General features: G+C 45.3%; 1 pseudogene; it reads right to left on the bottom strand.

Moving 5' to 3' along the window:
• Nucleotides 1-46,975: 46,975 nt before the first annotated feature.
• On the bottom strand, nucleotides 46,976-48,642 carry LOC125546828 (annotated as a pseudogene).
• Nucleotides 48,643-72,089: the final 23,447 nt, after the last annotated feature.

Below are 72,089 nucleotides of genomic sequence, written 5' to 3'. Positions count from 1 at the left end.
TCTGAAATAAATTGGTGTACGTGAGGAATTTGTCTATTAATCATCTTCAAAAAGAATCAACCTAATCTCACTCTCCAGTAAAAAAATTGCAGGAAATCTCGTGAGTGGTAAAGTTTCTGTTTTTTTACAGCAAGATCACAAAAACTTCCCCCAAGTCTTCCCAAAGGTTCTACTTAGCACACAGTAATTAAAAGCATAAAACCACACACTACTAGGAAAAGGCTTATACATAGAAGTTTACCAGTAGCGCGTGTTAAGGACCCCATGCTACTGATAAGTACCACTAGCGTCTGTTATAAAGCGCGCTACTGGTACAGCTTAGCAGTAGCGTGGGTTTCCAGCGGGCACGCTACTGGTACGTTAGCCACACCACACCCCTGGCCAAAAAATAGTAGCAGCGTTGGTACTCTAACCAGCGCTACTATTAAGAAAATAGCAGTAGTGCCTGTCCACCAAGAAGCGCTACTGCTACTTCTTCTATGTGCAATCTTTTACGAGTAGCGTTGGTTTTGGACAAGCGTTATAGCTAGCTTTACTTACCAGTAGATATTTTGGCTGGCACACATAGCAGTAGCGCGCTTTGGTGCCCCGCGCTACTGCTATATGGTTGCCAGCCAAAATATCTGCCACCTTTTCCCCCTGTTCTTCCTCCCCCCTTTCTTTCTCCCCCTCCCTCTTGCACTTGCTTGTTCTTCAATGCTTCCCCTCTTCTTTGCCCCTCCTACCCCCCTCCATTAATGCCCTCCCTCCTTTCTCTTCCTTTCTTTTTCCCCTCCTCCCCTTCTCTTCTTTGCCCCTCCCCCACCCTCTCCATTAATGCCCTCCCTCCTCCCTCTTCCTTTCTTTTTCCCCTTCTCCCCTTCTCTTCTTTGCCCCCCACCACCCCCTCCATTAATGCCCTCCTCCTCTCTCTCATAGTTCTCTCTCTCTCCCTAGCTAGTTGGAGCTATATTTATGTAGGTACCTCACTATCTAAGCTACTAGCTAATTATAAGAAGGTGCTCGATATCCCTCTCGACAAATAGGCGAGCAAAAAAAGAGTTGTGCAAGAATGGAAATATGTGTGTTTGCGATTAGGACCGAAACTATGTGCGATATGAATATACCGAATTGTGTGTGGCATGTGGGTGACATGAGTTGCCTATGTTTTGCCGAAATGTCGATTCAATTCCGTTTCGGCGAATTTCGGGCAAACTCAATATGTCCTATGTTTAGGGAAGGTCATGCCGAATTTTTGTATGAATTTGATCCATGCATGCATATATACGTGGTTATAGTATTTGCTCCGCGCGCAGGTGACCATGAAGGTCAATGGAAGGATGGTGGAAAGATACTGGCAATCCGCTGTGGATGACATGTATGAAAAAAGACTGAAGGATGTTTTATGTCCGTGTCGAAAATGCAAAGGAATAGTCAGGCTCGACCCCTTTGAGGGTGGCACATTCAAGGCGCACCTGCTCATGCATGGTTTCATGCATGGCCATACTCGGTGGATAAGTGAAGATGATGATGATTACAATGTCGACGGGGCAGGAAATAACGACATGGGGCCACCAGACGAAGAGATGACCAATTATGTGCCCGAAGAGGAAGACGACCTCGGAAATGTCGATGGCGAAGAGGCAGTTCAAGGCGGAGAAGACGCGGACACGCCGCCGTCTTCGTCGCTACTAAGTTTAGCCATGCGGGACCCACATGTTCGAGACCTGCTTCCCAAGAAGACGACTAGTGACAGAGCTGCTTCTAGAGAGGAGGCCAAACTGGCACAACTAGAGGTAGACTCGATGACTCCTTTCTATGATAGTTGCAATCCCGAGGTGACCTGCTTGAGTTTCACACTAGAACTTCTAAAGACGAAGGCAAAAAACAAATGGACAGATACAAGCTTGGATGAGATTTTGAAGTATCTAAAGAAGGTTCTTCCCGCGGGAAGCCTGTGTCCTACTAGTGTCGAGGAGGCAAAGAAAATCGTGTGCCCTCTTGATCTGCCACACATTAGATATCACACATGCATCAATGATTGCATCATATATCGAAACGAGCACGCGGAAAAAACCATATGTCCAAAGTGCAATGCGTCATGATATAAAAAGGCCGGAAAGAAAGCTCCACAGAAAGTTGTATGGTACTTTTCGATCACTCTGCGTCTATAGCGGTATTTCGTAGATCCTAAGGAAGCAAAGCTTATGCACTGGCATGCGGAGAGGGTGAAGCCAGATGACGGAGATGAGCCGAAGTTGAGAAACCTCGCAGATGCTAGCCAGTGGAGAGCATTAAATGCTAAATTTGAGTTTTTTTCGCAAATGATCCAAGGAACATCGTGCTTGGTGCTAGTAGTGATGGCATGAATCCATTTGGCAACCACAACCCCAATCATAGCACATGGCCCGTGTTTGTATGGATGTACAACCTCCCCCTGGTTGTGCATGAAGGAAAAATACATACACATGGCTATTCTTATTCAAGGGCCGAGACATCCAAGAAATGATATAAATTTTTATCTCGGGTTATTGAAAGAGGAGCTACATACCTTATGGACAACACCGACCAAGATATTGGATGCAATCAAAGGAGAGTATTTCTACATGAGAGCCGCGATGATCACGACGGTGCAGCACTATCTTGGTTACGGCTATCTCTCCAGCCAGGTGTGCCACGGATATTGTGGATGCACGAGGTGCATGGATGATACAACTTCTCTGCAGCTATCGAAAGATGGTGGGTCTTCGAAAATCATTTACATGGGGCATCGAAGATGGCTCGAGAAGGATGACCGATGGAGAAAGCGTGGAGTCTATTCAATGGTAAGGCTGAGCATCTAGGTCCTCCACGTAAGCGTAGCGGTGTAGAAATTATAAGTTATTGTTGAACTGGGAAGAGTGCCCCTTGCCGGGAAAGACGAAGAAAAAGGCACCGGAGCCCCTGCTAAAGGTATGGAAGACGAGATCTATTTTCTAGGACTTGGAATACTGGCCCATACTCGACACGCCTCATAGCCTTGATCAAATGCATATCACAAAAAATATCCTTGAGACTTTGCTTGGAACATTGATGAACATGCCGGAGAGGACCAAGGATGGGCCGAAGGCAAGAAAAGACTTGGAATTTTTGAATATCAGGAAAGATCTCCAAATGCCCGGTAAAAGGTCGTCAAAGGAGACCAAGATGGAGACGGAGACAGAAGATAGGGGCAAAAAAATAAACAAGAAGGAAGAACAATATTGCCCCCTCTTGCTTCACCTTAGATCCGAAGGAGGTCGATCAATTGTTCAAGTGCCTTGCCGAAATCAAAGTTAGTTCAGGATACTGTGGGAAGATAAGAAGATATCTAGACACTAAGAAAAAAAGGTTCAGTGGGATGAAGTCTCACGACTGTCATGTGATGATGATGCAGTTACTCCCGGTTGAACTTAGAGGGATTATGGACACACATGTGCGTGAGATGCTTACTGACCTATGCCACTTTTTTGATGCTAGCTCTCGAAAGTCGATTAGTGTGAAGCAACTCCATAGGCTACAGGACGAGATTGTTGTCATACTGAATGAGCTAGAGATGTACTTCCCACCCGCGTTCTTTGATGTCATGGTGCATCTATGTGTCCACATCGTGGACGACATCATCGACCTAGGGCCGACATTCCTGCACAACATGATGCCATTCGAGAGGATGAATGGCGTCATCAAAGGATTCGTTCGTAACATGTCCCGTCCAGATGGAAGCATAGCCTAGGGATATCTGACCAAAGCGTGCATCTCTTTCTGTGGGAGTTATCTAGTAGGCACTGGAGACCTTGTTGTTGGTTTGCCTGTCAACAAGCACTGTGGAAGACCCGAAGGCGAAGGTCACACCAACGGTCATAGGGATGTGAATGTGTTACGCTCGGGCTGACAAAACGACATTGACAGGGAAAACTTAGTAGTGCTAAAACACCTAGATGTGCTAGAAGATTTCGTGACACTACACAAAGATACCATCGCAAAGAAGTACCGTGACCGTGGGGTGCACAGGACGGACGCTAAAGTTATTAGAGAGCACAACTCCACTTTCGTGCGTTGGTTCAGAGAGCGAGTTCTGGCTAATCCCCCAGAAGAGGGTGGTCCGAAAGGAACACTCATATACGCCTTAGCACATGGCCCCTCGACCAACCTCGCGACTTATCAAGCATACGATATCAACGGATACACGTTCTACACGGAGGAGAAATATATAAATAGTGATGACCAAAACTCAGTGGTGACGATGGAATCCATGACCGGGAATGTAATTGTAAGATATTACGGAAGGGTCGAAGATATATGGGAGCTTAACTACTCTAGATTGCATAGCGTGACGATGTTCCATGTCATATGGGCAAAGAATGTACACAGAGAAAACCGGCATTTCACTACCATGTGTGTACCCGACTCCGATAGCGGTACCGTCAACGCCATCGCCAAAAATGAGCCATGGGTACATGCTAAACACGTGACACAATGTTTCTTCATAACTGATCCAATCAATCCTAGCCGTGTTGTCGTGTGGAGATGCAAAAGGAGCATCGCCAGAATGGATGGAGTCGCCAACGAGGAAGACTATGACCAGTACGGTGATCCGATGAGGGATGATGATGATGATGACGACGAAACATACGTCAAAAGAAGAATGAAGACTACATTACCTACGAAAGATCGTAATCCCTAGAGATGGAAAAGTCACGACCATGGGCTCAATTATTCGACAACGAACAAAAGAGGGAAGAAGATCAGTCTGAAGCGTCGTCGTCGCCCAAGCTGACAAACTAATCCCCAAAGTTTGTGTGTGTCTAGCTATTTTGTATACCGCCGATAGTGGTCAAATGATGTAAGATATATTATACTAATTATTATCTGGAGGGTAACAGTGGTATTGCTCAAACGACAGACCAAATTAAAGGAAGGAAAGTGCAAAAGAAAGATAAGAAAAAGAGAAGTGCAAATGAAAGAAAAAGAAAGGAAGTTTTGCAAAATGAAATGAAAAGAAAAAGGAAAAGGAACTAATAAGTTGTGGAAAATGAAATGCAAGAAAAATAAAAAAGAAAGGAACGAAGTTAGTGGAATATGAAAAATAAAAAGAAAAAGAAAAGTGCAAATGAAAAAGAAAAGGAAAAAGAAAAAGGAAGGAAGTTTTGCAAAATGAAAGAAAGCTTGTGGAATATGAAAAAGAAAAAGAAAAAGAATAATATAAATAAAAAGAGAAATAAAGATAAAATAAAAAGGAAGGAAGGAAGTTGTGGAATATGGAAAATAAAAAGAAAAATAATAATATAAATATAAATAGAAATAGAAATAAAAAAGGTTAGTAGTAGCGCGTTTCTCAGCCCCGTGCTATAGCTAAGTTAGCTATGGCGCGGTTTCCTACGGCGCACTATAGATAAGAAAAACAAAAATTAAAATTAAAAAGTTAGCACTAGCGCGTTTCTTAGCCCCGCGCTATAGCTAACTTAGCTATAGCGCGTTTTTCTACCCCGCGCTATAGCTAAGTCGCCTATACACAGCCACATCTCTTTCCTCTCTCACTCTCGCTCGATCCGATGGACGGTCCGTGCCGCCCCTCCCCCGCCACTGACGCCGCACCCGCCCACGCCGCCGTCGACGCGCGCCGCCCCGAGCAGTCCCTCCATCGGCCGGCGCCCCTCCCCCCAGCAGTCTCTCTCTCTCTCTCTGACCGGCCGTATGTGTTCTCTGCAGCAGGTTTGGCCGGAAGCAAGGTGCTCGGCGAGGAGGAGAAGGTGGCCGGAAGCAACGTGCTCAGCAAGGTGCAGCAGGTTCTCCCCCTGCAGTATGTTTTTTTGCTGTTATTGATGCATGTGTGCTGCTGATGATGTGTGCTGCTGCTATTTTCAGTTAGAGCAAACTAGAATTTTTCAGTAACAGAATTCAAAGCAAACTAGAAGACAAATATGATCTCATTTGATGAATTCAGTTAGAGCACACTGTTTAGTTACATAAATTTTTGAAATTTTCAGTTAACTGAACATTTCAGTTTTGATAACTGTGCAAACTTCAGCAAATTTCAGTTTTGATAACTGAACATTTAGTGTTGGACCAACTATCTTGATAAGCATAAGGAATTAACCTACAAAATGTAACCAAATATGGACTAAAAACTGGTTATCAAAAAAAGCTAGTTGGCAGAAAGTATTGTTAGTGAAAATTTGCGGTGATCAATTTTGCATTTCTGTAACTAATCCATTATAGTAGTCTGCAATTTTGTTTGAATGCAATGTTGATGGACATAGCAGCAAGTTTGAAATGAAATGAAATGATGTCCATTGGAGTCCATTTGGAGTTGCTCCATTGCTTGCAAGATGCTCTATATGTGACCTATGTTTTGCCGGAAATGTTGATTCATTTCCATTCCGTCAAATTCCAGGCGCTCTATATGTGCACTTTCTAGCAAAGGACATGCCGAAGTTTTCCGTGAATTTCAGCATGACTAGTGCTAGAAAGTTGGACATATCGAGTGCTTGAGATTTGTCGCGACGGGAATGAAACGACATTTCCGGCAAATTAAAGGTCACTTTTTTTGTCATTATTCACTTTATTATATAAATCTCGATAATTAAACGACTACGACATTGAACCCTAGGAAACATGACTGACGCTGATGAGGCCAGAGGTTCTCAGTCCCAATTAGGTCGAGCACACGCCTACCTTGACTTTTTGGCGGATCAGGAGAGATAGCAAGCTGGGTGTCCGGACCCCCTTGTCATGACGGAGGACGACGGTGGTGGCGCCGGCGCCGACACTGATGCCACCAACGACACCGGCACTGAGACTGGCGCTGATGATGTTGCTAACTACATCACAGAAGGTGGGACCTCCCAAGCCAGTGCGGAAAAGAAGGAAAAGAGGACACGACGCCCAAATGAGCTCGGCACCGGAAGACTGGTGGTCACGGTGGTGCACCCTAGCGAGTTCGAGGCAATAGAGTCGCAAGAAGTGGCAGTGTGTTATGGCAACCAACTAGCATGCATCCTACGGGATACCACTAACATCAACACCACAAAAATATGGAAGAATAACATTTGAAGAAGCTGCTCCTAACTAGATTGCACGCAAGATTCTTGTTCCCCAGTCGAAATGACGATGTCGACCCATGGGATGATGATGCCATGAAAAAAATCAACAACAAAGCCCTAGGGAAGTTCAGCAACACATTGAGCGCTTGGAAAACTAGGGTGAAAAAGGCGATTCAAGTAGACCATGAAACCTACGCCGAGACTGTTGCAGACAATCCAAAAATTACGATAGAGGACTTTGAAAAGTTCAAGGAGACTTGCAATGAAGAAGCTGCCAAGGCCAGGTCGGAGAGAGGCAAGCAGCTGCAGGCAAAGAACATGGGGAACCACCGCCTTGGAAGTCGTGGTTACACGGGAAAGAGGCCCGTGTGGGCTAAGGAGGACGCAGAACGTGAACGTCAGGGGATCCCAGACCCATTGGCTGAGTTCACCGACCAGCAGGAGCATGACTTCATCAGGGCCCGATTCTCTTGGGACCCCTAGAAAAAGATTTTTTTTCACCGATGGGCCGACTAGGAAATTCATGAGAATACTGGTAATTATCCTTTTACACATATTAGCTTCTAATCGATGAAGTCTACTACATTATAGTCACATTTGTAAATGATCCACGGTCCATTTTGCAGAGAGAGCAACACAAGCTTGCGGCTGAAAGCGACTCGTCGACTCAGTCGTCAGCGAAGTAGAAGTGGGACACTCCTTCCAATCGGGCCATGAACATAATGACGGGACACCCGCCCAGCCAGCGGCCACAATATGGACGTGTGCACGGCGCCGGGGATGGCGCCACGTGGAAGTACTATTATAACGAGGACCCCGAGGCCAAAAGACAGAGAAAGAAGTTCAGTCAAGTGACTATCGATGAGAAGGTGGCGCGGGCGATGGAGAAAGCAAAAGATGAGACCAAAGCTGAGATAATCGCTGCCTGTAGAGATGACATGGTGGCTGCCTTTACAAGCTTGATTCCAATAGTGGTCACATGGGTGCAAAAAAATCCAAACGCGCCACCAAGTGATTTTCCCATGCCCAGCTTCACTGGGAGAAACTCAATGAACACCGCACCCATACCCGTACCTAGTATGGCAACCGCACCCGCACCTCCTCTAGCACCTGCTCCTGCACCCAGCTCTCACGGCAGCCCTAGCTCCGTCTCCGGCATGAATATCGGGTCGTCGACATTGGCTGAGCTCGATGCCCTCACGATAAATACGGGTCGCACCTTCATCAACTCAACTAATTAATTAATTTTCAGTTGCCATTCTTTTTGGATCTCTGACGCCGCAGGTATATGTCTTTGTAGGCCTACTCCACTCTGTGCACCCTCCTTTACCACATGAAGGGCGGGTTGGCGGATGTGGGGAAGGGTACTATAGTCAAGCCAAAGGATCGATTGTTTCATCGCCGGCAGATGCCTGATAACGCCTTAAGGGTCTCCGTGGTGAGTGTGAAAGCATGCTACGAGGTTTTCTCTCGTCCGATACAAACCGATGGAGAGGATGACAAGACCCCCATGCAGCTTGGCCAATGCAAAAATTGGCCGATCTTGTGGCCGAAAAATCTTCTTCGTGTCGAGGTGGCCGGGAGCACACCAAAGGGACCTCAGGAAGGTATGACCACAACACCACCTACACAAGTACAACCATTGTAACAACCATGATGCGGCTATATCTCCCACGTGTCAGGGCACGACTTAGAGGCATAGCCGGATGGTCGGTTTGTCGCAAGAGGGGTAATCTTCACACAATCCCATGTACTGAATAAGAAAGGGATAAAGAGTTGGCTTACAATCGCCACTTCACACAAATACAAGTTAAACATACATCATCCAGAATACAATCAAGGTCCGACTATGGAACCAAAATAAAAGAAGACAACCCCAAATGCTAGATCCCCGATAGTCCCAACTAGGCACCACTACTGATCATCTGGAAAAGACACATAACAACGATCAAGATCTTCATCGAGCTCCCACTTGAGCTCGGTTGCATCACCTGCACTGGTTTCATCGGCACCTGCAACTGTTTGGAAGTATCTGTGAGCCACGAGGACTCAACAATATCACACCTGAGAGATCAAGACTATTTAAGCTTATGGGTAGGATAGGGTAATGAGGTGGAGCTGCAGCAAGCACTAGCATATATGGTGGCTAACTTACGCAAATAAGAGCGAGAAGAGAAGCAACGCAATGGTCGTGAACTATAAGTGATCAAGAAGTGATCCTGAAACTACTTACGTTCAAGCATAACACAAGAACCGTGTTCACTTCCTAGACTCCGCCCAGAAGAGACCATCACGGCTACACACGCGGTTGATTAATTTTAATTAATTTAAGTGTCAAGTTCTCTACAACCGGATATTAACAAATTCCCATCTACCACATAACCGCGGCCACGGCTCTCGAAAGTTTATACCCTGCAGGGGTGTCCCAACTTAGCCCATCACAAGCTCTCACGGTCAACGAAGGATATTCCTTCTCCCAGGAATACCCGATCAGACTCGGAATCCCGGTTATAAGACATTTCGACAATGGTAAAACAAGACCAGCAAGACCACCCGGATGTGCCAATAAATCCCGATAGGAGCTGCACATATCTCGTTCTCAGGGCACACCGGATAAGCTAAGCATACAGGTACCAACATAACCCAAGTTGCCAAGGGACGGTCCCGCACGGTGCTCTGGTTCGGTTGTCAGGACCCCGATTCCAAGTCACATCGATCTAGCCGGTACACCTCATATCACTTTCGGGCCTCACGCACAGTATTCCCACGGGTGTCGCCTTACATGGCCCGGGACCGTTTGCGCCTTTTTAGCTCCATGTATATGATAGTGTTGCTAGCATCCATATGACAAAGAACCCGGGCCGACATGACTAGTCGTGAACCCAAAGTGGCACTAACTTACGGGGACAAGCATACATGAATCAACATCGAGCATGTCGGTCAGCAGCGTGTGAATCCGGGCTGTAGCACTCGGCTAATAGGACTCCGGTGAACCGGGCTGTAGCAGGATAGGTAGGACTCCGGATGTCACCGCGTGACATTTCCCTGAAGGGACAGACACAGGAACGAACTAAATCACATGCCGGCCAGTCAAGTGTTCCGGAGCAGTAGTGCTGGGCTAGCAGGACTCCGGTGAACCGGGCTGTAGCGGACTACTATGGCTCATGGAAGCACAAGACTACATTTCCCCATAAGAGAGGCTACCAAGGATAAACAACTAGGTTGTCGGATCCCACACATACCAAGCATTTCAATCATACACACAATATGCTCAATATGTGCAATACAACATGGCATCACAACAAGACTCTACGACTCAGAGTATTTATTCATTAGGCTCCGAAGGAGCGAGATATTACAAACATGGGTCTCATGACCCAACAATCATAGCATACAATCAAAGCACATGCAGAAGCTTAACATGTCTGAGTACAGACATCTAATAATGAAAAAGGGCTGAGAGCCTGACTATCTACCAGATCCTTCCGAGGGCACAGATCGTAGCTGGGTATCAAGCTAAACGTCGAAGTCCACACGGAACTACTAGCGAGACTGACGTCTCTCTGCAAAACATAAAATAGGCAAACGTGAGTACAAATGTACCCAGCAAGACTTACATCAGAACTATCTACATATGCATCGGTATCAACAAAGGGGTGGTGGAGTTTAACTGCAGCAAGCCAGCTTTGACTCGGTGGCTATCCTGAACTACGACTGCAAGTAACTCTTTTGAGGTGGCGCACACGAGTCCACATATTCACCATACCAATACACCACTATGGATCCGCTCCCGTCTCCCTACGAGAACGCCATCCATAGCACTCACGCTTATCTTGCGATTTTAGAGTATCCACTTTCACTTGTCTATGAACTATGCAAGGGTCCAAGTTTCCATATCCGAGGAATCCGGCTATTCGAATAGATAATGATAACCCTGCAGGGGTGTACTTCTTCACACACGCTCTCGCCACTTACCACCATGTACACATCGTGTATCTCGGCAACCTTCAAGCGGAAGCCTGGCGAGGGAGTCGGCCACGACCTGACTAACAACAAGTCTCTAGTCCAGGTTTATCGCCTATTCGGGTTCCATCCGCAAGGAGATCCGGCCGGGGTGTCGCTCACGGCCCCAAACGATGTGTACAGGGTTCCAAGCCCACCATCCGGGTGCCACTTGGTACACCGTGGCCACTGTGCCTAGTCTGTCCCAAGCCCACCTGTACCGGTGCCACTTGGTAGACTACTAACACTACCTACAAACACCAGAAACTAGTTGCAACTCCTGGACAGAGATCAGTTGATTAATAAGTCGAGAGAGCTTGGAGCGCCCAGAGCCCAATGTGTGGTAGTAACTGTTCATGGATCACAAACACAGAACTCAGTTCCTAAGGACGGCTGCAATGAGACAACCCACCATGTACTCCTACATGGCCTCTCACCGCTACCTTTACCAAATAATGTTCACACACTTAGCTCTCAACAGTAGGACATGTTCACAACTTTCCAATTCATTCCTGATGAATCAGGCCTAACACAACTCTAAGCAATAGCAGGCATGACAAACAAGCATGAATGAGTAGGCACATCAGGGCTCAAACAACTCCTACTCATGCTAGTGGGTTTCATCTATTTACTGTGGCAATGACAGGTCATGCAGAGGAAAAGGGGTTCAGCTATCGCAATATGTAATAGTTGAATCGATGTTGTCCTAATGCAGTAAAAGATGGCAGGAGCGAGAGAGTGGGATTGTATCGGAATGAACAAGGGGGTTTTGCTTGCCTGGCACGTCTGAAGATAGCATTGAGTCTTCATCAGTGTCAACGATCACAACGTCGGAACAACGTCTACCGAGGGGGAACAACACCGGCAATAGAGAAGAAACACGATCAAAGCAATGCACAATATGATGCATGATCATTACATGGCAATATGATGTGATTTGGGCTAATGCAACAGAAAGTCATTTTAATTGAAGTGGAATTCAAAACTACATCAAATTCCAACTCCAAACCTATTATGAAATTTGCCCTAATCATGTTTCATCCTGAACAGTGAGGTTAACTTGCTCAAACATGCATGAAAATGGTACAGATGGATAGATTGGATTTTTCTGATCATTTTTCGTATATAAATTATTTCATTTGGAGTTACGGTTGAATTTCTATGATTTTTTGAAGTTTTGGGCATTCTCTAGAATTTCCAAAACATTTAGAAGTATAAATAATCTAGGAAAATGATTACTGCATCATCAATGCATCATGCTGACATCAGCTAGTCAACAGCGTCAGCCCAGGTCAAACCTGACGTGTGGGGTCCACACGTCAGTGACATGGGGACTAATCCCGGTCAAAACCAGCGCTGACTGGGTTTGACCCCGTGGTGGAGCCCACTGTCAGCGCCTGTGAGGTGGCTAATTAAGGGATTAGCCTCTAATGACGGAGCCATGTCATCGTCGCCGGATTAAGCGCCGGCGACCATCTCTCGCGGCAGAGGCTCGCCGGAGTTGCTCGGGCTCGCGCTACAGGCGGCCGTTTGCGACGCGGTTGGTCTCTACGCGAGCTGAAGCTCGCACGCATCTGATGAAGCAGGCAGCGGAGCTGCGGTGGTCTGCGGTGACGACAGCAGCGAGCTAGGCGGCGGCCGGAGTTTGGAGTTGCACGGGCGCTGCGTTGCGGGCGGCTAGCGAGCGAAGACAGGATTGTGCTGGGTTCCTGGGCACTCAATGGCACTGGTAGAAAAAGGGCCTGCAGGGCGTCTAAGGAGCTTGGCAGCGGCGCGCCCATCAGGGACCGTTTGCGCCTTTTGGCTCACGTATATGATAGTGTTGCTAGCATCCATATGACAGAGAACCCGGGCCGACATGACTAGTCGTGAACCCAAGGTGGCACTAACTTACGGGGACAGGCATACATGAATCAACATCGAGCATGTCGGTCAGCAGCGTGTGAATCCGGGCTGTAGCACTGGGCTAACAGGACTCCAGTGAACCGGGCTGTAGCAGGCTAGGCAGGACTTCGGATGTCACCGCGTGACATTTCCCCGAAGGGACAGACACAGGAACGAAGTGAATCACATGCCGGCCAGTCAAGTGTTCTGGAGCAGTAGTGCTGGGCTAGCAGGACTCCGGTGAACCGGGCTGTAGCGGACTACTTTGGCTCATGGAAGCACTAGACTACATTTCCCCATAAGAGAGGCTACCAAGGATAAACAACTAGGTTGTCGGATCCCACACATACCAAGCATTTCAATCATACACACAATATGCTCAATATGTGCAATACAACATGGCATCACAACAAGACTCTACGACTCAGAGTATTTATTCATTAGGCTCCGAAGAGCGAGATATTACAAACATGGGTCTCATGACCCAACAATCATAGCATACAATCAAAGCACATGCGGAAGCTTAACATGTCTGAGTACAGACATCTATAAATGAAAAAGGCTGAGAAGCCTGACTATCTACCAGATCCTGCCGAGGGCACAAGATCGTAGCTGAGGTATCAAACTAAACGTCGAAGTCCACACGGAACTACTAGCGAGACTGACGTCTCTGCAAAACATAAAATAGGCAAACGTGAGTACAAATGTACCCAGCAAGACTTACATCAGAACTATCTACATATGCATCGGTATCAACAAAGGGGTGGTGGAGTTTAACTACAGCAAGCTAGCTTTGACTCGGTGGCTATCCTGAACTACGACTGCAAGTAACTCTGTTGAGGTGGCGCACACGAGTCCACATATTCACCATACCAATACACCACTATGGATCCGCTCCCGTCTCCCTACGAGAACACCATCCATAGCACTCACGCTTATCTTGCGCATTTTAGAGTATCCACTTTCACTTGTCTATGAACTATGCAAGGGGTCCAAGTTTCCATATCCGAGGAATCCGGCTATTGAATAGATAATGATAACCCTGCAGGGGTGTACTTCTTCACACACGCTCTCGCCACTTACCACCATGTACACGTCGTGTATCTCGGCAACCTTCAAGCGGAAGCCTGGCGAGGGAGTCGGCCACGACCTGACTAACCAACAAGTCTCTACTCCAGGTTTATCACCTATTCGGGTTCCATCCGCAAGGAGATCCGGCCGAGGTGTCGCTCACGGCCCCAAACGATGTGTACAGGGTTCCCAAGCCCACCATCCGGGTGCCACTTGGTACACCGGGCCACTGTGCCTAGTCTGTCCCAAGCCCACCTGTACCGGGTGCCACTTGGTAGACTACTAACACTACCTACAAACACCAGAAACTAGTTGCAACTACTGGACAAAGATTGAGTTGATTAATAAGTCGAGAGAGCTTGGAGCGCCCGGAGCCCAATGTGTGGTAGTAACTGTTCATGGATCACAAACACAGAACTTAGTTCCTGAGGATGGCTGAAATGAGACAACCCACCATGTACTCCTACATCGCCTCTCACCGCTACCTTTACCAAATCGTGTTCACACACTTAGCTCTCAACAGTAGGACATGTTCACAACTTTCCAATTCATCCCCGATGAATCAGACCTGACACAACTCTAAGCAATAGCAGACATGACAAACAAGCATGAATGAGTAGGCACATCGGGGCTCAAACAACTCCTACTCATGCTAGTGGGTTTCATCTATTTACTGTGGCAATGACAAGTCATGCAGAGTAAAAGGGGTTCAGCTATCGCAGCATGTAACAGTTGAATCAATGTTGTCCTAATGCAGTAAAAGAGGGCAGGAGCGAGAGAGTGGGATTGTATCGGAATGAACAAGGGGGTTTTGTTTGCCTGGCACGTCTGAAGATAGCATTGAGTCTTCATCAGTGTCAACGATCACAACGTCGGAACAACGTCTACCGAGGGGGAACAACAACGGCAATAGAGAAGAAACACGATCAATGTAATGCAAAATATGATGCATGATCATTACATGGCAATATGATGTGATTTGGGCTAATGCAACAGAAAGTCATTTTAATTGAAGTGGAATTCAAAACTACATCAAATTCCAACTCCAAACCTATTATGAAATTTGCCCTAATCATGTTTCATCCTGAACAGTGAGGTTAACTTGCTCAAACATGCATGAAAATGGTACAAATGGATAGATTGGATTTTTTTGATCATTTTTCATATATAAATTATTTATTTGGAGTTACGGTTGAATTTCTATGATTTTTTGAAGTTTTGGGCATTTTCTGGAATTTCCAAAACATTTAGAATTAGAAATAATCCAGGAAAATGATTACTGCGTCATCAATGCGTCATGCTGACATCAGCTAGTCAACAGCGTCAGCCCAGGTCAAACCTGACGTGTGGGGTCCACACGTCAGTGACATGGGGACTAATCCCGGTCAAAACTAGCGCTGACTGGGTTTGACCCCGTGGTGGAGCCCACTGTTAGTGCCTGTGAGGTGGCTAATTAAGGGATTAGCCTCTAATGACGGAGCCACGTCATCGTCGCCGGATTAAGCGCCGGCGACAATCTCTCGCGGCAGAGGCTCACCGGAGTTGCTCGGGCTCGCGCTACAGGCGGCCGTTTGCGACGTGGTTGGTCTCTACGGCGAGCTGAAGCTCGCACGCATCTGATGAAGCAGGCAGGCGGAGCTGCGATGGTCTGTGGTGACGGGAGCAGCGAGCTAGGCGGCGGCCGGAGTTCGGAGTTGCGCGGGCGCTGCGTTGCGGGCGGCTAGTGAGCAAAGAGAGGGATTTGCTGGGTTCCTGGGCACTCCAGGGGCACGCTAGGCAGCGAAGGGCGTCTAGAGGAGCTCGGCAGCAGCGTGCCCATCGGCCATGGCGGACGGTGGTGCGGGAGCTCGGTGAGCAGTGGCTACGGGACGACCTAGAGGAAGGGGACGTGGGGGTAAAAGGAGAGAATCTCACGACGAGGTGAAAGGTGTAGACGGCGGGGCCGGGGACGACCCGGGTGGCGCGAGTCGGCGCCGGCGATCTCGATGGCCCGAGGTAGAAGACGACGATGTCGAGGGTGTTGCGGTGCTTCCCAGCTCACGTGGCTCGGTGGGGTATACGGGGACGGCGTGGCGGAGCTCCCGAGCACGTTGGATGGGCGAGGGAGGGCAAGTGGACGTGGCAACAGCGAGCGGCGGCAACGGGCATGCTCGGCCATGGGGGAAATCAGAGGAGAGAGGGGGAGGGAGGTCCAGAGAGCGAGGGAGAAGTGAGAGGGGGGTCGGGGAGGTGGCGTGGCACTCGTGGAGGCGTCCAGGCCCTCGACGGCAAGCAGGAGCTGGTGAGGCGCGTGCCAGCGCGCCACGGCCACACGCTCCTGTCCTCCTGGCGGGAGGTAGCAGGTGACTGGCAGGGGCCAGTGGGCTGGGCCTGCCTACTGGGTTGCTGCTACAGGTAGGTGGCCCAGGTTAGTTCCCTCTCCATCTTCTCTTTTTTTGTTCTCTATTTTCTTTTATTCTGTGTTGAATTAGTAAAAATACTAATCCATTTTGTAAAATCCTGAAAATAATGGTGGGCAGTGTTTGGATTATTTCCAACAACCCAAAACTAGTTTCAGAATTATTACAACATTTAAAAAATATTTATAGGATTTAAATGCTCCAATTCAAATACGATACGAGTTAATTCAAAGATCCAGAATGGCCTAGAAATATGTGCATCATTCTTTTGGAAGAGGTTCTAGACCAATTCAAAAATGATGGGCATTTATGAAGGGCATTTTGGGTTCATTGAAAATATATTTTTTATTTTGATCCTAGTTGCATTTCATTTGGTGCTAGGGTTTGGACATCCCCATTTCAGGTTTAAGAAAATTTAAACATGATGCAACAACCAAGACTAAACCACAACAAGGCTGAAGCTAGGGCTGTGACATTCGGACCAACACTTAGAGAAGCACTGGCCCGGGGGGTTAAAATAAAGATGACCCTCGGGAGCGCGACTCCCAAGGAAAAAGTATAGGTGGTGGTGAGGCAAATGGTAAAACCAAGGTTGGGCCTTGCTGGAGGAGTTTTATTCAAAGCGAACTGTCAAGGTGTTCCCATAACACCCAACCGCGTAAGGAACGCAAAATCAAGGAACGTAACACTGGTATGACAGAAACTAGGGCGGCAAGAGTGGAACAAAACACCAGGCATAGCAATAGAGCGAGCAACTAGCAAAGCAAAGATAGAAGTGATTTCAAGGGTATGGTCTTCTTGCCTGAGATCCCGCAAGGAAGAAGAACGAGTCCATGAACAAGACAAATGGACGAAGTCGAACAAATCCTCACAAACGCGACGTTATCGGAACTAACCCGAAGAAGCAACACCGGAAAGAAGCAAACAACATATTAAACAACCATCACATAAGCATGGCATGATGCACAACCAAGTATGATGCATGTCCGGTTTAATGAGGCATGGCATGGCAAAGTGCATAAAGAATACTACAAATTAAGTGGAGCTCAATATGCCATGAGTTGCATATTGACGGAACACCACATGACTTATTTAGTTCTCTCCCATTTATGTACCCAATAATATTATATGTTGTTAAACGTGGCAAGAAGTGAAGCATAATTAAACTAACTGTCTAGTCAAGTTTAAATGAGGTCGGAAATAATAAACAACAATTCCGGAAAATCCTCATGTGCATATTTTAGATTTGGTGCTGTTCTTCCCTAAACCATACTTTAGAGTTGTTAAACAAGCAATGTAATGCAGCCATGTTAAACTAGGCATTTTTCTACCCCATTTACATATAAAGATTGTTAAGTTTGGAGCTACAGTTATTTAGATATGAAATAAAACATTTTAACATGGCATTTAAGAAAATTAATGCACACAGAACTTTACACATTTAAACATAGATGAAAGTTGGATATTATGAAACTAGACAAAATTCTAAGCATTTTACATATAAAGTTTGTTTTAATCCGATGCACGGTTTGTGAGTTATTATATGCATGAACTCTAGGGACTTTTCTGCAAAATAGCGTTCCCTGAAAAAAATAGACAAATTGCTGCGCAGGGAAAAAATAAGCCACGGGCCGAAACTGCTGGGCCAAAGTGCACAGGAGAGGGGCGTCTCACCCATGGGCCATGGCCCAGGTCGGTGGAGCAGAGGCAGGCCGGCAGATCTGGGCCGGCTCACTGGAGTGGTGCGGTTGGGCCTCGCGAGCGGGCGCGATCCTCTGGTCAACGCGTGCGCTGGAAGCAGACGCTCGGGGTCCTGGACAAAGCAAAGGAACACAGCGGCAGGGCGAACTCCAGTGGTCGAGGAGAAGGTGACCGGCGGCGCTCGGGACCAGCGGGAGACGACGAAGCCAAGGGGGGGGATCCGGCCGGATCCAAGGCGGAGCGACCGGATCAGTGGAACGGTGGACTTGGAGCTCCAGGCGTCGGTGTTCATGGCGGCTTGCTCCTTCGATCTGGAGCATGGAAGCAGAGGCGGGGCGACGGACTTGGGGACGTCCGGCGGCGGCCTGGTGTAGTTCGGGCGTAGAGGAGCTGAGGCCTCGGGAGGGTTCGAGCGAAGGGAGGAGTGGGCAGCGGCGCAGTTTGGCGCAGATGCGCTGCGTCGGCGGCGGTCGGGCCCGGGGCGGGCCTGATCTGGGTTCTGCGGGCCGCGGGAGGTGGAGGGAGACAAGCGCTAAGGTGGCGCGCGGCGGTAGGCTGCACCCAGCGCAGATGGCGGCGGGGGCAAATGGCGGCGCGCCAAGTGGCGGCAATGGGTTAGGCCAGCGCGGAATGTGAGGTGGAGGTGGGAGGAGGCTGGCGGCACGCTGATTTTGAGGAGGGAGTTGTCTGCTGCCAAAAATGGAAGGGGAGGCTTCCTTTTATAGGCAGGGTTAGGGTTTGGGGGGTTAGGAGGGGTTTTTGGACCGTGCGATCGCCATCGGACGGCTCCGGACGTGAGAAGGGGTAGGTTGAGCCTAGTGGGCTGTGTAGAGGGCCATGGACTGATAGGAGAGAAGAGAAGTGCAGCCCGACAACAGTTTCCGAAGACCGAAAACGCCTGACGTTAGACCGACTATAATGCCGCTATAGTTATCCGTTGGGGCATCAAACGGACTCCGAATGCGATGAAACTTGGCAGGCGACCTATGAACAACATAACAAGACCGCAGGCCAACTCTCATCCCATTCCGAGAGCATTTTCCGGCCACTTATAAAATAATATTTCGGACGTGCCGCGGGCGCGTGCAAGTGTGTTTGGGCTCAGAACGGACAACGGAAAGAACTGGGGAACCCGGACTGATGCAAGTTTGAAAACATGATTATGCAATGCGGATGATGACATGGTAAGAATGCAACACGCAAACAAATGACAAGGCAACAACAGCGAATAACTGGAAGACACCTGGCGCAACGGTATCGGGGCATCACAACACTCCACCACTACAAGAGGATCTCGTCCCGAGATCTAGGATGGCACCGGAGGGAAACAGAAGAGGAAGATAAGAGGTAAACTAAGTTGCTTCTTCGACAAACGAGTGATACCAAAGAACCCTGAGAGGTTAAACCATTGAAAGAAGTATACAATGGAGATGAACGAGATTGCGAACACTCCGTTAGATAAGAGAAACATGGGACACGACAAGATCCAAGAAGCTGTGTGACAGATAGATATTGAAACCACTTCGGTTAAAACACGCGATACAGAAGATATGATTTATACAATTTGGGCAGCACTCCGACTGAAAATGGAAGGAATTAGAATCATGAACTTGACAAGATGAGAGGATACTAGATGAAATCAACAACACACTGCCTCCATAACAATTGAAAGAATGGCACAAGGGGTAAGAAAGATCTCATACAACACTCCAGTTGAGAAGGGAGGCAAAACTTGACAAAACGGGAGAACTCGAAAAGAGGGCACGATGATCCGGTTGAATGGATAAGCAAAGGAAAGAACATGATCTTTGCCAAAAAAATGAGATAATGGTCGAAGAGAGCAACATCACAATGACTCCGGAAGAAAGAATAGAAGGTCGATCGTTGGAGCAAAAGAACGGAGAAGAAAATGACAACTTCTACCACAAATGAGTTTGGAAAGCACCATTCCAAGAAGGTTATAACGGAGTTGTTGGGAACGAACAACGAAAAGAGTAAGCTTGTTGTGGGCTTATGGAAAACATCTCGAAATCTTGAGGTGAAATTCTACCACTAACGAAAAACAATAGATTGGATTGATATGAACTAGGAGACGAGAAACTTATTTCACCGGCAGGATAAATGAAGAACTTGGGTCATTTATGAGCACCATAAATAGCAACAAGGGAAAGCTTTAGGTGAAATATAACCCAAGATAACTCCACTGAAGAGACGGATGGGTTGCAAAGGAACTCATGAACGAATTGAAAATGATGGGTTTAAAATATGTCATTCCGGACAACTTATGAATCATGAAACACGAAGTGAAATTGTCAACAATGACATAACACCATCTCAAAAGTTGTTATGATAACCAAGGAAGAGAACTCTTGAACGAAACACCGAATAAATTGTTATGATAACCAAGGAAGAGAACTCTTGAACGAAACACCGAAAAAATTGAAAACGAACAAAGAAAAGATAGCGAAACACTGAAAGGAATTAGAAAATAAACGAAGATACTTGAGAGAATTTAGATGCAAGTGAACGAAGAGATCTCGAGCTGATTAGAGGATATTTGAACGATGCACCGGGAGAATTCAAGAACTAGAGCTGAAAGCTGGAATGAGTAATTCTGAGATGATGGGCTCCGGAGAATCAAACTAAAAAGACTCCTGAACTGCTCCGGAAGGTTGAAAAGAATTCTCGCAATCTAAACCAATTATGAGAGGATGGATAAAGCTAGAACTATGAATCTACGAGAGAACGGACCAAGATTTAGAGGAAACACTTCTTTGGTCTTCAAAATACGAGAATGACGACGAGAAACACCATCAAGAATTGTCGAGACACTCCGGAATGATTAAAAGAGGAAAGGTTGAGCCAAAGATGAAAAGAATTTGAAAGTGATATTGGAGAAGGCAATTGGCTGATGAAAATTCATTCTTACATCAAACTTTGAAAAGAATTTGATGGTAATGTCGAGAAAATAGAAGAGTGAGGTAAGATCCTGGAAAAGGCGTGTGGGTTAGGGCCCACTAAAAAGGTACACTGTCTGAATGATTTAAAAGAGAAATTGCGTCGGTTGAATTAAATGGCATGAATGAGATAACAACCTCGAAATAGTTTGAACGGATTGATAGTGGAGACACAAATCTTCGAAGATATCTTCGGTACTACAGATCAAATGAATGGCGAGAAGTGGATGATTAAGAGGTGCACCGGCATAAGAAAGCATATGAAAGGAAGAAAGGGATATGGTCAACACCGAAAGCTTGAATTGAACCCACCAGAGAAGAAAATGATAACAAAGAATGATAAACTTGAAGAACATCTTCATGAGAACCACTGGGTAAGAACATTGACAGAAAAGAATGGAGAGACTTCCCATCAATAAAAGGATACTTGATTAAAAAATCTAAATCCTTGAAAAAAAGGGGGGGGGGGGGGGAAAAACAAAGACAACTTGGGAAAATGGAAAGGATACCATTGAGAAAACTTAGAGTTGATCTTGCGGATGTAGAAATAATCTGATCCACTTGAAGAGAAACACGCCGGTTGAAAAGGATTGACATGAAAATCTCGATTATCATGAAGGATTAGTATTCACATAGAAATATGAGAACACCGCTTAGGTAAGGTATGGAATCCACATTTGACTTCGAAGCAACTCGAATACCACAACTGAAAAACCAAAAACAAAGGATTGACTTGTAGAATAAGCCGAAAACAAACATATGATAGACCCCAAATCGTATCATGCGTCTGTTGGAAAGATATTCTAGGAGCTACTTGAATTCCCACTTATAAACTCCCGAAACTTTCTGGTTATGCAATCAGGTGTTGGGGATACAGGGGAAGCATAATATCTCACCCAAACTAACAATTCCTACATCCAGCTGTATCCATCCTTCAACACATAACCAAGAAACCTTCGGAAATCGTGTACCTCAACCTTCGAAAAGCATCCGTTGTAAAAGTTATGGAAATACTCCCGAACTCCCGCCCCAGTACTGGGTGGCGTCGAGGTTATCTCACCAACAACTGCATAAAAGAGATTTTCGATGTGGGCGAACTCAGGTATTCCAGAACTGCAACAATAAAATTGTGACGACAATACCTTGGAGCTCAACTCCCCGGGACACTGCCACAACCCCTAAATGTCAGGAGGCACCAAGAACAATGTTCTCGTCACAAAACCATCGGAATGATTCCAAAATACCCGCGTGATCCTAAAAAAATCATGAAATTTGAGGAGAGAAGAGTCAAAACTCTACGTCAGGAGGCCTCACCAGAGCGACGAAGGGACTAAGGAGTAAAAAGAATCCTACTCTCCAATATATATAATCCTAAGGCTCAAAACATGTTGTTCTAGACTCAACAACGTCAGTGATTCGATCAAGCAGGAGGCTCCTAAGTCGGGGAAGGCTTTGATTACCAACTTGTAACACCCCCGATGCGGCTATATCTCCCACGTGTTGGGGGACGACTTAGAGGCACAGCCGCATGGTAGGTTGGTCGCAACTGGGGTAATATTCACACAATCCCATGTACTGAATAAGAAAGGGATAAAGAGTTGACTTACAATCGCCACTTCACACAACATACATCATCCAGAATACAATCAAGGTCCGACTACGGAAACAAAATGAAAGAAGACAACCCCAAATGCTAGATCCCCGATCGTCCCAACTGGGCACCACTACTGATCATCCGGAAAAGACACATAGCAATGATCAAGATCTTCATTGAGCTCCCGCTTGAGCTCGGTTGCATCACCTGCACTGGTTTGATCGGCACCTGCAACTGTTTGGAAGTATCTGTGAGCCACGAGGACTCGGCAATCTCACACCCGCGAGATCAAGACTATTTAAGCTCATGGGTAGGATAGGGTAATGAGGTGGAGCTGCAGCAAGCACTAGCATATATGGTGGCTAACTTACGCAAATAAGAGCGAGAAGAGAAGCAACGCAACGGTCGTGAACTACAAGTGATCAAAAAGTGATCCTGAAACTACTTACGTTCAAGCATAACACAAGAACCGTGTTCACTTCCCGGACTCCGCCGAGAAGAGACCATCATGGCTACACAAGCGGTTGATTCATTTTAATTAAGTTAACTATCAAGTTCCCTACAACCAGATATTAACAAGTTCCCATCTGCCACATAACCGTGGGCACGGCACTCGAAAGTTTATACCGTGCAGGGGTGTCCCAACTTAGCCCATCACAAGCTCTCACGGTCAATGAAGGATATTCCTTCTCCTAGGAAGACCCGATCAGACTCAGAATCCCGGTTACAAGACATTTCGACAATGGTAAAACAAGACCAGCAAGACCGCCCGGATGTGCCGACAAATCCCGATAGGAGCTGCACATATCTCGTTCTCAAGGCACACCGGATAAGCTAAGCGTACAGGTACCAACATAACCCAAGTTGCCAAGGGACGGTCCCACCCGGTGCTCTGGTTCCGACTAACACTTAGAGAAGCCCTAGCCCAGGGGGGGTTAAAATAAAGATGACCCTCGGGAGCGCGACTCCCAAGGGAAAAGTATAGGTGGTGGTGAGGCAAATGGTTAAACTAAGGTTGGGCCTTGCTGGAGGAGTTTTATTCAAAGTGAACTGTCAAGGGGTTCCCATAACACCCAACCGCGTAAGGAATGCAAAATCAAGGAACATAACACCGGTATGACGGAAACTAGGGTGGCAAGAGTGGAACAAAACACCAGGCATAAGGCCGAGCCTTCCACCCTTTACCAAGTATATAGATGCATTAATTAAATAAGATATATTGTGATATCCCAACATATCCATGTTCCAACATGGAACATGCTTCATCTTCAGCTGCAACTAGCAACACTATAAGAGGGGCTGAGCAAAAGCGGTAACATAGCCCAACAACGGTTTGCTAGGAAGGTGGGTTGGAGGCTTGGCATGGCAATATGGGAGGCATGATATAGCAGGTGGTAGGTAGCGCGACATAGGAATAGAGCGAGCAACTAGCAAAGCAAAGATAGAAGTGATTTCGAGGGTATGGTCATCTTGCATGTGATCCCACAAGGAAGAAGAACGAGTCCATGAAGAAGACAAACGGACGAAGTCGAACGAATCCTCACAAACGCAACGTTATTGGAACTAACCCAAAGAAGCAACGCCGAAAAGAAGCAAACAACATAGTAAACAACCATCACATAAGCATGGCATGATGCACAACCAAGTATGATGCATGTCCAGTTTAATGAGGCACGGCATGGCAAAGTGCACATACAATACTACAAATTAAGTGGAGCTCAATATGCAATGAGTTGCATTTTGATGGAACACCACATGACTTATTTAGTTCTCTCCCATTTATGTACCCAACAATATTAAATGTTGTTAAACGTGGCAGGAGGTGAAGCATAATTAAACTAACTATCTAGTCAAGTTTAAATGAGGCCGATAACAAACAACAATTCCGGAAAATCCTCATGTGCATATTTTAGATTTGGTACTGTTGTTCCCTAAACCATATTTTAGAGTTGTTAAACATGCAAAGTAAGGCCACCATGTTAAACTAGGCATTTTTCTACCCCATTGAGGGAGTGCTGGATTAGGGGGTATCCGGACAGCCGGATTATATCCTTTGGCCAGACTGTTGGACTATGAAGATACAAGATTGAAGACTTCGTCCCATGTCCGGATGGGACTCTCCTTGGAGTGGAAGGCAAGCTTGGCAATACGGATATGTAGATCTCCTTCCTTGTAATCGACTCTGTGTAACCCTAGCCCCCTCCGGTGTCTATATAAACCAGAGGGTTTAGTCCGTAGGACAACATACAATCATACCATAGGCTAGCTTCTAGGGTTTAGCCTATCTGATCTCGTGGTAGATCAACTCTTGTACTACTCATATTATCGAGAATAATCAAGCAGGACGTAGGGTTTTACCTCCATCAAGAGGGCCCGAACCTGGGTAAAACATCGTGTCCCCTGCCTCCTGTTACCATCCGCCTTAGAAGCACAGTTCGGGACCCCCTACCCGAGATCCGCCGGTTTTGACACCGACATTGGTGCTTTCATTGAGAGTTCCTCTATGTCATCACCGTTACGCTTGATGGCTCCTTCGATCATCGATAGCGATGTAGTCCAGGGTGAGACTTTTCTCCCCGGACAGATCTTTGTATTCGGCGGCTTCGCACCGCGGGCCAACTCGCTTGGCCATCTGGAGCAGATCCAGAGTTACGCCCCTGGCCACCAGGTCAGGTTTGGAAGCATAAACTACACGGCCGACATCCGCGGAGACTTGATCTTCGACGGATTCGTGCCCCTGCCGGGTGCGCCGCACGGTCACGATGAGCATGATTTAGCTCTACCATCGAACAGTGTTCAGGAGACCACACCGGCAACCGCTCCGACCCTCAATTTGGAGCCAATTGTGCCATCCATGGACGGGTGGATAGACCCCGCCACGGAGGCCGTATTCTCAGCGGCGATCGAGCCGAGTATCGACCTTACCCTTCACGGGAGCCGTGACGCTGAACTACCGGATTCTTCCTTGGCCACGGACTCCGAACCGCCTGCGCCCGTGCCTATCGAATCCGAGTGGGCGCCGATCATGGAGTTCACCTTCGCGGATATCTTTCAGCACTCGCCCTTCATTGACATACTGAACTCATTAAGGTCTCTCTCCCTGTCAGGAGAGTCCTGGCCGAACTATGTTCGGTAGGATTGGGATGTGGATGACGAAGAAATTTGCCGCCCACCCACCAACCACTTAGTAGCCACTGTCGACAATTTGACTGTCATGCTCGACTTCGACTCTGAAGACATCGACGGTATGGAAGACGATGCAGGAGACAAAGAGGAACCACTGCCCACAGGGCACTGGACAGCCACCTCATCATATGATATATACATGGTGGACACACCCAAACAAGGCAATGGTGACGAGATAGCGGAGGATGACCCCTCCAAGAAGCGACCCGAGCGTCGACGTTAGCAGTGCCGCTCTAAGTCTCGCCAAAGCAAAAGTGGTGACACCGGCACAGGAGATAATAGAACTGCAGACAGTGCCGAAGACGACAACATCCCCTCCAGCAAGATTTAGAGCAGGAGGATGGAGAAGCCAGCCCTCCCGAGAGAGCGGCAGATGGAGAGGCGGAGGATGATAATTACATGCCTCCCTCCGAAGATGAGGCAAGCCTCGACGACGACGAATTTGTCATGCCGGAGGATCCCGCCAAGCAAGAGCTCTTCAAGCGCCGGCTTATAGCCACGACAAATAGCCTTAAGAAAAAGCAGCAGCAGCTTCAAGCTGATCAAGATTTGCTAGCTGACAGATGGACAGAAGTCCTTGCGGCCGAGGAATATGAACTCGAACGCCCCTCCAAGAGTTACCCAAAGTGCAGGTTGCTACCCCGACTGGAGGAGGAAGCATTAAAACCTACGTCTCCAGCATATGATGCGGCTGATCGGCCACCTCGTGGCCACGACAGAGAGGCATTTCAGCCAAAAACTCAGCCCGCACCCCGACGCCACACAAATAAAAATGACAAGGCACAGGGAAACACGCTAGACCTGCGAGACGTATTGGAGGACAAAGCAAAACATGCAAGATCGATCTACGGATCACGAGGGCATGCCACTACGCGAGACGATAATCGTCACGCCGGATACAGTAAAAGTAAATCCAGCTGGGCCGAACACAGCGGACAAGACTCATTCGAGCTGCGTCGCGACATAGCCCACTACAGAGGCGCCGCACACCCCATATGCTTCACAGACGAAGTAATGGATCACCAAATCCCAGAGGGTTTCAAATCTGTAAATATCGAATCATACGACGGCACAACAGATCCTGCGATATGGATCGAGGACTTCCTCCTGCACATCCACATGGCCCGCGGTGATGATCTACACGCCATCAAATACCGCCCACTCAAGCTCAAAGGACCAGCTCGGCATTGGCTCAACAGCCTGCTAGCAGAATCCATTGGCTGTTGGGAAGATCTGGAAGCCGCATTCCTCGACAACTTCCAGGGCACTTATGTGCGACCGCCAGATGCCGATGACTTGAGCCACATAATTCAGCAGCCAGAGGAATCGGCCAGGCAATTCTGGACACGGTTCCTGACAAAAAAAATCTAATTGTCGACTGTCCGGATGCAGAGGCCCTAGCAGCTTTTAAGCACAACATCCGCGAGGAGTGGCTCGCCCGGCACCTTGGCCAGGCAAAAGCCAAAATCTATGGCAGCCCTCACGACACTCATGACCCGCTTTTGCGCGGGAAAGACAGCTGGCTGGCTCGCAGCAATAACATATCAAAGAACCACGATACTTCAGATACCAAGGATAGCAATGGCAGGTCACGTCGCAACAAACATAAGCGCCGCGTCAATAGCGACAATACCGAGGATACGGCAGTCAATGCCGGATTCAGAGGCTCTAAACCCGGTCAGCGGAAAAAGCCATTCAAAAGAAGCACTCCGGGCCCATCCAGTTTGAACCGTATACACGATCGCTCGTGCCAAATACATGGCACCCCCGACATGCCAGCCAACCACACCAACAGGGAATGTTGGGTGTTCAAGCAGGCCGGCAAGTTAAACGCCGAAAACAAAGATAAGGGGCTACATAGCGATGACGAGGAGGAGCCCCGGTAGCTGAACACTGGAGGGCAGAAGAGGTTCCCCCCACAAGTGCGGACGGTGAACATGATATATGCAACCCACATCCCTAAGAGGGAGCGGAAGCATGCATTAAGGGATGTATATGCGTTGGAGCCAGTCGCCCCAAAGTTCAACCCATGGTCCTCCTGTCCAATCACCTTCGATCACAGGGACCATCCCACTAGTATCCGTCATGGCGGATTTGTCGCACTGGTCCTAGACCCAATCATCGATGGATTTCACCTCACTCGAGTCCTTATGGACGGCAGCAGCAGCCTGAACCTGCTTTATCCAGACACAGTGCGCAAAATGGGTATAGACCCCTCAAGGATCAAACCCACAAAAACGACCTTCAAAGGCGTCATACCAGGTGTAGAGGCCCATTGCACATGCTCAATCACACTGGAAGTGGTCTTCGGATCCCCGGATAACTTCTGAAGCGAGGAGTTAATCTTCGATATAGTCCCGTTCCGCAGCGGCTATCATGCACTGCTCGGGTGAACCGCATTTGCGGGATTCAACGCGATAGCGCACTATCCATATCTCAAGCTCAAGATGCTAGGACCTCGGGGGGGTCATCACAGTCAATGGAAACACAGAGCGCTCTCTCCGCATGGAGGAGCACACTACTGCCCTCTCAGCAGAAGCGCAAAGCAGCCTCTTAAGGCAATCCACCAGTTCGGCGATTAAAGACCCGGACACCTTCAAGCGCGCCCGAAGTAATCGGCAACAAGACCGCCTGGCACGTTCCGAGCTCGCATAGCAATGCGGCCCCCACCCTAGTACTAGCCAAACGGCGAAATCCGTGCCACGCATACATAATTACGCATTGAAAATACCATGGGCATAGGTGGGGAGGGGGACACGACTACGGCACGCCCCAAGACGCGGCTCAACCGCACCAGGGGCTTCCCGCTTTGTTATTTTCTCTCTTTTAGGACTTTAATCTCTGGAAACCTCGTCCGGCAGTACGATTGCCGGACACACGATGCAACAACCAAGGAGGCAGAAAGCTACGTCGCACCACGGAACTCCCTGGTGGTCTCTGGTAACGAGTGAAGTACTTGCCTTAAATACCATTCCTCAGGTTGCCCTTGGAGGGGACATGTCAAATAGTCCTAATTTTTTCTTATCGCACTATTTGTATAATTCTGCTTCGACGCACCTTTTTGAATAAACAATGCATAGCACTAGACTATTACCGCATTCTCTATTCTTTCTTTATATATATATATATATATGTTCATTCATGACATTCAGCACCCGTACACTCTGGTACGGCCCATACGCCAGGGGCTTAAGCTTACCCCATAATATGGCGTGAGAAGTCCGAACACTTTCGACAGTGCGGCACCCCGAACTTATAACATTATATGCATCAGCTCCGAATCATGTCTTGGGTCAATAGTTGGGTTTACCCGGCTCCCATGTTTTGGTACCTTACGTTCCGCTATATCAGCTAAGGTAGCACTGGGAGAACTACTGCGATTGTGCCCCGGTTCATCTGGGCTAAACACCTCAGTAGAGAAAGCTAAAACTGACTGTCATGATAAGACGAGAGCTGGTCGCTGTTTGAGAGTTTTCGAGTCCCTAAAGACTTATGCCGCTTAGAGCGAGGAGTCGGCTTTGTCCAGCTTAAGGCGTGTATAGCGCCCCGAATTCGGCCTTCCGAATACTAGGGGCTTCGCCAAAATTTAAAATTGTAGACTTCTATGGCTAAGTGAGAGTGATAAAGCATTATAGTCCGGTTGCCTTGTTCGTTGTGCTGAGCACCTCCCTCGAAGGACACAACAATGGGAACAAGAGTGCTCAGATTTATCCCGAACACCCCAGCACTCGTGGCATGGGGGCAGAAGCCGACGACTAGCCATCTCTCAGATTTAATAAACAGCCGCATAGAAGGTAATATTTTAAATTCAAACAAGCGTTGCATAGCGCATATGAACAAGTTTTCATAATACAGGATCACATGAGCAAGTTCATTCAAAAATTACATCCTTCGCACACTCGTCCGCCACAAGACGGGCACCCTTCAGGACACCCTCATAATACATCTCAGGGTGGCGATGCTCCTTGCCCTACGGCGGCCCCTCCTTCACCAGCTTCTCGGCGTCCATCTTGGCCCAATGCACCTTCGCATGGGCAAAGGCCCGGCGTGCACCTTCGATGCAGACGGACCGCTTTTATGACCTCCAGCCGTGGGCAGGCATCCACAAGCCGCCTCACCAGGCCGAAGTAGCTGTTGGGAAGGGAGTCGCCAGGCCACATCCGGACTATAAGGCCCCTCATGGCCTGTTCGGCCGCCTTGTGCAGCTCGACCAGTTGCTTCAGCTGGTCGCTCATAGGCATCGGATGTTCGGTCCCGGTATACTGAGAGCAGAACAACTTCTCCATTGAGCTTCCCTCCTCGGCCTGGTAATATTTCGCGGCATCCGACACGCTGCGGGGCAAATCTACGAATGCTCCTGGAGAGCTCTGGACTCGGGTAAGTAACAAGTATTTTACTTTCACAAGCTTGCTTTGCATATTGAATGCCTTACCCGCCACTATCTTCCTCATCGCCTCAATTTCCTGGAGGGCCTTTTAGGCTTCAGCCTTGGCATGCTTTGTGCTCTCGAGGGCCGCGGCAAGCTCAGACTCTCGCGTCTTCGAGTCAAGCTCCAAAGCCTCGTGCTTTTTCACGAGAGCCTGGAGCTCTTGCTGCACCTCGCCCACCCGTGCCTCTTGTTTTTCCCGCTCGGTGCGCTCCCTGGCCGCTTTGTTTTCAGCCTTGGACAGCGCTTGCATCAGGGTCGCCACTTCGGTCGTGGCCCCTGGCACATCCATGATGATCCTATCATTTCGCAACCGCATCTTTATATATATATATATGGACAAGGCATTACTTACCTTTGTTCTCCTCGAGCTACCTCTTGGCAAGGCCGAGCTCTTTCTCGGACCGCTCGAGGTTCTGCTTCAGTGCGGTGACCTCTGCAGTCAGTGTGGTAGAGGTCAGCAACGAAGCCTACATACGCATACAGACATACTTATATTAGACTCCTGCAGATATTATTTGATCCTCTATTCGGCTTTTCTTTGTGAACACCAAACAGAGCATCAGGGGCTACTGTCTATGCGGTAATATTTTTCCTATATTTTAAATACTTACCTCAAAGCCTGTTAGAAGGCTGGCACAGGCTTCAGTCAGTCCGCTCTTGGCGGACTGAACCTTCTTGATCACCGCACTCATAATAGTGTGGTGCTCTTCGTCGATGGAAGCGCCGCGAAGCGCTCCCAACAGGTCGTCCGTGCCTCTGGATGGATAGGGGTCACCGGCATAGACGTCTTGCCCCTCTTGGAAGGGGGACACCTACCCGAGTTCGGAACCACTGGAGGTTCTGGCACGGTGTTCGGCTGAGGGCCGAACTTGGAGCCCCTGGGAGCCTTGCTCCTTTTGCTCCTGGAGTCCGGAAGGTTGCCTTGAGGTGCCTCCAGGACTATCTCCCCCCGGTTCGGTGCCCCTTGAGAAAATACCTCGACATTGTCCATAGGGCGAGGAGAGGAGGCGGATGGAAGTGGATTGCTATCCATATCTGACGAGTCCAAGGAACCGTCCGACGAAGATACGTCGATACAGGCTCGGGGCGGACTGCATGATCATATTCGACGTTAGGAGAAGCAGTGCAACAAAAGTATGCTATGAGTTACTCTGGTATCCGAATACATACGACTTCGCTAGGGGCTTGGCCCTGAGTAACCACTCGTCTTCGCCGTCGGCGGCGGTGGTGGAACAGTCCGGAAGGAGAGTCCTTCCCTTCTTGGACCCTTCGGCCTCCCCGATTGGGCCGGCTTTCCTTTTCTTGTGTCCCCCGGCTGGAGGGGGGGAGTCTTCATCTTCCTCCTCCTCGTTTTCACGGGAGGAGTGCGCCTCGGAGTTATCGGACGATGAGTCCGATACCACCTGGCGCCGGGAACTCTTTCGGGTTCCCTTGGGCCTTCTTCTTGGTCTCCTCCGGCACCTCATAAGGAGCCGGAGTCCGCATCTCCGTCAGGAGAGCGTCCGCAGGGTCTTCGGGCAGAGGGGCCGGACAGTTAATCTAGTCCGATGTCTCCACTCAGTCCTGTCAAAGGCATGGGGGCTCAGACCCCGCACATGGTTAAGCTATGGGAAATAAATACCCTACCAGATGTACATAACATACCGGATTCGCAGGGCGCTTCGCGCTTAGCCCGCGGTCCTTGGTAAGAGAAGGAGGGACCTCGGCGCCCTTGAACATCACTTTCCAGACGTCCTTATGTGTCGTGTCGAAGAGCTCGCGTAGAGTCTGGTGCTGGGCCGGGTCGAACTCCCATAAGTTGAAAGCCCGTTGTTGACACGGAAGGATCCAGCGGAAGAGCATGACCAGGACTATGTTGACAAGCTTAAGTTTCTTGCTTATCATGTTCCGGATACACTTCTGGAGTCCGTCCAGCTCTAGCAATGAACCCCAGGACAGGCCCTTCTCCTTCCAGGAAGTGAGCCGCGTGGGGATTCCGGATCGAAACTCGGGGGCCGCCACCCAGTTGGTGTCGCGCAGCTCGGTGATGTAGAACCACCCCGATTTCCACCCCTTTATGGTCTCCACAAAGGAGCCCTCGAGCCACGTAACGTTGGGCATTTTTCACACCATGGCTCCGCCACATTCCGCTTGTTGGCCGCCTACTACCTTCGGCTTGATATTGAAGGTCTTCAGCCACAGGCCGAAGTGGGGCCGGATGCGGAGGAAAGCCCCGCACACGACGATGAACGCCGAGATGTTGAGGATGAAATTCGGGGCCAGATCATGAAAGTCCAGCCCATAATAGAACATAAGGCCGCGGATGAATGGATGGAGGGGAAACCCCAGTCCGCGGACGAAGTGGGGGAGGAAAACCACCCTTTCGTGAGGTTCCGAGGTAGGGACGATCTGCCCTGTGGCTAGCAGCCGGTGCGCGATATCCGCGGCTAAGTATCCGGCCCAACGTAGTTTTTTGATGTGTCCCTGCGTGACGGAGGAGACCGTCCATTTGACTCCCGCTCCGGACATGTTTGGAGAGGGTTGAGGAGAAGGATGTGGACTTGGGCGCTGGAGCTCGAGTGCGCGAGAATGGATGAGCAGGGAGGAAGAAGGCGTGGGTAGAAAAAGGTGAAACCTTGTCCCTTTCTAAGGGCGGACAAAACTATGCGCCCCCACCAGCCTGGTAAAACTCGCTTACCCCCCAAGCGCCGTAATTGATGGCGCGGTTGGGTTACCCACGTCCGTATTGATGGGAATCCCATAATAAGTGGACACGATCTCTGCTTCGACAAGACATGCCAAGGAAACTGCCTCGCGAAACACGCCGAGATAGGTTATGAAAAACGATTCGAATAAAGACCTGGCTGTGGTGTGATGTCACACTACGGGTATGTCAGCAGATTAGATTTGTGTAAATATTATTCCCTCTACGGTGGTATGTGGAACTTATTTTGCAGAGCCGGACACGATCCTCATGTTCAAGATCTTCTATGAAGTATTCGGAGGAGGAACACGCCTTGCAATGCCGAACACAATCTGCGCGCCGGACTTATCGTCATTGAAGCCTGGTTCAGGGGCTACTGAGGGAGTCCTGGATTAGGGGGTATCCGGACAGCCGGATTATATCCTTTGGCTGGATTGTTGGACTATGAAGATACAAGATTGAAGACTTCGTCCCATGTCCGGATGGGACTCTCCTTGGCGTGGAAGGCAAGCTTGGCAATACGGATATGTAGATCTCCTTCCTTGTAACTGACTCTGTGTAACCCTAGCCCCCTCCGGTGTCTATATAAACCAGAGGGTTTAGTCTGTAGGACAACATACAATCATACCACAGGCTAGCTTCTCTGATCTCGTGGTAGATCAACTCTTGTACTACTCATATTATCGAGAATAATCAAGCAGGACATAGGGTTTTACCTCCATCAAGAGGGCCCGAACCTGGGTAAAACATCGTGTCCCTGCCTCCTGCTACCATCCGCCTTAGACGCATAGTTCGGGACCCCCTACCCGAGATCCGCCGGTTTTGACACCGACACCCATTTACATATAAAGATTGTTAAGTTTGGAGCTACGGTTATTTAGATATGAAATATAACATTTTAACATGGCATTTAAGAAAATTAATGCAAACAGTAGTTTACACATTTTAAACATAGATGAAAGTTGGATATTATGAAACTAGACAAAATTCTAAGCATTTTACATATAAAGTTTGTTTTAATCCGATGCACGATTTGTGAGTTATTATATGCATGAACTCTAGGGACTTTTCTGCAAAACAACGTTCCCTAAAAAATAGACAAATCGCTGCGTAGGGAAAAAAATAAGCCACGGGCCGAAACTGCTGGGCCAAAGTGCACAGGAGAGGGGGCGGCTCACCCATGGGCCATGGCCCAGGTCGGTGGAGCAGAGGCAGGCCGACAGATCTGGGCCGGCTCGCTAGAGTGGTGTGGCTGGGCCTCGCGAGCGGGCGCGATCCTCTGGTCAACGCGTGCGCTGGAAGCAGACGCTTGGGGTCCTGGACAAAGCAGAGGAACACAGCAGTAGGGCGGACTCCGGCGGTCGAGGAGAAGGTGACCGGCGGCGATCGGGACCATTGGGAGATGGCGAAGGCAAGGGGGATCCGGCCGGATCCAGGGCGGAGCGACCGGACCAGTGCAACAGTGGACTTGGAGCTCCAGGCGTCGGCTTTCATGGCGGCTTGCTCCTTCGATCTGGAGCATGGAAGCAGAGGTGAGGCGATAGACTTGGAGGGGCGATGGCTTGAGGACGTCCGGCAGCGGCTTGGTGCAGTTCGGGCGTAGAGGAGCTGAGGCCTCGGGAGGGTTCGAGCGAAGGGAGGAGCGGGCAGCAGTGCAGTTTGGTGCAGATGCGCTGCGTCGGTGGCGGTCGGGCCCGGGGCGGGCCCGATCTGGGTTCTGCGGGCCACGGGAGGTGGAGGGAGACAAGGGCTGAGGTGGCGCGCGCGGTAGGCTGCACCCAGCGCAGATGGCGGCGGGGGCGAATGGCGGCGCGCCAAGTGGCGGCAGTGGGTTACGCCGGCGCGGAATGCGAGGTGGAGGTGGGAGGAGGCTGCGGCGCGCTGATTTTGAGGAGGGAGTTATCTGCTGCCAAAAATGGAAGGGGAGGCTTCCTTTTATAGGCAGGGTTAGGGTTTGAGGGGTTAGGAAGGGTTTTTGGACCGTGCGATCGCCATCGGACGGCTCCGGACGCGAGAAGGGGTAGGTTGAGCCTAGTGGGCTGTGTAGAGGGCCATGGACTGAGAGGAGAGAAGAGAAGTGCAGCCCGACAACAGTTTCCGAAGACCGAAAACGCCTGACGTTAGACCGACTATAATGCCGCTATAGTTATTCGTTGGGGCATCAAACGGACTCCGAATGGGATGAAACTTGGCAGGCGACCTACTAACAACATAACAAGACCGCATGCCAACTCTCATCCCATTCTGAGAACATTTTCTAGCGACTTATAAAATAATATTTCGGACATGCCGCGGGCGCGTGCAAGTGTGTTTGGGCTCAAAACGGACAACGGAGAGAACTGGGGAACCCGGACGGATGCAAGTTTGAAAACATGATTATGTAATTTGGATGATGACATGGAAAGAATGAAACATGCAAACAAATGACAAGGCAAGAACAGCGAATAACTGGAAGACACCTGGCGCAACGGTCTCGGGGCGTCACAACCATCGTGTGTGCTGCTTGCTGAGATCGAGAGACATGAGGGAGGGCCAACCATTCCGGCAGGTGATGCCATGTGCCCCATGTAAGAGGATATGGATCATGACATGGAGGAGGCCAATGACACTAACTAGTATTTCAATACTGCCTTTGACAACGAAGTAACAATGAGTCAACCATATGAATATGAGATGCATGTACCAGAGCCAGAACGTCCTCGGGAGTGCAAGAAGTCTTTGTTCATGCAATCCTCGCAGGACACGCCTCCAGATGTCGGCTTGACCCAAGCTCAACTAATTAGCTAGAGTCGTCCAATGATGAGCCCGACAACACTAGGGGTGGTGCTCAGGGAGGGTCTGACAGACCCACCAGCACCTGAGCCCACCAAGAAGAAGCAGAGGAAGGGAACGGCGGCGAGAAAATCCAATAAAGCTAGCAATGTTGGTTCTACCAGCCAGCCGACTTCGACCAAGGTTGACCGTGTACCGATGAAACATGCACCATTAATCCATGTCACGGGAGAGCCAATGGTACCGGCGAATGCACTAGCTGCCATAGCGGGGGATCTCAGGAGACTACATGACCATGTGCTTTCGACAAAGAGAAGCCTCCTCTCCTTGTATGATCCAGGAAACCGACTTTCTACGGTTCATGTGCCGAGCAGTTGCAAGATGTATGTCCACACATGCCCCACGAACCTCTTCTTCCTGAGGTTTGATTACATCTTCCAGATGTTTCAAATGAGGACACTTGATTTTACGTTCGTCCGCTTGTATGTGCTGCACATGAACTACATCGTTAGGAGAGAGCAAGTCATCGGTCTTGCGGGAGCGGACCCATACTACGTGCATGAGGGCTTCTTGTCAATCAACAACGCCAACCGTCAATATACGAGTCAGTACATCAAAGAATTCTTGGTCAGCAATAAGGACAAAGAAACGATTCTCCTACCTTATCATCCCAGGTAAGTCATCCGCGGATAGCACTATAACACATACGTGCATTTCAATAGTTACTTTGCACGCATGGAGGCTAACTTGATCGTGTATTTTGCGCAGCGGGGGGTGTCGTGCCATTCTCATCGTTTTTTACCCGCGTTACTCTTGTGCTCTATATTTGGACCCGTCTAAGAACATACAGAAGAAAGATTACACACACATAAAGTATGTTCTGGACAGAGCTATGCTGGGCTTCAGCATGCGGGGTGGCCACGTCCAATGCAAAAAAAAATAAGGACAGGCTTTGTTTCGGCCACAAGAGTGACTTCTGTTGCATCCAGCAACCAACAAGAAGTGAGAATGATGGATTCTACGTCATCCATCTAATGATGGAGTACAGAAGGGATGTGCAATCACTTTGCATGAAATCTTCATCCGATACCCATATCCAGAGATGGGCCGAAGCCTTTGGAGCCGTGTCGGATAATCAACTTCGAAATGATTTCTACCGGATCCAGCAGGAAATTGCGTCCATCATCATGAAAGATGTCCTCGAAGAGAATGGGATGTTCTACGGTGGCCCAATATCACGAGCTGACGTCTGAACCCCCATTGCCCTACAACGTCAGGACATGACGCCTTTCACTAAGCTTGGGTCCACCCTTCCGGATATGGACAGATGGGAAGAGTGCACAGCTTAAAAATAATTTGTCTGTTTAGTTACTTGTTACTTTCTGTACGACGAAACTTTGAATCTCTCAGTACGACGAAACTATTAGATTTATGGTGCAGCGCTCTAGTTAATTACTTTCGGTACGATAAAATTTGTTAACTATGTTAACTATATATGTTGCTTCTATTTCATATATATATGTGCATCTCTGATAGGTATATAGATCAACGATGGCGAGGAAGTGGTATGCCGTGTATGTACGGCATGTTCTGGGTGTGTATGATGATTGGTCAGAGTGTCAGGCCCAAGTCTCTGGCTTCTTTGGTGGAAGCCATAAAGAGTTTCATAGCAGAGCGGAAGCCGAAGCTAGTTACTTGAGATTCATAGCACAACAGGGGATTTAGAACCAACGCCGCTGCAAAAACTACTACATAATACCGCTTTTGATCATCGTGATCGCTCTTATCTTCTATGCGGCCATATCATAGTCTACATAGATGATGAAACATGAGTATGTGACCATGTAGTTGCATGTATTGAGAACTTGTAATGACTTGTAACGCTGTTTTGAGACATGTGTTCGACCATGATTGATGATGGTGAGATACTTGAGACATGTCGGGACTTCTAATAACTTCGGCTCATCGATGACTCACTTGCTTTTCAATGAATATGCATGTTATTGTATAAACGCTGGATCTGTTTAATTGTGTACACAGCCAAAACGCAAAAAAATTACAAAAGTTAGCAGTGGCGTGGGGGTAAAGATTACAAGTAGCACTCAAGTAACAGTAGCGCTGACTATTTCCCCGTGTTGTAGATAACTATCAATAGCACTGGGGGAAGCGCGCTACAGCTAGCTTTAGATACCAGTAGCGCTGGGCCAAATAGGCACTACTGCTAAAAAATAGCTGTAGCACCGTAGCAGTAGCGCGCCTGCCTGCGCTACTAATAGCAAAAAAAACAGCGCTACTGGTAAGGGTTTTCCTAGTAGTGACATCTAAACAAAAGCTAGATGAATTATTTATTACTAAACAGAACCAAAAAGCAAGAAACGAAAATAAAATTGGGTTGCCTCCCAACAAGCGCTATCGTTTAACGCCCCTAGCTAGGCATAAAAACAAGAATAGATCTAGGTATTATCATCTTTGGTAGGCAATTCTTCAACAGAACACTTATAACCCTTGGGAGTTTCCTTCTTTTTATTAATGATCAAACTCCTAGGCAAGAAATCAAGAAATTCATTTGTAGCAAAAGGTTCCTTAATGATAGCGAAGAAGTTGTGGTGAACACTTATTGAATTGAGATCCACATTTTCCTTACTAGAAGATTCACCCTTATTTTTAGGAACATACATTAATTTGGAAATTTTGGTGGTAGGAGGGTTTGGAGTATTTTTCATGGATGAAAATGCAGACCCTAAATTGGTAATAATATCCTCAAGTTTACCAATTCTTTGGAATCTTGATCTATTCTTTCGTTAACTATAGGTTCTTTTTCTTTAAAAAATTTCAGAGTAACTCCTACCTTAGATCCATATTGGGTGATTTGGTTGTGGATCTTTTTATCCAAATTTTCAATCAACTCCACAGAGGCAACTTTATTTTCAATAATTTCAAGGCTTTGCATCACATGTTCCAAAGTTAAAATAGTTCCATTAACCAAAAGGGCTGGTGGGCCAAATAAATCTATCATAGCGTTATAAGAATCAAAAGCATGGCTACCCAAGAAATTCCCTCTGGTAATGGTGTCAAGAATATATCTGTTCCATGGAGTGATGCCTACATAAAAATTGCGAAGAAGAACGGAAGTGGATTGCTTCCTAGTAGATCTATTCCGAGCATTGCAAATTCTATGCCAAGCATCTTTTATATTTTCTCCCTCCCTTTGTTTAAAATTAAGAACTTCATGATCGGGAGTACTAACAATAATAGAAGGACTAGCCATGACAACACACGGCGACACAAGAAGCAAGCGAAAAGGAGACAAATGGAAAAAGAGGGCGAATGGAAAAGAGGGCGAGTAAAACGGCAAGGGTGAAGTGGGGGAGAGGAAAACGAGAGCAAATGGCAAATAATGTAATGCGAGGGACAAGAGTTTGTGATGGGTACTTGGTATGTCTTGACTTGTGTGTAGATCTCGCCGGCAAGGGCACCAGAAATCCTTCTTGCTACCTCTTGAGCACTGCATAGGTATTCCATTGAAGAGGAAAGGGTGATGCAGCAAAGTAGCGTAAGTATTTCCCTCCGTTTTTGAGAACCAAGGTATCAATCCAGTGGGAGACTACACACAAGTCACCTCGCACCTACACAAACAAATAAGAACCTTGCAACCAACGAGATAAAGGGGTTGTCAATCCCTTCGTGGCCACTTGCAAAAGTGAGATCTGGTAGAGATAATAAGATAAATATTTTTGGTATTTTTATGATGTAGATTGAAAGTAAAGATTGCAAAGTAAAATAGATTGGAAACTTATATGATGGAAAATAGACCCGGGGGCCATAGGTTTCACTAGTGGCATCTCTCAAGATAGCATAAGTATTATGGTGGGTAAACAAATTACTGTCGAGCAATTGATAGAAAAGTGCATAATTATCAGAATATCTAGGCATGATCATGTATATAGGCATCACGTCTGCGACAAGTTGACCGAAACGATTCTGCATCTACTACTATTACTCCACACATTGACCGCTATCCAGCATGCATCTAGAGTATTAAGTTCATAAGAACAGAGTAACACATTAGGCAGGATGACATGATGTAGAGGGATAAACTCAAGAAATATGATATAAACCCCATCCTTTTATCCTCGATGTCAACAATACAATACGTGCCTTGCTGCCCGTGCTGTCACTGGGAAAGGACACCGCAAGATTGAACCCAAAGCTAAGCACTTCTCCCATTGCAAGAAAGATCAATCTAGTAGGCCAAACCAAAGTGATAATTCGAAGAGACTTGCAAAGATAACAAATCATACATAAAAGATTTCACAGAAGAATCAAATATTTTTCATAGATAATCTTGATCATAAACCCACAATTCATCGGATCTCGACAAACACACCGCAAAAAGAATTACATTGAATAGATCTCCAAGAAGATCGAGGAGAACTTTGTATTGAGATCCAACGAGAGAGAAGAAGCCATCTAGCTAATAACTATGGACCCGAAGGTCTGTGGTAAACTACTCACACATCATCGGAGAGGCTATGGTGTTGATGTAGAAGCCCTCCGTGATCGATTCCCCCTCCGGCGGAGCTCCGGAAAAGGCCCCAAGATGGGATCTCTTGGGTAAAGAAGGTTGCGGCGGTGGAAATAGGGTTTCGTGGTGCTCCTAGATGTTTTTAGGGTATATGGGTATGTATAGGAGGAATAAGTACGTCAGTGGAGCTGCGAGGGGCCCACGAGGGTGGGGGGCGCGCCCTCCTGCCTCGTGGCTCCCCCGTTTCTTTCTTGACATGGACTCCAAGTCTCGTGGACCACGTTTGTTCCAAAAATAATTCTCTCAAAGGTTTCATTCCGTTTGGATTCTTTTGATATTCCTGTTATGTGAAACACTGAAATAGGCAAAAAAATAGCAATTTGCAGTGGGCCTTTGGTTAGTAGGTTAGTCCCAAAAATAATATAAAAAGGTATATTAAAGCCCATTAAACATCCAAAACAGATAATATAATAGCATGGAACATAAAAAATTATAGATACATTGGAGACGTATCACACACCATTACCCTATTGTGTTCCAGGTGGCATGAGTTGTGAAACTATTCCACATTGTTTGAAATGAAGGCCAAACTCATAACTCAAATATTTGCCTCCACGATCAGATCATAGAAAATTTATTCTCTTATTATGATGATTCTCCACTTCACTCTGAAATTCTTTGAACTTTCCAAATGTTTCAGACTTGTGTTTCATTAAGTAGATATACCCATATCTGCTCAAATCATCCGTGAAGATCAAAAAATAACGATTCCCGCCGCGTGCCTCAACACTCATTGGACCGCATACATCAGTATGCATTATTTCCAATACGTCATTGGCTCGCTCCATTGTTCCGGAGAATGGGGGTTTAGTCACCTTGCCCATGAGGCATGGTTCGCAAGTATCAAATGATTCATAATCAAGTGATTCCAAAAGCCCACCTGTATGGAGTTTCTTCATGCTCTTTACACCAATATGACCTAAAAGGCAGTGCCACAAATATGTTGCACTATCATTATCAACTTCGCATCTTTTGGCATCAATATTATGAATATGTGTATCACTATGATCGAGATTCAATAAACCATTTACATTCGGTGTATGCCCATAGAAGGTTTTATTCATGTAAACAGAACGACAATTATTCTCTGACTTAAATGAATAACCGTATCACAATAAACATGATCATATTCATGCTCAACGAAAACACCAAATAACATTTTTTTAGGTCCAACACTAATCCTGAAGGTAGGGGGAGTGTGCGATGGTGATCTTATCAACCTTGGAATCATTTCGAACACACATCGTCACCTCGCCCTTAACTAGTCTATGTTCATTTTGCAACTCCTGTTTTGACTTACTAATCTTAGCAACTGAACCAGTATCAAACACCCAGGGGCTACTATGAACACTAGTAAAGTACACATCAATAACATGTATATTAAATATACCTATGTTCACTTTTCCATCCTTCTTATCCGCCAAGTATTTGGGGCAGTTCCGCTTCCAATGACCATTTCCTTTGCAGTAGAAGCACTCAGTTTCAGACTTGGGTCTAGCTTTGGGTTTCTTCATGGGAGCGGCAACTTGTTTGCCATTCTTCTTGAAGTTCCTTTTCTTTTCCTTTTGCCTTTTTTCTTGAAACTAGTGGTCTTGTTTAACCATCAATATTTTATGCTCCTTTTTGATTTCCAACCTTCACTGATTTCAGCATCACGAAGAGCTCGGGAATCATTTTTGTCATCCCTTTCATATTATAGTTCATCACAAAGTTCCAGTAGCTTGGTGATAGTGACTAGAGAATTCTGTCAATCAATATCTTATTTGGAAGATTAACTCCCACTTGATTCAACTGATTGTAGTACCCAGACATTCTGAGTACATGCTCACTGCCGAGCTATTCTCCTCCATCTTGTAGGCAAAGTACTTGTCAGAGGTCTCATACCTCTCGACACGGGCATGAGTCTGAAATACCATTTTCAGCTTTTGGAACATCTCATATGCTCTTTGGCATTCAAAACGTTTTTTGAAGTCCCAGTTCTAAGCCGTAAAACATGGCGCACTAAACTATTAAGTAGTTATCATATCGAGCTTGCCAAACATTCATAATGTCTCCATCTGCTCCTACAATAGGTCTGTCACCTAGCGGTGCATCGAGGACATAATTCTTCTATGCAGCAATGAGGATAATCCTCAAATCATGGACCCAATCTGCATCATTGCTACTATCATCTTTCAACTTAGTTTTCTCTAGGAACATATAAAAAATATATAGGAGCTATATCGCGAGCTATTGATCTACAACATAGACATGCAAATACTATTAGGACTAAGTTAATAATAAATTAAGCTCAGTTAATCAAATTACTTAAGAACTCCCACTTAAATAGACATCCCTTAAGTCATCTAAGTGATACGTGATCCAAATCAACTAACCCATGTCCGGTCATCACGTGAGATGGGGTAGTCATCAATGGTGAACATCTCTATGTTGATCATATCTACTATATGCTTCACGTTCGACCTTTCGGTTTCCAGTGTTCCGAGGCCATGTATGTACATGCTAGGCTCGTCAAGTTTAACCCAAGTATTATGCATGTGCAAAATTATCTTGAACCCGTTGTATGTGAACGTAGAGTCTATCACACCCGATCATCACGTGGTGTCTCAACACGATGAACTGTAGCAACGGTGCATACTCAGGGAGAAAAGTTTTACCTTGAAATTTAGTGAAGTGGTCATCTTATAATGCTATTGCCGTACTAAGCAAAATAAGATGCATAAAAGATAAACATCACATGCAATCAAAATATGTGACATGATATGGCCATCATCATCTTGTGCTTTTGATCTCCATCTCCAAAGCATCGTCATGATCTCCGTCGTCAATGGCTCGACTCCTTGATCTCCATCATTGCGTCGTGGTCGTCTCGCCAACTATTGCTTCTACAACTATCGCTAACGCATAGTGATAAAGTAAGGCAATTACATGGCATTTGCATTTCATACAATCAAGAGACAACCATAAGGCTCCTGCCGGTTGCCGATTACTTACAAAACATGATCATCTCATACAACAATGTATATCACATCATGTCTTGACCATATCACACCACAACATACCCTACAAAACAAGTTAGACGTCCTCTACTTTGTTGTTGCAAGTTTTTACGTGGCTGCTACGGGCTTCTAGCAAGAACCGTTCTTACCTACGTATAAAACCACAACGGTGTTTCATCAAGTTTGCTGTTTTAACCTTCTTCAAGGACTGGCTGCAGTCAAATTTGATTCAACTAAAGTAGGAGAAATAGACACCCACCAGCCACCTTTATGCAAAACTAATTTCATGTCTGTCGGTGGAATGGGTCTCATGTGCGTGGACATGTAGGTTGGTCCGGGCCGCTTCATCCCATAATACCGCCGAATCAAAATAAGACGTTGGTGGTAAGCAGTAAGACTATCACCGCCCACTCCTCTTTGTGTTCTACTCGTGCATATCATCTATGCATATACCTGACTCTGGTACCACTATTGGGAACCGTTGCATGGAAAACAAAAAATTCTACGCACACGCAATGATCTATCCATGGAGATGCATAGTAACGAGGGGGAGTGTGTGTCTACGTACCCTTGTAGAACATAAGAGAAAGCGTTTATCAACGCGGTTGATGTAGTTGTACACCTTTATGATCCGTCCAGATCAAGTACCGAACGTACGGCACCTCCGCATTCAGCGCATGTTCAGCTCGATGACATCCTAGCCTTCTTGATACAACAAGAGCGGCGAACTAGTAGATGAGTTTTGGCAGCACGACGCACGTGGTGACGGTTGGTGATGAAGAGTAATCTTCGTAGGGCTTCGCCAAGCACTACAGAAACTAGACGGAGCATAAACTAGAGGGGACGGGGTTGCCGGCACATGGCTTGGTGAATCTTGATGTGTCTTGGGTGCTAGCCTTGGGGTCGAAACTTGGAGTAAAAGCCTCCTCAAAGTTAGTTTTGCCCGCAAGGAAGAGTCCTTCTTGGACTTCCAGGACCAGACGCCACAGTCCTTGGTGTCTGGCCCAGACGCCATGGGCCTCGGCGTCTGGCCCATGGCCAGACGCCAGGGTCTCCATCATTTGGCCCCTTGGCCTCCGCAAAACTCCTTTTGCACCAACCTAAAGCCCCATGGGCTTTATGACTTGGCTGAACCATATCATCCTATATATCAATCTGTAGCTCCGGACTATTCTGGAGCTCCCCGTCATGTCCGTGATCTCATCCAGGACTCCGAACAACATTCGGTCACCAACATACATAACTCATATAATACTATATCGTCAACGACCGTTAAGCGTGCGGACCCTACGGGTTCGAGAACTATGTAGACATGACCGAGACACCTCTCTAGTCAATAACCAATAGTGGAACCTAGATGCCTATATTGGCTCCTACATATTTTACAAAGATCTTTATCGGTCGAACCTTATGACATCATACATAATTCCCTTTGTCTATCGGTATGTTACTTGCCTAAGATTTGATCGTCGGTATCTTCATACCTAGTTCAATCTCGTTACCAGCAAGTCTCTTTACTTGTTCCGTAATACATCACCTCGTGACTAACTCCTTAGTCTTTTGCTTACAATCTTATGATGTGTATTACCGAGATGGCCCAGAGATACCTCTCCGATACTCAGGGTGACAAATCCTAATTCCGATCTATGCCAACCCAACAAACACCTTCGAAGATACCCGTAGAGCATCTTTATGATCACCCAGTTACATTATGACATTTTTTAGCACACAAGGCATTCGTCCCGTATCCGGGAGTTGCATAGTCTCATAGTCGAAGGAATATGTATTTGACATGAAGAAAGCAATAGCAACAAAACTGAACGATCATTATGCTAAGCTAATGGATAGGTCTTGTCCATCAGATCATTCTCCTAATGATGTGATCCCGTTATCAAATGACAATTTATGTTGATGGTTAGGAAACCTTAAACATCTCTGATCAACGAGCTAGTCAAGTAGAGGCTCACTAGGGACACGGTGTTTGTTTATGTATTCACACATGTATTTAGGTTTCCGATCAATACAATTCTAGCATGAATAATAAACATTTATCATGAATAAGGAAATATAAAATAACAACTTTATTATTGCCTCTAGGCCATATTTCCTTCAGTATTCACACGTTATTTGGGACGTGGCTAAATGGAGTAGAGACAAATATTGTGAGGCATATTCAGATAGGATTATGTGCTTTATTTTCGGCTATATGGAACTGTAGAAATGACATGGTTTTTAACAGACAAACTCATATAATTTTTTTGCAGGTTATCTACAGGGCCACTGCTTGGATCCATATGTAGCCGTTACTCACTCCTGTAGAAGCCATGGAGCCTTTGGTTACTGGGTCTTCCCGATGGGAGATGGTAGCTTGGGATATCTACAACCTGTTTGGATGGCGGTCTAGTAATGGGATAGGTTTTTATTCATCTTATTCTTTCACCGGTTGTGGCCTTTTATACCTTTTTCCGGCTCTATGTGAGCTTGTTTTGGATCACAGACACTTCGGTCACTTGGCTTAATAAAGGGGCTGCATGCATCACTCTGATGCAGAGGCCGGGGGTAATCCTCCTTTTCTAAAAAAGTAGACATTTGAATCATAACAGATGTTCCAACACTATCCTATTCTTATTTATAGTTAGTAATGTTGGAACTTGTACTTGTATCCAATTAATGGACACGAAAATGATAGTGGAAATGGAACTATCATATCCATACCAATTTGCTTCCTCATTAGTTAGTATAGTTTTGGCTGGTATTTTCAAGCCAATAGTATCCAAGCTCCTCTCCTCTCCCCGGCCACCCATTCTCTCTCCAAAACACACCCAAAACCACCAATCTGGAGTCATATCTCTACTACAACGTGCTTCCAGACACGGCGGGCACGACAAGGATGCCGGAGTCATGGAACTACTTACGGGCGGCCTATTGGCGCTTCTTTTTTAATTGGCCTATTGGCGATGATGTTGCGACTTCACATGACACGACCATCAAGGTCTGCAGCACCAGCGAACCAGATGGTGAGATTGATGCCGAGCGACGCGCAACACCCAGACCCAAACCAACCAGGACCCAATGATACATGGCCGCCATCACCGTCTCGCCACGACCATGCAGTGGTCGACACGGTCTCGGGCTTGGTGTGGCAGTGCTACTGTCCTGCTGTGGTGATACAGAGAATGAAGATCGCCATAGCCGTGGCCCTCCCGCTGTTGAGGATGGCATGGGAGCATGGCCGTGTGCACAGTGGCAACCTTTTTCCAAGCACAGGAGGCCCATCCCAGCACAGTGGCAACCCGCTATTTGTTACTCATATGCCTCAAAACTGGTGGTTATTTGTGATTTTCCCAATTGTGTAATTACCCTAGCCCCAAATGTGGAGGTTTTGCGTAATTACCTCTATCAATGCCTAGATTTTCCTACTCAGGCACAATTTTGGTTGGAATGTCACATTCCTTAGTTAGACAATGCTCAAGTTCAGATGCCAGCTATGGAAATAACAAAGCTAGGGGCTCTAAGGCCCTGTTGCCAATTATTTATTTTGAAGCAGCGGCAGATTACATTCAGATGCCATCTATGCAAATAACAAAGCTCGGGGCTCTAATGCCCTGGTGCCAATTATTTAATTTAAAGCAGCGGTAGATTACATTATGTCAATGAAAAGACCAGAACAATACTAGTGCAACCACTCTACTGTTGACTAATGTTAATATAGGAAGTTAAAATGACACAGAACACAACTGCATGTACATAATATTTTTGAAGTCATCTCTGAGCATTCCATGTCCTATTAGACACAAATTAAACTTTGAGTAGGATTCAACTTGAGATAAGAAGCATCCTAATGTAATCGTCCTAATCATATCTTGCCACTTGATGGTATTACAAACAAGCAGAATGCATCTAACAAACAGTTTTGACAACTCGCAAATACCTCATTTGTCGAGCGACCATAGTCAACAGGATCCCTCCTTGTAATTGCCTCTAGAATAAAAACTGCAAAGTTGTAAATGTCACTTTTCTCATTCATAGTCCAATGTTTGCATATTCTGGTGCCACATAACTGCAATGAGTAAATGCAACACATTATTAACCACCACTAACATAGTGTAACTGTAATCTAGCTCATTAGTTGCCCAACATACCCAAAGGTTTCCATAACCCGAGTAGTTACATGACTCTTGCCGGCACCAAGAAGCTTGCTAAACCAAACTCTAATATTTTTGTGTCAAAATCGTCATGAAGCAAAATAGTGCTAGATTTGATACCACGGTGCGACTTTCAATTCAATTGCCTCATGCAAGTAAGCAAGCCTGCAATTAATTGAATGAAAGTATTGAATTGAAGTGTTACATAGCATAGACATGGTATTAGGAATTCGTTCAGCTTAAGCCTCACTTCCATCATGAATGACAATATGTTATAGAGCAATTATTATTTAATGTGGAATTAGTTCCAGGTAGAAATATGATGCAATTTTGGGACCTTTATGATTGCATTATCCAATTGGCAAGATAAAGAATAGATGACACGGCATTAGTAGAAATAAAGGGCATTCTAGGGAGAACTCACGCTTTAGCTGTCCCAATCTTGATGCGGGCCTCCCATGTAAGGGAGCCCCGATGACTCATAGCTCCATGAAGCCATTGCTCTAGGTTCCCATTACTCTATATTCATAGACAAGTATCTTGAAAAGGTCACTTGAAGTAAGGAATGATGCAACAAAATTCCATACGATCATGTGCTTGGTAATACATGTATCTAGGATATGTAACCAACTTTTTCTTTTATGAATGTGATATGTAATCAATGATAACATAGGTATAACATGAATATGACAGTGAAATATGGTACAAGTTCCTCTGAGTACCCTCCACGTAGTAACTAAGAAGACGGACTAAGTTCTTGTGGCGAACATGACCAATAGCTTCAACTTCTACTCTGAATTCCTTCTCAGCTTGCCCTCTGCAAGATGAAAAACATCATTTGGTTCAATATAAAGCAGGATGTTCTATTATGAAGGAACATATATGGGAAATGTAAAATTGTGATAAGGCAAGTCTTACAGGTTATTGAGAAGCTTTTTGACAGCAACAACAGTTCCATTGACGATCTCGCCGTGATAAACTACACCATATCCACCCTCACCAATAATGTTATCTTGCAAAAACAGTTAGTGGCAAGTTCCAAATCCCTCAAAGTAAACCAATGACCCCATCCAAGGTAGGAGAACTCTGGCAAGCCAACCAAAGGTGAAGGGGAGGTTATCTCATGAGTTGAAGCTTGTCGAAAAGTTCCTGACCCTCCTTCTTCAACTGATTGAAAGCCTACATCCTTGTCCATGTAACAGAATGACCCTGAGTGGCTCTCGTCCCATTGTCTCGATTTTCTTACACCCAAATGGAACACGACCTTGTCCTATTCCCGGTCACTAGGCTTGTCTTGGATCATTAGCAAGACCCCATCATGCGCCCCAAAGTCACTTGTTGGGACTTGCTCCACCCTCACTTCCTTGATTTCCTTGGAAATGGCAGGGATTTGGGTGACTTGGATATTTGCAGATGATACGTCCATTTTTGCATCATGTTTTCCTACTGTTATTTATGATGTTTTATGCATAATAATGCTTTTTGGAGTAATTCTAATGCCTTTCCTCTCATAATATGCAAGGTTCACACAAAGAGGGAGAATACCAGCAGCTGGAATTCTAGACCTGAAAAAGCTACGTCAGGCCACCTATTCTGCACATCTCCAAATGAGCTGAAACTTCACAGAGATCTTTTATGGAATATATAAGAGTTATTGGAGCAAATAACTACTAGATGGGGCCCACCAGGTGGGCACACCCACCTGGGCGCACCAGGGAGCCCAGGTGTGCCCTGGTGGGTTGTGCCCTCCTTGGCCTGATACGTCTCCGTTGTATCTATAATTTTTGGTTGTTCCATGCCAATATTCTACAACTTTCATATACTTTTGGCAACGTTTTATACTATTTTTGGGACTAACATATTGAGCCAGTGCCGAGTGCCAGTTCCTGATTGTTGCATGTTTTTTGTTTCACAGAATATACATATCAAACGGAGTCCAAACGGGATAAAAACTGACGGAGATTTTTTTGGAATATTTGTGATTTTTGGGAAGAAAAATCCACGCGAGACGATGCTCGAGGGGGCCACGTGGCAGGGGGCGTGCCCCTGACCCTCATGGCCACCCCGTAAGGCGGTTGATGCCCTTCTTTCGCCGCAAGAAAGCTAATATCTGGATAGAGATCGTGTTAAAATTTTAGCCCAATCGGAGTTATGGATCTCCGGGAATATAAGAAACGGTGAAAGGGTAGAATCCGAGAACGCAGAAACAGAGAGAGACATAGAGACAGATCCAATCTCAGAGCGGCTCTCGCCCCTCCCATGCCATGGAGGCCAAGGACCAGAGGGGAAACCATTCTCCCATCTAGGGAGGAGGTCAAGGAAGAAGAAGACGAAGGGGCCCCCCTCTCCCCTTCTCTTCCGGTGGCGCCAGAACGCTGCTGTGGCCATCATCATCACCGCAATCTTCACCACCATCATCACCAAATCTTCCCCCCTCTATGCAGCGGTGTAACCTCTCTCTTACCCTATGTAATCTCTACTTAAACATGGTGCTCAACGCTATATATTTTTTCCCAATGATGTATGGCTATCCTATGATGTTTGAGTAGATCCATTTTGTCCTACGGGCTATTTGATGATCAAGATTAGTTTGAGTTGCATGTTTTATTATTGGTGCTGTCCTATGGTGCTCTCCATGTCGCGCAAGCGTGAGGGATCCCCGCTATAGGGTGTTACAATACGTTCATGATTTGCTTATAGTGGGTTGCGTGAGTGACTGAAACACAAACCAGAGTAAGGGGGTTGTTGCGTATGGGATAAAGAGGACTTGATGCTTTAATGCTATGGTTGGGTTTTACCTTAATGATCTTTAGTAGTTGCGGATGCTTGCTAGAGTTCCAATCATAAGTGCATATGATCCAAGTAGATAAAGTATGTTAGCTTATGCCTCTCCCTCATATAAAATTGCAATAATGATTACCGGTCTAGTTATCGATTTTCTAGGGACAAATAACTTTCTCGTAACAAAAAGCTCTTTACTAAAAATTACTTAGTTGTGTCTTTATCTAAACATCCCCTAATTTTTATTTACGTAATCTTTATTATCTTGCAAACCTATCCAAAAACACCTACAAAGTACTTCTAGTTCCATACTTGCTCTAGGTAAAGCGAACGTCAAGCGTGCGTAGAGTTGTATCGGTGGTCGATAGAACTTGAGGGAATATTTGTTCTGCCTTTAGCTCCTCGTTGGGTTCGACACTCTTACTTATCGGAAGAGGCTACAATTGATCCCCTATACTTGTGGGTTATCACGGCCCACCTCTGGTGGACCTCTTCTGGTCTATAAGTCATTTTGACCTAGAAAAATAAGGGGATGGCTTTTGGGATGAAGTGTCGCCGTCTCGAGGCGGAACTTGGGCAGGAGCACTTTTGCCCTCCAGCGGAGCGATTCCACCGGGGGAACTCCCTCCCGAGAGGGAAATCATCGTGATCATCATCACCAACAACTCTCCCATCTTGGGGAGGGCAATCTCCATCAACATCTTCTACAGCACCATCTCCTCTCAAACCCTAGTTCATCTCTTGTGTTCAATCTTTATACCAGAACTTTAGATTGGTGCTTGTTGGTGACTAGTAGTGTTGATTACATCTTGTAGTTGATTACTATATAGTTTATTTGGTGGAATATTATATTTTCAGATCCATTATGCTATTCAATAACCCTATGATCTTGAGCATGATTATCATTTGTGAGTATTTACTTTTGTTCTTGAGGTCACGGGAGAAATCTTGTTGCAAGTAATCATGTGAACTTAATATGTGTTCATATTTTGATGGTATGTATGTTGTGATCCCCTTAGTGGTGTCCCTAGTTTATGCGCTACTTCGTAAGGGACTCATTTGGATCCAAAACTTTAATGCTATGGTTAGATTTTATCTTAATACTTTTCTCGTAGTTGTGGATGCTTGCAAGGGGGTTAATCATAAGTAGGAGGTTTGTAAAAGTAAGAACAACACCTAAGCACCGGTCCACCCACATATCAAATTATCAAAGTAGCAAACACGAATCAAACCAATATGATGAAAGTGACTAGATGAAATTCCTGTGTACCCTCAAGAATGCTTTACCTATCATCAGAGACCGTTTTGATTGTCCTTTGCCACAAAAGGATTGGGCTACCTTGCTACATATTATTTTTCGTTACCGTTACTTGCTCGTTACAAATTATCTTGCTATTAAACTACTCGTTACTTATAATTTCAGTGCTTGCAGAGAATACCTTGCTAAAAACCGCTTGTCATTTCCTTCTACTCCTCGTTGGGTTCGACACTCCTACTTATCGAAAGGACTACGATTGATCCCCTATAATTTTGGGTCGTCAAGGCTCTTTTCTGGCGCCGTTCCCGAGGAGTGAAGCACTCTTGGTAAGTGGAAATTGATAAGGAAAAATTATTACTACGTGCTGAAATTTATTTTCACTTGTTACTATGGAGAACAATCCTTTGAGGGGTTTGTTCAGGGTATCTTCACCTCGACCAGAACCACAATTAGTTACCCCTCAACCTATTGCACCTACTGAAAATATTGGTTATGAAATTCCTGCAGGTATGATAGAACAACTGCTAGCTAATCCTTATGCAGGAGATGGAACTGAACATCCTGATATGCACTTGATATATGTGTGGATTATTTAAGCTTGCACGTTTACCCGGAGATGAAGCTAAGAAGAAAGTTTTCCCTTTATCTTTGAATGGAAAAGCATTGACATGGTATAGGCTATGCCATGATGTTGGATCTTGGAATTGGAATCGATTGAAATTGGAATTTCGCCAAAAAGATTATCCTATGCATCTAGTTCATCGCGATCGAAATTATATATATAATTTTTGGCCTCTTGAAGGAGAAAGTATCGCTCTAGCTTGGGGGAGGCTTAAGTCAATGTTACATTCATGCCCCAATCACGAGCTATCAAGAGAGATTATCAGTCAAAATTTTAATGCTCGGCTTTCTCGTGATGATCAATCCATGCTTGATACTTCTAGTACGGGTTCCTTTATGAAGAAGACTATTGGATTCATGTGGGATCTTTGGGAAAGAATTAAACGCAACCATGAAGATTGGGAACTCGACGAAGGTAAAGAGTCTGGTATTAAGCTTAAGTTTGATTGTCTTAAATCTTTTATGAATATCGATGCTTTTCAAAAGTTTAGCACCAAATATGGACTTAACTCTGAGATAGTAGCCTCCTTTTGTGAATCATTTGCTACTCATGTTGATCTCCCTGAAGAGAAGTGGTTTAAATATCATCCACCTATTAAAGAAGAAACTAAAGAACTGGTAATAGCTAAAGATGAAAATATTATTTATAATGTTGATCCAGTTGTTCCTACTGCTTATATTGAATAACCACCTTTCCTTGTTAGGATAAAGGAACATGGTAAGGTTTCAACCATGGTCAATAAAAGTTATATTAGAGCGCCTAAACCCGCTGGACAAATCAAAGTAGAACCTAGCTTTGCTATGGTTAAAGATCTCTTAGTAGAAGATATAGATGGGCATGTTATTTACTTCTGTAATGAAGCTGCTAGAATTGCTAAACCCGATGAGAAAGATAAACATAGACCCGTTGTCGGCATGCCTGTTGTCTCAGTCAAAATAGGAGATCACTTTTATCATGGTTTATGTGACTTAGGTGCTAGCGTAAGTGCTATTCCTTTTACCTTATACCAAGAAATTATGAATGATATAGCACCCGCTGAAATAGAAGACATAGATGTTACTATTAAACTTGCTAATAGAGACACCATGACACCACTTGGGATTGTTACAGATGTCGAAGTCTTGTGTGGAAAAATAAAATATCCTACTGATTTTCTAGTTCTTGGTTCCCTACAACATGACTTTTGTCCCATTATCTTTGGTAGACCTTTCTTGAACACGTTAATGTTAAAATAGATTGTGAGAAACAAAGCGTCAGTGTTAGTTTTGGTGATGAGTTTCATGAGTTTGATTTTTCTAAATTCAATAGAAAACATCATAAGAAAGAATTTCCTAATAAGGATGAAATAATTGGTCTTACTTCTATTGTCGTGCCTCCTACTTATCCACTAGAACAATATTTGCTAGACCATGAAAATGATATGCATATGCATGAAAGATGAGATAGATAAAATTTTCTTTGAACAACAACCTCTGCTTAAACACAATTCGCATACTGAAACTCTAGGAGGTCCTCCTCCACCTAAAGGTGATCCTATGTTTGAATTAAAACAATTTCCAAACACTTTGAAATATGCTTATCTTGATGAGAAAAAGATATATACTATTATTATTAGTTCTAACCTTTCAGAACATGAGGAAGAAAGATTATTGAAAATTCTAAAGAAGCACTGTGCTACTATTGGATATACTCTTGACGATCTTAAGGGAATTAGTCCCGCTCTCTGTCAGCACAAGATTAATATGGAACCTGATGCTAAACCTGTCGTTGATCACCAATGATGTTTAAATCCTAAAATGAAAGAAGTGGTAAGAACTGAAATATGGAAGCTTCTGGGAGCAGGTATAATCTATCCTATAGCTAATAGTAGATGGGTATGCCCCGTTCATTGTGTCCCGAAGAAGGTAGGTATTATTGTTGTTTCTAATGATAAAAATGAAATTATTCCACAAAGAATTGTCACTGCTTATAGAATGGCAATTGATTTTAGATAATTAAATAAAGCTACTAGAAAAGATCATTACCCTCTGCCTTTCATTGATCAAATGTTAGAAAGACTATCTAAGCACGCACACTTTTCTTTCCTCGATGGATATTCTGGGCTTTTATCAAATACCTGTCTCACAACCTGATCAAGAGAAAACCATCTTTACTTGTCCTTTTGGAACTTATGCTTACAGACGAATGCCATTTGGTATATGCGATGCACTTGCTACCTTTCAAAGATGTATGACTGCCATATTATCTGATTTTTGTGAAAAGATTGTTGAGGTTTTCATGGATGATATTTCTGTTTATGGAATTTCTTTTGATGATTGCTTACTCAACCTTGATCGAGTTTTGCAGAGATGCGAGCAAACTAATCTTGTCTTGAATTGGAAGAAGTGCCACTTTATGGTTAATGAAGGTATTGTCTTGGGACATAAAATATTGGAACAAGGTATTGAGGTGGATAAAGGTAAAGTTTCTGCAATTGAGAAAATGCCATGACCTAAAGATATCAAAGGTATTCGTAGTTTCCTTGGTCATGCTGGTTTCTATAGGAGAATTATTAAAGACTTCTCTAAAATTCCTTTGCCATCAGCCACCAAAAAGCGGACGGCACAGAGGCAGCGGATGGCAAAGGCTGGCTTTGCCATGAGCCATATCTTTGCCGTCCGCTAGCAGACGGCAAAGTAGTTTTGCGGTCTGCTAGCGGACGGCAAAGAGGGGGTTTGGTCCACTGTCTGCCAACCCCTAACGGGGCCCCTCTTTGTCGTCCGCTAGCTGACGGCAAAGCTTTCTTTGAAGTGCGCTAGCAAACGGCAAATGTGGGGCGGACAACAAAGCTTCCAAATTAACTTAACGGCCGCGCCCCCGCCATGACCCTCTCTCTTTGTCTCCTCTCCTCTTTCTTCCTCCCTCTCGTGCCACCCCGTGCCATCGTCGCCCCCTCCCTACCTCCCCACCCCCTCCCGAGCCTCCCCGCCACCGCCTCCCCGCCGCAACCACGGGTCGACCGCCCCCTAAGGAGCGCCGCCCGTCGCCGCCCCCTCCACGACCCATCACCGCCCCCACGGTGAGCCCTTACCAACCCCTATTTTCTTTTCTGTTTTTCTTTTTGTTTAGTTTAGGTTTTTTAGTTTAAGTTTTTTCATTTTAGTTAGTTTAGGTTATTTAGTTTATTTAGTTTAGGTTATTTACTTTAGGTTTAGGTTTAATTAGTTTAGGTTATATAGTTATCTAGATTAGACTAGATTAGTGTTATGTTTTAGTTAAATAGTCATAATTAAAGGAAGTAAAAAAAGATGAAAAAAGAAGAAGAAAAGTAGAATAAGTAGAAGGGGGAAGAAGAAGAAGAGGAGGAGGAGGGGGAGGAGGAGGAGAAGAAAAAGAGGAGAAGATGACAATAAAAGAGGAAATGTAAAAGAAGGGAGAAGAAAAATAAGAAAAAGAGAAGAGGAGGAGGAGTTCTGTTTTTCTTTTCTGTTTTAGATAATAGATATATTAGATACATAGTTAGCTATATTAGATTATATTATATTAGATTAGTGTTAGGTTTTAGTTAAATAGTCATAATTAAAGGAAGTGAAAAAGATGAAGAAAAGGAGAATAAGTAGAAGGGGGAAGAAGAAGAAGAAGAAGAAGAAGAAGGAAAAGAGGAAGAGGAAGAAGAAGAAGAAGAAGAGGAGGAGGAGGAGGAGGAGGAGGAGGAGAAGGAGAAGAATAAGAAGAAGAAAAAGAGGAGAAGATGAGAAGAAAAGAGGAATTAGCTTAGTTAGTAATATTAGTTAGGTTAGTTTGATTTTCTAGGTTAGTTAGGTTAGTCTTCTTTAGACTAGGTTAGTTAGGTTAGTTCCTAGGTTAGTTAGGTTAATTATTTTGAGTGGTTTTGGTGATGTCATCTTGTTCTCCAAGAGATGATACTTGGCAAGATAACCAAATATGGCATTTTTACATGCTAGAATTTTCTTGGAATTTATATAGAATATTTCCTATGTAAATATTCCAAAAGCTTGAAATATCATAAAAGGGTTTTTGATGGATTTGACCAATATTTTGAACATGACCATGTGTTGAAACTCTTATATATGGACAATATATGTCCAATGAGCTTCCCTAAATTATCTCAAATGTTTTTGAAACACTAAAATAATTTTAACCTATTAAAGACCATTTCTGGCATGAAGAAAAAGCCTTTAATTAGTTAGTTAGTTAGTTATTTTTAGGTTAATTACTTAGTTAATTAGTTAGTTAATTTTTTTAGGTGTTGTTTTCACCCACTTAAATTTGTTATTATGTTTATGTTGTACTAATTTTGTTTACTCTTTCACATTGCAGGTGTTGACAGATGGTGGGCGTAGGTCAAGAGTGCTCCGACCCTCCTTCTTCCTCAGCGTGTGTTGGGAGGGGTGTTGTTATTGCACCCCAGCACCTTCGGAGAGTGCTGGTAGACATCATGCACACACCGGCGGGCGCTTCTTCTTCAGCCGGGAGAGGACGGGGGAAGACGAAGAGGGGTGGTGCACCTAGAGGTGGACGTGGTGGCGCAACAGGTGGGAAGCCTGTTGTGCCTTCCTCGCCGCCACCCCCAGTTGTTTCTCCGGACCATCGGAGTGCTCCGTCTTAGGTGGACCCGTCAGACTTGGACCCGTCTCAGACTCCGGTCCACGAGCCTTGGGCCGACGAGCCTCGTGTCGCCGAGCCTTCGTCCCAGGAGACTCGGGCCCCAGAGTCTTTGTCCCAGGAGACTCAGGTCCCGGAGACTTCGTCCCCATGTGACTCCGGAGACTAGTGGCCATGCTGATGGTGAGGACACCAGCTAATCTGGTGATAGTTTTAGCGAGGGTGAGCTGGTTGTGCAGGGCAAGAAGTTCTACCAGCGTGGTGGTACGAAGCTCCCGACTGTGCCGACAACCCGCGATCAGAGGTATTTGATTGATCCTAACGGGGAGAAGTAAGTGCATTTACTCTTTTTTAACCTTTGTCCTTCATGTTTCTTCAAATTAATATCTAATTTGTTGGCCTTGTCATACTACAAGGGTTGGATATACGCCGATGGTGTTCGTAGGCCCAACCAGGTCCTTGGTGTACTTTGCCGGCACCACTTCTCGGGGTGGGTCACGTTGCCCGGTGAGGGTCAGGTTCAACAGCTAGCACTGAGCTGGGAGCTGTACATAGCTGCCCGGGCCCCGCCAAAGGAGAGGATCGATGGTGTATTGTGCGAGACGGTGGCCGACATTGTGAGGTGGCGGTTTTGGGTAATTTCTCCTTTACATAATTAAAAATCAACATTACCTAGTGATTGTACCAATCAGTGTTGTCTTGTTTGATTGCAGGCCTTCTACAGGGTTGCTGAGGAACACGAGGCGGAGGAAGCTAGGGTTCTCGAAGCCGAGTGCAAGCGCCTACTTCAGAACTTACGGCACAAGGCTAGGGTGCAGGCTGTTCGAGACTACTACGCCTCGACTAACATTAGGAGGGACAAGAAGAAGTGCCGCCGCAAGTATCTGAGTAAGGAGAAGTACATGAAGTTAATTACCTATTCTTGAGGCCTTGTACTTAGTTTCCTTGATTTCATTTGTAGGCATAGCGCTGAAATTTCTGTTTGCCAAACTTAGGTGCCCCCGAGATGGTGTGCGGATATGATGGACTGTTGGGAGGCGTTGGTGGATGAGTGGTGCTCTCCCCAATGGCTAACCGAACACAACAAGGCCAGGGATAAGCGTGCCCAAATGCGAGGTGTGCCACACCATCAAGGGAGCTCCAACCTGTTTGAGTATGGGAATCACTAGGTATGTGGTTTCAACCCTTAACGATTCATGCAATTTAATTCTTCATGCTAGCTTCAGCCTTAACTAATATGTTGTTCCTCTCTTTTAGGCCAAACACAACAAGAAGGAAGTGCCACCGCTGTACGACCTCTATGCCATGGCCCATATGGTCCTGTTCAAGAAGGCTAAGGCATTCTCTGAGGATGACCTCGATCACCCAGAGAGCTTCACCAACATCTCCTCCCACAACAAGCTCGTGAGGTACAGAGACTTTGGGAAGGCAACAAAAGGGGATGACTTCAGCCCAAGCTAGAGTCCTTTTGATACAGAGCTCGTGATGCTATCTAGTGATGGGAGGAAACATGGCTCGGTAGCCATTGGGGATGGACTGATACGTTGTCCCAGAAGACTCCCGGAGATCAAGAAGCGCCACCCGAGGTCTCTTCCTGAGATATCGCCTCGACCACGGCCAATGGAGCTCACCATGGAGGCTAGGGCCCAGGAGCTTCTGGCAGAGGCAAACAGGCAGGCCAAGCAGAGGGAGATCGAGCTGGAGGAGAGGACGAGTAAGATGCTGCAGGAGGAGAGGAACCGGAACGACGCATCTCACCGGGCCCTATACGAGCTCCTCGTGGTAAGTTTTCCTGATTATTAGCCAAATCATGCATTTATGTTCATTTCATTACTAACTAATATGACTGACTCGTGAAAACAAAATGTGCAGTCCGTGTGCGAGAGAAATGGCCAGACCCATCTGCCGATGCCTCAGATTGGTATAGCAGACACGGTGAGTTTCATTTGAATGGTCATTAGTTACTAGTATTCACATTTCAGTTGCATCATGCTAACGAGACATTACAAATGATGTTTGGTGCAACATGCCTCCCGACAAGCATCAACCGATCCTTCTCCGTCTCGCACCGGCGCTACCCCGACCCCGACCGGTCCTTCTCCGTATGGCACTGGCGTAAACCCGACCGGTCCGTCACCTCCGTGATGACGATAAGTTTTCTCTAGTGTTTTGCCTACCAAATGCATAAAGACCTAGACTTAGCTTTATTTCCTCCAAAATGATTACCATAATGACCTAGACTTAGCTAATCTTCCTCCAAAATGACATAATTAGCTTACTTAGCTCCAAAATGACCAAGTTTACCTAGGTTAGCTCCAAAATGACCAAGTTTACCTAGGTTAGCTCCAATATGATCCATTTTACCTAGGTTAGCTCCAAAATGATCCAGTTTACCTACGTTAGCTCAAAAATGGCATAATTACTAATGTTATCACAAAAATGACCTATACTTACCTTATTTTTCTCCAAATTAACATAATAAGCTTAGTTAGCTAAAAATGGCATAATTACACATGCAAGCTCTAAAATGACACAAATAAGGAATAAGAAGAAGAAAAACAAGGAAGAGGAGAAATAGAAAGAATAGAAGAAGAAAGAGAAGAAAAAGAAAGAATAAAATAAGAAGAATGAGAAGGAAAAAGGGTAAAACCCTTCTTCTTCTTCTAGTCTTCTTCTTCTTCTTCTCCAAAATGACCTAAGTTAACTCTAAGTTAGCTATAATATGCTTAGTTACCTAGGTTAGCTCAATAATGACCTATACTTAGCTACTTTATATAAAAAATGGCATAATATGCTTAGTTCACTAAAAAATGGCATAATTAGCTAGGTTAGCTCCATTTTACCTAAGTATGCTTACTTATTCTTCTTCTTCTTCTTCTTCTTCTTCTAATCTTCTTCTAACTTTCTTGTTTCCCATTTTGCAGATTTCATTTACTCCATGGAAGCTTGCATGGATGGAGTGCTTCTTTCCCCTTTCTGCTTTTCTTTTGTACCGATGAACAATGTGGAACTTGTTATATGGATGGATGGATAGGTGTTGGATGAACAATGTGAAACTATTGTAATATGTATGGGTGGAACTATGTCTTGGTTATGTATGTATCATGAAACTTGTGTGTTGGATATGGCATATGTCTTTTATGAAATTTGTGTGTTGAAATTGGATGAATTTAAGAAAAAATAGAAAAAACAGGGGCTATACAGGCTCTTTGCCGTAGCTTTGCCATCTGCCAGTGGACGGCAAAGCTGCCATGTGGCAGCTACCTATGCAACCTGGGGCACTGGCTGGCCTATTGGGTTACTTTCCCGTCAGCTGGCAGACGACAAAGACCGTTGCACCTTTGCCGTCTGCCAACGGACGGCATAGCATGCCACGTGGCAGCACATGGGGGCTAGGCTATTTGGTTACTTTGCCATCCGCTGGCAGACGACAAAGGTGCAATGGTCTTTTCCATCTGCTAGCGGACGGCAAAGCACGCCATTAACCCCCAAATGGACGTAACCTACCACGTGTGTCGTCCAGGTTCTTTTCCATTCGCTGGCGAACGACAAAGACCGTTTCATCTTTGCCGTCCACCAACACACGACAAAAGAGCCCTTCGCTGTAACCTATTTAGCCGGGCCTGTTGCCGTCTGCTGGCGAACGGCAAAGGCCTTTGCCGTCAGCCATGGCAGATGGCAAAGTGCCTGATTCCTGTAGTATATAAAATATCTTATGGAAAAGGAAGATGCTAAACCCAGACTCATTAGGTGGGTTCTCTTGTTACAAGACTTTGACTTACATATCATTGATGGAAAATGAGCTGAGAACCCCATAGCTAATAACTTGTGTAGGTTAGAGAATATTCTTGATGACCCACAACCTATTAATGATAGTTTTCCTGATGAGAAATTAGCTGCAATAAGTGTCTCTCATAACACTGCCTGGTATGCTGACTATGCTAATTATATTGTTGCTAAATATATACCAACAAAAGGAAAAAAAATCTTCTATGATTTAAGACATTACTTTTGGGATGACCCACATCTTTATAAAGAAGGAGTCGATGGTACTATTAGATATTGTGTACCTGAGCATGAACAAGGACAAATCCTATGGAAATGTCACTCCGAAGCTTACGGAGGGCATCATGCGGGAGACAGAACTGCTCACAAGGTATTGCAATCGGGGTTTTACTGGCCTCCTCTCTTCAAGGATGCCCGTAAGTTTGTTTTGTCTTGAGATGAATGTCAAAGAACTGGTAATATTGGTAAGTGTCAGTAAATGCCAATGATTTATTCTCTTGCTGTTGAACCTTTTGAAGTTTGGGGTTTCGATTACATGGGATCTTTTCCTTCCTCTAATGGGTATACACATATTTTGGTTGCTATTTATTATGTTACTAAGTGGGTAGAAGCTATTACAACTAGTAGTGCTGATCACAACACCTCTATTAAAATGCTCAAGGAAGTTATTTTCCCAGGGTTTGGAGTCCCTAGATATTTAATGACTGATGGTGGTTCACATTTAATTCATGGTTGATAACCCACAAGTATAGGGTGTCAATTGTAGCCTCTTTTGATACGTAAGAGTGTCGAACCCAAAGAGGAGTTAAAGGTAGAACAAATATTCCCTCAAGTTTTATCGACCACCGATACAACTCTATGCACGCTTGACGTTCGCTTTACCTAGAACAACTATAAAACTAGAAGTACTTTGTAGGTGTAACGGGATAGGTTTGCAAGAATATAAGGAGCACATAAATAAAAACTAGGGGCTGTTTTAGGTAAATAAGCAATAAATTTACTATAGCGAGTGCGGAAAAGTGGTGGTAGGAGCTGCGAAATTGTCCCTAAGCAATTGACTACTTTACTAGACTGATAGCAAGTTTTATGTGAGAGAGGCCACTGCTAGCATGTCATCCCTGACTTGGAATTCCATGCACTTATGATTGGAACTATTAGCAAGCATCCGCAACTACTAACGTTCATTAAGGTAAACCCCAACCATAGCATTAAGATATATTGGTCCCCCTTCAATCTCGTATGCATCAATTTCTATGCGAGGTTGAAGCTTCTGTCACTCTTGCCCTCCAATACATAGTCCTATCAACATACAACTAACCTTATGTGTGATCCACGCGTGCGCTCATATGATGGGCACCAAAGGACAGCAACATCACCATAAGCAAATTAAACCAATCGTAGCAATTCACCAATTACCTACATGACAATGAAAATCTACTCAGACATCATAGGATGGCAACACATCATTGGATAATAATATGAAGTATAAAGCACCAGGCTCAAGGAGAGGGTACATCGGGTTGTGGGAGAGTGGACCACTGTAGATAGATGGGGGGAGGTGATGAACACGTTGGTGAAGATGACGGAGGTGTTGGTGTAGATCGTTGTCGCGGTGATGGCCCCGGCGGTGTTCCGGCGCCACCGGGAGAGGGGGAGAGAGCCCCCCTTCTTCTTCTTCTTCATTAACCTTCTCCCTAGATGGGAGAAGGGTTTACCCCCTGGTCCATGTCTTCCATGGCGGTGGAGGGGCAAGAGCCCCTTCGAGATTGGATCTGTCTCTCTCTGTTTCTGCGTTCCAGATTCTGGCCTTTCACTGTTTCTTATATTCCCGGAGATCCGTAACTCCGATTGGGATGAAATTTTAACATGATTTGTATGCGGATATTGGCTTTCTTGCGACAAAAGAAGCGCACCAACCGCCTTACGGGGTGGCCACGAGGGTCAGGGGCGCGCCCACCCCCTCGGGTGCGCCCCCTGCCTCGTGGCCCCCTTAGGCATCGTCTCGCGTTGATTCTTCTTCCCAAAAATCACATATATTCCAAAAAAATCTCCGTAAGTTTTTATCCCGTTTGGACTCCATTTGATATGGATTTTATGCGAAAGAAAAAACATGCAACAAACAGGAACTGGCACTGGGCACTGGATCAATATGTTAGTCCCAAAAATAGTAAAAAAAAGTTGCCAAAAGTATATGAAAGTTGTAGAATATTGGCATGGAACAATAAAAAATTATAGATACAACGGGGACGTATCAGCATCCCCAAGCTTAATTCCTTCTCGTCCTCGAGTAGGTAAATAATAAAAAAGATAATTTTGATGTGTAATGCTACTTAGCATAATCTTGATCATGTAATCTAATGATGGTATGGATATTAAGACACGAGTGATTCAAAGCAATATTCTATCATTTGACATTAAGACAATAATACTTCAAGCATACTAATAAAGCAATCATGTCTTTTCAAAATAACATGGCCAAAGAAAGTTATCCCTACAAAATCATATGGTATGCCTATGCTCCATCTTCACCACACAAATCATTCAAATCATGCACAACCCCTATGACAAGCCAAGTAATTGTTTCATACTTTTGATGTTCTCAAACGTTTTCAACTTTCACCCAATACATGAGCGTGAGCCATGGATATAGCACTATAGGTGGAATAGAATATGATGGTGGAGGTTGTGTGGAGAAGACAAAAAGGGAGAAAGTCTCACATCAACGCAGCTAATCAACGGGCTATGGAGATGCCCATCAGTTGATGTCAATGAGAGGAGTAGGGATTGCCATGCAACAGATGCACTAGAGCTATAAGTGTATGAAAGCTCAAACTGAAACTAAGTGGGTGTGCATCCAACTTGCCTGCTCATGAAGACCTCGGGCACTTGAGGATGCCCATCGCTGGAATATACAAGCCAAGTTCTATAATAAAAATTCCCACTAGTATATGAAAGTGATAACTCAAGAGACTCTCTATATGAAGAACATGGTGCTATTCTGAAGCACAAGTGTGGTAAAAGGATAGTAACATTGTCCCTTCTCTCTTTTCTCTCATTTTTTGTGTTCTTTGGCCTCTTTTTTTGTAAAGTGCGGAGACTCATCCCAACTTGTGTGGGAATCATAGCTTCCATCATCCTTTCCTCACATGGGACAATGCTCTAATAATGATGATCATCACACTTTTATTTACTTACAACTCAATATTACAACTCGATACTAGAATAAAATATGACTCTATATGAATGCCTCCGGCGGTGTACCGGGATGTGCAATGACCTAGCGTAGCAATGAAATCAAAAAACGGACAAGCCAAGAAAACATTATGCTAGCTATCTTACGATCATGCAAAGCAATATGCCAATAAATGCTCAAGTCATGTATATGATGATGATGAAAGTTGCATGGCAATATATCTCGGAATGGCTATGGAAATGCCATGATAGGTAGGTATAGTGGCTGTTTTGAGGAAGATATAAGGAGGCTTATGTGTGATAGAGAGTATCATATCACGGGGTTTGGATGCACCGGCGAAGTTTGCATCGACTCTCAAGGTGAGAAAGGGCAATGCACGGTACCGAAGAGGCTAGCAATGATGGAAGGGTGAGAGTGCGTATAATCCATGGACTCAACATTAGTCATAAAGAACTCACATACTTATTGAAAAAATATATTAGTCATCGAAACAAAGTACTATCGCATGCTCCTAGGGGGATAGATTGGTAGGAAAAGACCATCGCTCGTCCCCGACCGCCACTCATAAGGAAGACAATCATTAAATACCTCATGCTCCAACTTCGTTACATAACGGTTCACCATACGTGCATGCTACAGGAATCACAAACTTCAACACAAGTATTTCTACAATCCACAACTACCCACTAGCATGACTCTAATATCACCATCTTTATATCCCAAAACTATTGCAAGGAATCAAACATATCATATTCAGTGATCTACAAGTTTCATGTAGGATTTTATGATAAACCATGTGAATGACCAATTCCTGCCATCTCTCTAAATAGATATAAGTGAATAAAGAGAGTTTAATTCTTTCTTGAAAATATATTCCCATGCTATAACAAATATAAGTGAAGAAAAAGAGCATTCTACAAATGGTGGTTTTCTATGTGCAGGGAAACAGGCAATCCAAACTTCAAAAGATATAAGTGAAGCACATGAAGCGTTCTATAAAGCCATACTCAAAATATATAAGTGAACCGCAAAGAGCATTCTATAAATCAACCACAGAATATCTCATACCAGCATGGTGCATCAAAGAAAAGTGAAAACTGAATGCAAAAAACACTCCAAGATTTGCACATATCACATGAGCGAAACGAAACCGAAAATATACCGATACTTGTTGAAGAAAGATGGGATGCCTTCCGGGGCATCCCCAAGCTTAGATGCTTGAGTCTCCTTGAATATTTACTTGGGGTGCCTTGGGCATCCCCAAGCTTGAGTTCTTGCCTCTCCTCCTTCTCCTCATATCCAGACCTCCTCGATCTTTGATCCTTCATCCACACAAAACTCAACAGAAAGCTCGGTAAGATCCGTTAGTATAATAAAGCAAATCACTACTCTAAGTACTATTGCAAACCAATTAATATTTTAATTTTGTATTTTAGATACTGTACTATAATTTTTCCATGGCTTAATCCACTGATAGAGTTTCATCAAAACAAGCAAACAATGCATCAAAAACACAATCTGTCTTAAACAGGACAGTCTGTAGTAATCTGAACATTAACAATACTTATGCTACTCCAAAAATTCTGAAAGAATAGGAAAAATAAACAATTTGTATATAAATACAGTGCAAAAAATTTCATAACCATTTTACGTTCCAGTAAAAAATTTAAAATCGCGCACTACAGCCAAAGTTTCTGTCTTGCACCACACAAACCAACAAGCAATGTAAACATCCTAAAGGCAAATCTTGGCACATTATTTTTATGATACAATGGATTTGTACAAGAGGATAATTATTTTTTTTTAAAGTTTTTGTAATCAAGGGTCACAAAGTTTCCATGGGCATGAACAAAGTTCAAGGCTAGCTCCCACTTTAACAATGCTCATCTTTCTCACTTTCGCTTTTTTTTGAAAATGTTTTAGGTTCCCCTCTTTATTTTTTTTGTTTTTAAACTTTATAAAAGCACACAACAGAAATAAATGACTCTCTAAAACTTCCGGGTTGTCTCCCTAGCAGCGCTTTCTTTAAAGCCATTAAGCTAGGCATATAGTGCTCAAGTAATGGATCCACCCGGATCCCAAGATATATCAAAGCCACTTTTAAATAACAATGATTTATGATTTAGTAGTGAGCACAAAGTAACATATATCATGCAACAACAAAGTCTAACTCTCTTATTATATATTGGCATGTCATAAAATAATAATTCATGCACACATAGTAAAGGCCAATGCATAGTATAAACAGTTTCTTGCAATTTTATCATATTGGAAACATGGAGAGGCGGAGATGTAGTTCCTCTCTCATAATAAATGCAAGTAGGAGCAGCAAGCACATGGATATTATATCTATCAAAATCATCATGTGTACTAGTAAAACGCAACCCATCAATATACTCCTTAATAAGGGCAAACTTATCCGATATAGTGTAGTCGGGAGAATTCAAAAAGATAATAGGACTATCATGCGTGGGTGCAATTGCAACAATTTCATGTTTAATATAAGGAACTATAGCAAGTTCATCTCCATAAGCATAATTCATATTGGCATCTTGGCCACAAGCATATCAAGCATCATCAAAAAGGGATATTTCAAAAGAATCAATGGGATCATAACAATCATCATAGCATTCGTCCTTCGGTAAATTCGAAGGGAAATTAAACAATGTATGGGATAATGAGTTACTCCCATTAGATGGTGGGAACAGGTGATCAATCCTCTCTTTCTCCTTTTGTTCTTCGCTCTCCTCCTCATCTTTTTCATCCAATGATCTCACAGTGTCATTAATTTCTTCTTCCATAGACTCCTTCAAAATATTAGTCTCTTCTTGGACAGTGGAGGAGTCCTCAATATATGGTTTAATATAAGGATTAGAAGCATCATTATCATAGCAATATTTAAGTATGACCAAATTTTCAGATTTGTAGAGTAGTATCACACTCTTCAATAAAAGAAGCCATTTCACAAGTACCCCTAAAAGCAACAAATTCTTCAATTTGTTGAACATCATAGTAATTATAAACACCCTTAGTATACGAAGACACGATTCCATTATCACTAAACTCACATTCGTAAGGAAGGTGTTTCGTAGGGTCTTTAGAACAACAAGTACAATGATGAATTTGATCCAGTAAAAGTTTCCCTTTTCAGATATGTGGTGTCGCTCATAACAAGCAAGCTCATCTAAACATTTGCCCTCAACAAAGCTACTTGGGGTTTCAGCCCGAGCACATAGGGATCGAAGATGATCCAAGCAAAAAGCTTCAGTAGTGTCATAGATTTTGAGTGGTTCTTCAACCATTGGTTCAGTAGGTACCACTATTTTTTGGTATTTTTTGTTTCCTACCCATAACTAAAGATAGAAAACAAGAGCACAAAATAAAAACTACTTAGCGATAAAGCAAACACACGAGAATATTCACCCCACGCTATAACTCCCCGGCAATGGCGCCAGAAAAAGGTCTTGATAACCCACAAGTATAGGGGATCAATTGTAGCATCTTTCGATAAGTAAGAGTGTCGAACCCAACGAGGAGCTAAAGGCAGAACAAATATTCCCTCAAGTTTTATTGACCACCGATACAACACTTCACACGCTTGACATTCGCTTTACCTAGAACAAGTATAAAACTAGAAGTGATTCGTAGGTGTAACGGGATAGGTTTGCAAGAATATAAAGAGAACGTAAATAAAAACTAGGGGCTGTTTTAGGTAAAGAAGCAATAAAGTTAGTATAGCGAGTGTGGAAAAGTGGTGGTAGGAGTTGCGAAATTGTCCCTAAGCAATTGACTACTTTACTACACAAATAGCAAATTTTATGTGAGAGAGGCCACTGCTAGCATGTCATCCCTGACTTGGAATTCTATGCACTTATGATTGGAACTATTAGCAAGCGTCCGCAACTAATAATGTTCATTAAGGTAAAACCCAACCATAGCATTAAGATATATTGGTCCCCCTTCAATCTCGTATGCATCGATTTCTATGCTAGGTTGATACTTCTCTCACTCTTGCCCTCCAATACATAGTCCTATCAACATACAACTAACCCTATGGTGTGATCCACGCACGCGCTCATATGATGAGCACCAAAGAACAGCAACATAACCACAAGCAAATTAAACCAATCATAGCAATTCACCAATTACCGATAGGACAACAAAAACCAATCAAAGGATGGCAACACATCATTGGATAATAACATGAAGCATAAAGCACCATGTTCAAGTAGAGGGTACAGTGGGTTGCGGGAGAGTGGACCGCTGTAGATAGATAGGGGGAGGTGATGAAGACGTTGGTGAAGATGACAGAGGTGTTGTTGTAGATCGTTGTCGTGATGATGGCCCTGACAGCGTTCCGGCGCCACCGGGAGAGAGGGCGGGAGAGCCCCCCTTCTTCCTGTTCTTCCTTGACCTTCTCCCTAGATGGGATAAGGGTTTACCCCCTAGTCCATGGCTTCCATGGCGGCGGAGGGGCGAGAGGCCCTCCGAGATTGGATCTGTCTCTCTGTCTCTCTCTGTTTCTACGTTCCAGATTCTGGCCTTTCACCGTTTCATATATTCCCGGAGATCCTTAATTCCAATTGGGCTGAAATTTTCACATGATCTGTATCCGGATATTGTCTTTCTTGTGGCGAAAGAAGGGCACCAACCGCCTTACGGGGTGGCCACGAGTGTCAGGGGCGCCCCCTGCCTCGTGGACCCCTCGGGCATCGTCTCGCGTTGATTCTTCTTCCCAAAAATCGCATATATTGCAAAAAAATCACCGTAAGTTTTTATCCCATTTATACTACGTTTGATATGGATTTCTGTGAAACAAAAATCATGCGACAAACAGGAACTGGCACTGGGCACTGGATCAATATGTTAGTCCCAAAAATATTATAAAATGTTGCATGGAACAATAAAAAATTATAGATACAACGGAGACGTATCCATGGTACTTTCCGTAAAATGCTTGCTAAGTATAATGTTAACCATAGAATTGCATCCCCCTCTCATCCTCAGTCTAGTGGTCAAGTTGAACTTAGCAATAGAGAAATAAAATTAATTTTACAAAAAACTGTCAATTCGTCCCGAAAGAATTGATCTAAGAAATTAGACGATGCACTTTGGGCTTAGAGAACAGCATATAAAAATCCTATGGGTATGTCTCCTTATAAAATGGTTTATGGAAAAGCTTGTCATTTGCCTCTTGAGTTAGAACATAAAGCATATTGGGCAATTAAAGAAATCAACTATGATTTCAAACTTGCCGGTGAAAAGAGGTTGCTTGACATTAGCTCACTGGATGAATGGAGAACCCAGGCTTATGAAAATGCCAAATTATTTAAAGAAGAAGTTAAAATATGGCATGATAAAAGAATCCAAAAGCATGAGTTCAAAGTTGGAGATTATGTTCTTTTGTACAACTCTCGTTTCAGATTCTTTGTAGGAAAACTTCTCTCCAAATGGGAAGGATCTTATGTTATAGAGGAGGTTTATCGATTTGGAGCTATCAAAATAAATAATCACTACAAAAAAAGACGCATCCGTGACATTTTGGGCCGAATGAAAAAAAAATCTGTTATGCTTATGACACTTCTATGACGATAATTGTGACAAAACCGGGTATCATCGTAGATGTGGTGGGGTCCTACTTCTATGACAAAAAATCATGACAGAAAATGGGCATTTTGTCCTGGGCAGGCGAGAGACGCAGCTGCATAATATTCTTTGGGCCGTCTATGACGGAAAAAACTGTGGTAGAAGCGAGGGCAAGGAAAATATTGGGGGAGTTCCCGGTTACGGTGGATGGTCGGGGCCGAGCGATGCGCGTTTCTCTTGTATGTACGAGCGTGTGTGTGAGGCGTTGTGCTCTAACTGAACCCGAGCGATTGCACTGCAGGCTACGCGTTACTGAACCCAAGTGATTCCTTCGCTACTGCTGCTAACTGAAGCCGATCGAAGCTGCCTCTGGATGAACAGTGAGTGTTGTGGGAAGGGGGGTTGGATTAATAGTTCCCAGTGGGGGGTTGGATGAATAGGACCCCGTGGTAGTAGAGGCCGTTGCCGCTGGATGAACAGGACCCCAATCGATCGAGCCGGTGGGTGAACAGTAGCCCGTGGAGGGGTGTTTGAACAAACCCCTGTGGAAAGGGCTGGTTGAATAGTAGCCGGTGGAGGAGTGGTGGAGGCTGGATGAACAGGAGCCCGTGGATGAACAATCGCAGGTGGAGGCTGGAGGAGGTTGACGGTGGATGAACAGTAGCCCGTGGAGGAAGTCGATGGTGGAGATGAATAGTATCTCGTGGAGTCCCATTTTGCGGTACGCCACACCCCTCCCGATGAACAGGACCCCCGTTTCGACCGTAGCGCTCCAACGCAAGTCCGTTTCCTCCATTTCACGGTACGCCACACCTCCCCCGATCAACAGGACCCCGTTTCGACTGTAGGAGGTCCAAGAGAAGTCCGTTTGCTCCATTTTGCGGTACGCCAGACCCCTCCCGATGAACAGGATCTCGTGTCGACCGTGGCTGGTCGAACACAAGGCCGTTTCAGCCGTTCCGCGGTATGCCAGGCCTCGTTTCCATCGGTTGTTCTGTCCAAGCCGGTTGGCTCCCGATGAACATGATGTATCCCGTTGCCTCCCGATGAAAATGATGCATTCCGTTGCCTCCCCATGAACACGACGATGGCGTAGCTTCTCCATTCTGACCCAGCCATGTACACGAGCCCTGGCCATACGTATGTGCGAGTAGGCGTTCGAGACCCCGCTCGTATGTATGTATGTGGCCGTATTTACTTTCTTGCACCTGGCTGTACGTATGTGTACATGATACGTGCACGCCTCTACTACGACACGTGCGCGCCTCTACATCGACCATATGTATGTACACATTTGCGACCAGAATGACAATGCTACATACACTTCGACCAGGTGGGTCCCGACTGTCAGGCACTTCCTTGCGTGCGAAGATGTAGCTGGTGGGTCCCAATAGTCAGGGGGCGAATCATTTTTTGCCTGTAATATGGACGCACTTCCTTGCGTGCCAAGATATAGCTGGTGGGTCCCAGCAGTCAGGGGGTAAATGTTTTTTCATGAAATACGGCGGCCCGTCCGGTGGGTCCCTGCTGTCAAGTGGAGGAATCATTTTTTTCTGCGTAATAAGGAGGCACTTCCTTGCTGCGGCCATGGACCCAGCTGTCAGCATCTCCACGTGCAGTACTCTTCCGATGGAAGTCATTCCTTGGCCACATTGACCATGTCGCGTCGAGAGCACCAGGGCAGTGGACGACGGCGAGGCCTAGGAAGGGGACGAGGCGGAGCCGGGGAAGACGTGGCAGTGGAAGCCCACATGGACAAGAGTATGAGGGTTCACTGGTTCGGCTGCGGTGTGAGCCTACCGTTGCCGTAGGGCCTGGCCAGCGATGGGAGTAGTAGGGGTGGTGAGACCTTAACGGCAGCACATCCGGTCACTAGAGGCAGGAGCAGGCGGTCTCGCCGGTGCTGGTTTTGGCGGCTGGTGCACGAAGAGTAGCGATTGAAGAAACAATAGGACTGTATGATTCAAATCCAAAGGTCACTGCTGCTTGAATTGTTTGTTGACTAAGTTGACAAAGCCCTGCATATGCGTCAACTTAGTAGGCCCACAAGTCAGCTTCCGAACCGATGCGCCCCAGATGTCAGTGGGAGGAATCATTTTTTTCGCCTAATAAGGAGGCAGTTGATTGCGTGCGGCCAGGCCAGCAGAGGGAGTAGGGTGGGCAGGTGAAGCCTGCGTGGCATGATAGAGGGCCACAAGAGGAGGTAGCAGGCAGTCCCGCCGACGTTGGTTTAGGTGGCTGGAGTAGGAATATCAGAGATTGAAGAAGCACGTCGGCCGTTGGATGGACATCCAACAATCACTGCTGCTAGAATCGTGTGTTGACTTACAAAGCATTGCATAAACAAGTCAGCCTCGAAATTTGTGGCATGTACAGCCCATTTGCTATTATTTTTATAATTTTTACTCATTTTCTAATTCATATGGAATTTATTGCAGCCCATTTCCATTTTTAGAATTACTACCCATGTTCTGGTCAGTACCAGGGTTGAAAAATTGAACTAAAATGTGCGAAATTTTGAAAATTCACATTTTTTTGCTGGGGAACAAAATATTCTTGATCCAAAAATTATTAAACATAATAAAAAAAATTTAAAAATAAATTAGTACTATGTCATGTTAAAATCCAATGAAATATAAAATATCAGTGAAGAACAAAAACAAAAAAAGAAACTAATTTTCCCATTTATTTTTAACAGACAATGACCAAACTCTTTGGCCAGGCCATAATTCATCCCTCCTCGTCTTGAAAGATTTGCAGCCCAGTAAGTCGGAGAAAACAAATAGGCCTAGCTTGGGTATTCTTCAAAAA

This window comes from Triticum urartu, chromosome 3 (assembly GCF_003073215.2).
Source record: "Triticum urartu cultivar G1812 chromosome 3, Tu2.1, whole genome shotgun sequence".
In the NCBI taxonomy this organism is placed as follows: Eukaryota; Viridiplantae; Streptophyta; class Magnoliopsida; order Poales; family Poaceae; genus Triticum; species Triticum urartu.
The sequence above is the reverse complement of the archived record's forward strand: the minus strand, read 5'-3'. Positions and strand labels throughout refer to the sequence as shown.